The sequence below is a fragment of the Lycium barbarum genome, chromosome 4, assembly GCF_019175385.1.
Source record: "Lycium barbarum isolate Lr01 chromosome 4, ASM1917538v2, whole genome shotgun sequence".
NCBI classification, from domain to species: domain Eukaryota; kingdom Viridiplantae; phylum Streptophyta; class Magnoliopsida; order Solanales; family Solanaceae; genus Lycium; species Lycium barbarum.
Window position 1 is genome coordinate 127,193,382 of NC_083340.1, and position 72,089 is coordinate 127,265,470.

Sequence of the window (72,089 nt, forward strand, 5' to 3'; positions counted from 1 at the left end):
GTAATTTGTGTGCAGGGTCAAGAGGTGATGAAACTTTGGGCAAGTGAGAGCAATCAAATTCCTACAACAAATCTAAGGTGAACTTTCTTTAACTGACAATGTAACCGTGTTTTTCTCTTTAGACTTCCATGCCCAAAAAATAATGGATGTCCCCTAAATCTTTCACTGGAAATTCAGAACTTAGGAAGAGTTTAAGTTGGTCAATTTCATGAATGTCATTACCTGTGATGAGTATGTCATCTACATACATAGCTAGAATAGAAACAAGATCACCAGTTCATTTGAAAAACAAGGAGTAGTCATTTAGGGAAGCTGAATAACCTTTAAAATTGAGTGTCTCTGCAAGCCTAGCATACCATTGTCTAGAGGTTTGTTTAAGGCCATAAAGTGATTTTTTGAGTAAACAAACATGATCAGGACTAGGAGGTGATAATCCAGCGGGGAACTTCATGAACACCTCTTCTTGTAAATCCCTATGTATGAAAGCATTACTAATATCTAGTTGAGATACTTTCCATTCCTTTTTGACTGCCATACTAGGTAAACATCTGACTGTGGTCATTTTGACCACAAGAGAGAAGGTTTCAGTGTAATCAATACCTTCTCTTTGGATATTCCCCCCTCACCACCAACCTGGCTTTTAATCTTTCAACACCTCCATCTGAATTATGATTAACTTTGTAAACCCATTTGCAAGGCAAATCTTTCTTATCTTTAGGTAAAATCACCATATCCCAAATGTGATTAAGCATAAGGGCTTTTATCTCTGTATTCATAGCTTGTTTCCAACCAGGATGGGCAGATGCTTGTTGGAAATTGGTTAGTTCTAATAAAATAGATAAGGAGTGTAGTACACTTTGGTTGTTGGGAGAAAGGGCATTGAAAGAAAAGACATTGGGTTCTGTTGGTTGAGAGAAACAGGAATAGTCAAGATTAGTGAAGTAGATAGAATTGCAAAAATAATCATCCAAATATGCAGGTCTATGATGGATTCTAGTACTTTGCCTGACTGGAATTGAAGTATTTTGAACTGGATCAGGATTTTGAGGAGATGGAATGGGATTATGAATAGGATTGGAAGAATTAGAAGGAGCGGGGGAAGAAGTAGATGCATCATGCTTAGGTGAAGGAGTATGAATGATATGAGAATCAGGATGATGAGAGATGGTAGTATTGAAAGGATCTTCCACATTTGGTATGGTATTGATGGGAGTGAACAAAGAAGAGGGAATATCATGAGAAGAGGAGAAAGGAAAATGGTGTTCATGAAAATGCACATCTCTAGAAGTAAAAATCTTTCTAGACTTTAGATCTAGCAACTTAAATCCTTTTTTATCTTGGGGATAGAGGAGAAACACACAAGGCGTTGCCCTGTCATCAAATTTCCCTCTTCCTTAAGTCAAAGTAGAAGCATAGCAAAGACAGCTAAAGGATTTAAGTGTCTGATAGTTTGGCTTCTTCTAAATAGGATTTGATATGGTGATTTTGTAACACCTCGTGAATTTGGGGTTAGGTGTGAATGTGTAAAACTAGTAATAAAATGATATTTTAGCTATATTAATCCATTCAGGATGAATTTGGGTGATAAGCAGTCGTTTTGAAGTCAACCAAATAGTGAAGTTCGTAAGAGTTATCAAACTTGTCTAAATTCAATAGGTCTGAATTCTAATCCAGTTTCGTGAAAATAGGTTGGGAATATGAGAAAACTTTCTCAATAAAAGGTTTATATCTTTGAAATACCTTTACAAAGGTAGGTCGCCCAGCTCCAACGGAGCTCTGTGCTAGGAGTTATACCCATTTTACTGAACATCATCTGTGCAGTGTAAAATTAGGAGGGCGCGGCGACCCAGGACAAAGTTTTAGGAAATTCAAAATTTTGACGTCGTCGAAATAGATACACTGTGTGCGCTGTCCTGGGCGACGCCCCAGGCAACGCACCAGGCCATTTTATGACTAAAGCGATTTTTCCCGAATTTTATAAAGGCATAACTTTATTATATTCATTCCCACTTCGTTTTGGCCGACTTTTTGAGAGGAAACAACCCTAGGGTTTTCCCAAAACATATAAAGTAAGTTCCTGATCAATTCCCATCATTACTTCATCAATCTAGCATCAAATTAACACTAGTTCATCTTCCAAAACCCTAGATTCTCGAAACCCAAGAAAAAGAAAAAGAAAGGGACGTTTGGAGACGTTGAGATTCCTTCAATAAGGTATGATTCTTGACTTTTCTGATGTTATTGAAAGAGTTTAGACTAGTGTAGGTTATCCTATGGATTAGAATCCATGATTGATTCATGAAGTGTTCAAGAACACGTTCTAGTCATGAAAACCCTAGCTTTCGTTGGTAATAAGGGTTTAAGGGTGGAAATAGGTTAGAGTTCTAATCTCTCCTATCTAAAAATATTATAGAATAATTGTTGGATTGTGGGAAGTACGATTGAGCGGGAATTAAGGTATGTCTCTTTTGAAAACCTTCTTCGAACGTATGTCTCTTTTTGGAAACCTTGTTTTGAATGTATACCTACTTTTAAAAAGTTCTTTATTGAATAAAAAGGTGAACTTTTCTGGCTTTTAAACTCTATTTCATGCTTTGATTGTGGTTGATGTGCTTGAGGGGACAAACCCACATTAAACCTTGATTGTATTACCCTCTATATACGTATATGAAATCATAATCGTTTTCTTTCATAAGAGATGGTCAACAAGGATGGTTAAGGGTTGGTAATAATATTTACATATTGAACTATGACATTGAAATCTTAGTTAAAGAAGCGTAAACGTTTTCAAGACGTTCTTTGAAATGGTTTATCTTTACGATATGACATAATGAACTTTAATGCTAATTGATGGTGTGACTACTTTGAGACAAATTGTGAATCGACATCTATGCTATGAACTTTATTGTTCTGTTTGGCCTAGCTACTCGGAAGGAAGGGTAGCCACTATAGATCCTAGTGTGGTAATTTCCTAGCCATTTGGGAGGAAGAGTGGCCACTACCGGGTTCGCTACCCGAAGTGCGGTTTATGCCTAGCTATTCGGGAGAAAAGACAGCCACCGAGAATTACATATTCCGGTGTGGTGCACTGTGATTAGGGAACCTCTACGGTCATCCCTTTGATGTGATTGATTCTTGGGCCTGTATTGGATGTGTGATATTCGTATTCTCCCATGGAACTGTTGTTGACAATCATATCAATTATAATCGGTTTTGATAATTATTATTGAGATACACAAGTTGAACCACTGTTTTTATATTAATTTCACATGGGTGTCAGAACTGATTTATTTGAGTATTATTATACTCTATTTTTGTGTTACTTGTTGTCCCCGAGACACTCACTGAGTACGAAGTACTCAGACATACTATTGTTGTTTTTAATGGTATGTTAGGTAACGGAGAAGAACAAGTTCTTGATACTTTAGGTGCTCAGGAAGGACTTGTTGTTGCTGCTGACTTGGTGAGGCCACATGTTCATTCGTGGACACCCTCATTATATTTATTCATTATTTTAGCATTTTAGCGGGCTGCGTCCCGATTTGTTAGACAATTATTCTTTATCCTAAAAGCTCCATAGTATACATTCTTGTGGGTAGTTGTCGAGTTGTTTAACTCTTGGGCACGTGATACGTTTGATTTAGTTTTATAATATTAAAGACTTCCGCTAATTTAATTCATATATCATGATTTGATTATATTTATTTTATAAACTGTTGGAGGTGAATATTGAACCTGGCGCATTAAAGTGTTGTTATTGCATCTTTTAGGTTCTTCTGATATTGTTCATGACATTGGATGCCGGTCACGTCTAGGGTGGGTTTTGGGGCGTGACAAGATTGGTATCAGAGCCTAGGTTTATACGTATCCTAGGATATGTTTATGTCTGTGGAGCTGTGTCTAGTGGAGTCTTCGTCATGCAGACTGACTACCTGTATGGATGAATGACTACCAGGACATTTTAGGTGTTTCTCATTCTTCTTGATTCTAGATTGTGCTGTAGAGCTTGAACTTCCTTTAGGATCATTCTGACGTGATTGTTACTCGTGCTTATGGAGATGACATTAACTCGTGTTGCAGATGCTAACCAAGTGAACAATGTATTATGAAGTGCACATTGTTGTGATATGTAATTTGATGGATGGTACAGAGTCGCTGAAATTGTGTTGTAGGTGCTTGGTATATATGGTCGATGTAGGGTTTTGTGTTGATAAATTGAGACAGGTATAGAAACAAAAGTAGTCCTTGTTACAGGGAAAACTCTGCAGAAATCTTGTTAGGCTGAAAGGAATAATTAAGGTGTGATATGTTTCAAGTACTGGAGGTTAGGGTGAAGGGAACAATTGAGGGTCTCTTGTAGTGAATTAAGAATTATCTTACATTGAGGTTATATTCTTATTGGGCTAAAAGATCTATACTATTTTGATGTTTAGTGGAAGAACACTATTTTAGGCTTGAAACTCGAAAACAACCGCTTGTGGGATAATGATTTAAGAAGATGATGTAGTTGATTTAGGCTTTTATTTTTTATTTTCAGTTTTGGCATGAGGTAAGTAAAGCTTGAATTATGTGTTGTTAAATTAGCCTCCTTGTCGGAGGATATTGTCTAGATTGATATATTGTGCGCTTCCTAGTCAAAGCATATACGTGTTGAACCTTTTGAGATCTAACTCTTGGGAGAGTGAGATGAAGGTACAAGCCCCCTTATTCGTGTTGAGATTTGAGTGTTCTAGTCGTTAGAATCCCCATGAGGACTATGTTGTTCTTATTTGGGTGTAGATGTATTTTTATATTTCCGGGGTCATTTAGTACAAAAAAATCTCTACTTTATGATTTTACTCGTAGGGAGGTGGTTGGAGTCTCAGATGCTGTGGTCACAGGTATTGTTACTATTTTTTCTCTTGACGCACAGTCGTTGATCGATCCAGGTTCGAAATCCTTCTTATGTGACTTCTTACTTTACCCTTGATTTAGGTAGGGAACCCGAACAATTGTTGACACTCTTTTCTATTAATACCCCTGCTAGTGTCCTTGTTATCGCTCCTAGAATATATAGAGACTGCGCCATTGTAGTTAAGGGTCGTGAGATTACTTTTGATATGTTTGAATCAGAAATAGTGAACTTTGATGTGATTTTTGGGGATAGACTATCTTTCCAGGTATTATGAAACTCCTGATTGTCAATCAGAAATAGTTAGGCTTGAATTTTGATGATGGACCCGTTATAGAGTGAAGAAGTGATATTGCTAAAACCTCGGGGTAGACTTATGTCGTATCTTAAGACTTGTGGGATTAACTCGAGCGAGCGAGGGGGGGGGGGTAGTTCTATCTAGTTGTTGTAGTGCCACTCAAGTCATGTTGCCTTCATTTATTCCCTATTGCGGGTATGTATTGAACCTTTGGATTGTGTATTCCCTGTGAAAGTTAAGATTAGAGGTATGAATCCCTCGTCCAAGTGTTTAGGCTTGAATGATGTAATCATTATGTAGTTAGTCGTATGTTATCTCTGAGAATGATCCTCTTTACTAAAGAACTTTTGAAATTCTGAAATTTGAGGTGTAGTAAGGAATCTTAGGCCATGACTTTCATTCAGGGACGAATGATCCTAAGGGGGGAATAATGTAACACCCCGTGAATTTGGGTTAGGTGTGAATGTGTAAAACTAGTAATAAGATGATATTTTAGCTATATTAATCCATTCAAGATGAATTTTGGTGATAAGCAATCGTTTTGAAGTCAACCAAATAGTGAAGTTCGTAAGAGTTCTCAAACTCGTCTAAATTCAGTAGGTCTGACTTCTAATTCAGTTTCGTGAAAATAGGTTGGGAATTTGGGAAAACTTCCTTAATAATAGTTGTAGATCTTTGAAATACCTTTTTGAACGTAGGTCGCCCAGCTCCAATGGAGCTCTGTTCTAGGAGTTATACCCATTTTACTGAACATCATCTGTATAGTGTAAAATTAGAAGTGCGTGGGGCGGCGCCCTAATGTGCCGTGTAATTATGGGATATTCGATGCTAATTCCTTAAGTTTTTATGACTCTTCAAGCACTTTTGGTGTTACTTTTCGTGTATTTATGTCGTTTTGTACGATAAGATGTCCGGAGAGCATAACGGAGCAAAATGGCTGAAATGCGGCACATGCTAGCAGCACATGGGAGTAGCATGTTGTGCATGCGAGCAGCATTTGCTGCAACATGTGGTGATAGAGATGGTTGCACAACATGCTATAGTTTGGTGCAACATGCGACTGGCATGTTGCACATGCGACACCAGATGCGAGTAGCATGTTGTGCACGCAGGGTATTTTTGTCCACAATTTGTTCCCATTTTGGAATGTTATAAATACTCTTTTAGGGTTTTGTAAAACTCATATTTGGTCATATTTTCAAGCTTGGAGAGCTAGGGTTTCATCTACACCATTGGAGGAGAAGATTGGAGCACTTTAATGAGATATTTCTTAAACCTTTCTTCAATTCCTTATTTTGTATTGAATATTTAAGTGTGTAGTATTTTCTTCTTTCACTTGAATCTGGTTTATGATATTATTCATTATCAAGTGTTGGATTAAATCTCTTGTTATGCTTATGCATTGAATGATTTTTATTTCTAATGAAGTGGGTCTTTGTTTCTTTAATTAATCTCGTTTTGAATGATTCTTAAGGGAGTAGTTAACCCTAAGATTCGCCCATTTACTTTGATTGAGCTCGGAAGAGGAAATCTAGGTTGGAAAAGATTAATTAATAAGAATTTTGTTTATTAAACTCATCTAATAACTTGAGCTCGGAAGAGGATAGTTACTTGAGGTTAAATTGATTGTGCCTAATATCACACTCTAAGGCTTGGAAAAGCTTAGAGTAAAATTCATTGATTTGGTTGGAAGACTTTCAATGAGATTTTAGAAATCATTATCTATTAACATAAACCCGCTCTTAGTTGTAAAATTGTGAAATACATTGGATCGTTACTTGAGCGTAATTTTCTTTGTATCCAAACTTGTGGCCATTGATCATTTTACTTGCTTTCTAGGTTAGTTTTATCTTTGGTAGTTTCAAAATCAAAAATCAAAAAACTTATGAAGTGTTTGGCTTAGCATAGAAAGTGAAAATTCCTTACTTGCTTGATCGCCTAGTATATTGTTCCTTGTGGGATTCGACCCCGAATCATAGTTGGGTAATTATATTTCATACGACCGTGTACATTTTCTCTTTGAGTAGTGGATTTGGACGTTATCAATTTTGGCACCGTTGCCGGGGAACAATTTGACCTATTTGGGTTAGTTTGAGATTTAAGCTTACTTGCTTTGGTCCAAACTTGTGAATATGTATTTGTGATTTTCGTGTTTCTTTGTGTTAGTTTTTATTTTTTTATTTTTTGTTACTTGTGTACTATGGCATCTTGGAATGAAAATGGGTTTGATGGTTACAACCCATATTTTGATGACCCATGTCCATATTGTGGAGGACCCCACTTTTGGCAAGATTGTGAAAATGCTCCTGAGAGAGAGATGTGTGCACCGTCTCAATCCTATGATGGGAATATTTGTAATATATGTGGTGGTCAAGGTGGACATTGGGGTGATTGTCCCAATTATTTTGCTCCCCCTCGCCCAAGTTGTTCTAACAAAAATACTAGTTGTGCTTTTGAGTTTGATAGGGACAATGACATGGCAAGTGAAGGACCGAGTACCGGATTTGAAAGCATCATGGCAATGCTCCAAACATACTTAGATCGGGAAGCTAAGATGGAGGAAGAGCGAAAACTCGTCCAACAATCCATTTTAGAAAATAGAGAAGCTATGAAAAGAATGAATGATTCATTTGAGGATACCAATTCCTCAATTGTCATGGAAGTGTTGACTCCTCGAAATGACTTAGTTGAAGAAGGGATTCAAATTTAAAAGATGAGCCCGAAAATTCTTGTGACCATGATGAGATTTGTGGAATTGAAGAAGTGGTTCAACCTGAAGAAGAAGAAGAGAAAAATCTTGAAGAAGAAATCTCCAATTCTCAAAAAGAAGAAGTTGAGGAAATTTATGTTACACCTCGAAAAATTTCATGTCGTTGCACAGTGAATAGACTGACGCGGGGAAAAATGTATATGATGTTTCTACAAGAAAGAAGTAGTACTTAATGGTTCTAATTAAGATTTCAAAGGCGTTTGAGGCAAGAGAAGAAAGTTTGTTAAGAAAGGCGAAGCATACGTCGTGTTTCGGAAAGGATTTGCAAGTACTGAGTTAATGTGGACTTAGTGATGCCATAAAGAAGAGTTATAACTCCCCTTAGGTTGCTAACGAAGTGATAAACAAGTGCTAAGAAGGTTCCATAAGGATTGGAGGTCAAACGGGCCGACGAGGACAAGTTTCGGGAAATTGCGGATTGTATAGTCCTTTACACGGACCTTATAAAAGATACGGCCCGTATATCTGTCCGTAGAACCCTTCCATAAAGGGATGACATTCTGGAGGAAATGTATGGTCCATTATACAGACCGTATAATTTATACGGTCCGTATAATAGGCCGTATATTTCGGGTCAGGTCCGAAATTTATTTTCTATATATGAACGACCCTTTTTTTTTTCTTGTTTCCACTTCTCTAAACCTCTAGAACTCTCTCCATATCACACTAACACATATCTAAGAGGAAAATCAAAGATCAAACATCAAAAGTTGGTAGAATCGAGGGTGTGGATGCTTCCTAGGGTTGATAGAAGTTGAGAATCTCATTGGGAACTAAAGTTGAGCTTTTCTCAAGAAGAGTATTTCCATCCAAAGACTATTCCTACATAACCAAAGGTGATTATTACAATTGTTTCATGTATTTGATGGTGTTGAGTAGTTGAAGAACTTGAATTAGGAGGAGAATGTGGAAAATGAGCTTAAATATGTAAAGAATGGTATGGTGAGTGGAAAGGTAGTTTGAGCTATGGTTCATAGTATAATATGAGTATAATATTGTTGTAAACGATACAAATGACGTTAAGGGAGTATAAAATAAGAACGAATACGATGTTGTGTGATAATTTTGGTTATGGACGATTTGAAATAGAATTTTAAGAATTGAGTGATGTATTGTTTGATAAAGAATGTTGATTGTGATATTGTGGTGTTGTTGTTAACGTTTGGGAGTTGCTATATCATGTAGGGGAAGTTGTAGAAACAAAGAAAATGCTGCCCAATTTTCGCTAGCTTTAGCCTAAGCTTAAATATGCTTCCAAATATCTAATTTTAGCACGAATTCCTTTGAATGTAGATCGACGAATGTGGAAGGAGGCATATAGTCGACAAGTTAGAAAGATGAAAAGGTATGTTAAGGCTCGTCCCTTTCTTTCAAAGGCATGATCCTGTGTTATGTTTTTAATTGTATATTTCCATGTCCACCTTAATTTCAAAAGCTAGAAATTCACGACTCAAAGGCATGACTCCTTTCCTGAAGATCCATAAATGTTTTCCAAAATATTCGTATGTTCCGAACCAGAGATGTGTGATTCTGCAAGCTCTCATGATAACAGTGATAAACATGTTTTACAATGATAATGATGATGTCAAAGATGAGAATATTGAGCTATCTTCTTGACTTTATCAATTTTATTCATTGTTGATGGTCCACCTTATAATATTTGTTCCTTCAAGGTAAGATAGAGCGATAATGATTATTTCATAATATAATCGGAGGTTACCGACCTTACGTCACTTCGATAAGGTTATAACTTTCTTTGGGCTCTCATGCATGCTACTTATATTATATATGTATATGTGTATGGGGGGATACAGGAAAAATGGCGAGGCGCTATAGATGCATTGCTACCTGATCAACTGGTATATTATGATATCGTCCTGGACACGGGATGCCCGGACGCGGGATAGATGGGTTAGATGGATCGGGCCGTTCGTTCCGCGAAAAAATGATATGCTTTTGGATCGGGCTGCACGTTCCGCAGCAAATATATTTTATGTATACGTATATGAGAAATGTTTTATGAAAAGAGAGTTAAGCATGCATAGTATCCACCTTAAGAGGCACTTAGATGTTCAGGTTACCCTTTTCCCTCATGATAAGCTCCATGTATTTTATGTATTATTGTTCATGCCTTACATACTCAGTACAATATTCGTACTGACGTCCTTTCTTTTTGGACGCTGTGTTCATGCCCACAGGTAGACAGGGAGGCGACCCAGATTCATAGGTGTTGATCAGTAGACTCACTGGAGCACTCCACTATTCCGGAGGTGCTACTTATGATCGTATTCTTTTGTGTACATATATATTTGGGCACGACGGGGTCCTGTCCCGTCTCTATGTCTCGTATTCTAGTAGAGGCTCGTAGATACGTATGTGTAGGTAATAGATGTCCCATGATGATTATATTATGCTTTCGTATAGCATTTTGGTAGCCGTGAGGGCTTATGTCTATAGATATGTGTTGTTTTAAAGATTGTATATGTTCAGGGTGAGTATGATGATTAGCCTAATGAGCGGTGCTCGGTAGTTAGCTCCGGGTACCCGTCATGGCCCCTAGTTGGGTCGTGACAATTTTGAAAAGCATAATGGGGAGAAATGAAAAATGTCGGCAAGTCTTGAACGAATTGTGAGAAGAAGTTTAACATGGAGATGATGAAACTATCCAAAAGGTGTATCTCACTATGGATGAATTTTTACAAGATTTGGATGACTCTCACAATGAAGAAAACTTGATAAAATGGAACTTTTTTGCCAAGATTGGCTAATGAATCAAGCTCAACAACTTGGAGTCTATGGGGATCAGCGTGAAGGCACTGCACGAATGATGGGAGAATTTCTAAAAATGCATGTTGAGCAAAGTCAAGAAGTGGAGCTACTTGAAATTGCTATCCGAAAATTGGAGGCCGAATTGAATGCAAAGATTGAAGCATGTGATGCTCAATATCAAAGGGCCATGGATTATAGTTCTGAGTTGGTTTCCAGTGAACAAGAGGTCAATATTGATTTTCATGAGTTAATGGTGAATTGCCAACCGACCAACCAAAAAATAATGCAAGATGCCGAGATTGAATAAATGATACTACAGTTGCATAAAAAAGTTCATGAAATGATTTTTGAAGACTCTAGTTCATTTTTGGGTGAGGATGTCAAAAGTGGAGCGAATTTGAAATTGAAGCGCATTAGACCACATTCAAACATTGTGCTTGGTTGATGATATGGAAGTTGAACTAACCGAGCCTATGGAGAATTTTGGAGATGAAGAAGAAAGCATTTTCATTTTGAAGTTTGCTATGCAGAGAAGACAAAATGACATGCCTCACTTAAAGGCTAAAAAGTGTGAAATGCGATACTCGAGAGTTGGCCTCCTTGCTTTCCTACCACCACCTCACGAGCATCACCGGAATCTTGATTCAAAGTTGGGGCACAAATTCATATCTTCCAAATGGAGGGAAAAGTTGTAAAGGTAACCGTCGTGCCGCGACGTTAAATTAAGCGCTTGGTGGGAGGCAACCCATCGTTTTTAAAATTTTAAGTCGTTTTCAAAATTTTAAATATAAGTGCTCCTTTGAGGAAAAATGTGAAAAATCTTGGCTTGTTTGGTACTAATAGAGTTAGTCTCTTGCATGTGTAATGTTGAAATGCGAATACCCCTCCAAATTTTTTGTGAAAGTTAAAAAGCAAGGTGCATAGGAAAGAATGATCTTTGTGACAAGTTTTTAGCTCATTTGGTGACTCTTTACCTACTAAGTGGGTTTACTTTGGATTATGAGATATTGCTCTAGTTGTTCTTGCTTAGGAAGTGAAATTGTTCCATCTTAACTAGTTCATATGCCATGTGTGGTGAGTATTTGTTGAATAATTCTTATGCTTACTTTTATCGTCTAGAACTTGCCCGGTTAGTCTTTCAATGCTAATTTTGATTATGTTGGTTGAAGAGATGACCTTGGGCTATCTTTGTGATTTTTGAAAAAGCCTCTTTAACCTTTCTAGCCTACCATTGCATAAATAATATTACTAGTAACCCGATTCGAGCCTATGACCTTTTCTTTGATTGTCACATTACAAGCCTTTAACCTTCTTGATGAAATTCTCTTTTTTGAACCTTCCTCCTTGAACGTGAAATTGTGAATTTGAGGCCAAAAGCCTAAGTTGGGGGTGTTAGTGTTTCTTGAGAAGTGGTGAAGGTTGGTGTTGTGAAAAAGTCAAAAGAAAGGAAGAAAATTTGAAAAATACAAAAAGGTTGCAAACTTTTTGTGCAAAAAAAAAATGTATCTTTCTGAGAAAGGAATTGGAAAAGAACAAAAACATTAGAAATCAATAAAATGGTTGCACAAAAGGAAGTTGGAATAATTGGGGAAACTAGTATGCAAAGGAAGGAGTGATGTTTTGAAATGAAGAGGAAAGTGGACAAAAGGTAGTGTGTAGCGTTCAAGAAGGGCGTAGTCACTAGTATCCCAAATACTTATCTTACCCTTCCCTAAGCCTACATTACAAGCTTAAAAAGTCCTTATGTGATCTCCAACCGAATGTTCTTGAGTTGGTGATGAATGAAAATAAGGACAAGCTTATGGTGTGATATTTGTTAGCACTAGAATTTCTTTATTGAGTGTGAGTGACTATGTGTATATGTCCCTTGTGTTATTGTTGTGAATATAGTGATTTTGAGACTTTCTTTCTTGTGAGGGCATGTGGATTACGATAGATTGGCGATGTTGAAAACTTTCAAGTTAAGTCCAATGAGCATATCTGATAAGCTAGTGGCTTTGAGTCACTTATTGAGGCTTGAGTGTTGTTGCTTGATTGTTTTGAATCTCTATTGCATGCTTGAAATTGTATTTTGAAATGAGGGAGTTATTTGGTTAAATATCACATGCTTGTAGCCTAATTGTTGGTACCAACCAAAGTCATGAGAGTTGTGCTTAGATGAAAAAAATGCGCTTTGAAAATGATAGTAGCACTACCTAAGCTTGTATTGATGGATCCTCATTGAGATTTTGGTTTTGATTTGCTTGAGGACAAGCAAAAACTTTAAGTTGGGGGTGTTGATGTGCCGTAAAATTACGGGATATTCGATGCTAATTCCTTAAGCATTTGTGACTCTTCAAGCACTTTTGGTGTTACTTTTCGTGTATTTATGTCGTTTTGTAGGATAAGATGTCCAGAGAGAATAACGGAGCAAAGTAGAGCAAAAATGGCTGAAATACGGCACATGCGAGCGGCACATGCGAGCAGCACTTGCTACAACATGTGCTGACACAGATGTTTACACAACATGCTATAGTTTGGTGCAACATGCGACTGGCATGTTGCACATGTGACACCAGATGCGAGTAGCATGTTGTGCACGCAGGGTATTTTTGTCCACAATTTGTTCCCATTTTGGAATGTTATAAATACTCTTTTAGGGTTTTGTAAAACTCATCTTTAGTCATATTTTCAAGCATGGAGTGCTAGGGTTTCATCTACACCATTGGAGGAGAAGATTGGAGCACTTTAATGAGATATTTCTTAAACCAATTCCTTGTTTTGTATTGAATTTTTAAGGGTGTAGTATTTTCTTCTTTCGCTTGAGTCTTGTTTATGATATTATTCATTATCAAGTGTTGGATTAAATCTCTTGTTATGCTTATGCACTGGATGATTTTTATTTCTAATGAAGTGGGTCTTTGACTGAGCTCGGAAGAGGAAATCTAGGTTGGAAAAGAGGAAATCTAACCCTAAGACTCGCCCATTTACTTTGACTGAGCTCGGAAGAGGAAATCTAGGTTGGAAAAGATTAATTAATAAGAATTTTGGTTATTAAACCCATCTAATAACTTGAGCTCGGAAGAGGATAGTTACTTGAGGTTAAATTGATTGTGCCTAATATCACACTCTAAGGCTTGGAAAAGCTTAGAGTGAAATTCATTGATTTTGTTGGAAGACTTTCAATGAGATTTTAGAAATCATTATCTATTAACATAAACCCGCTCTTAGTTGTAAAATTGTGAAATACATTGGATCGTTACTTGAGCGTAATTTCCTTTGTATCCAAACTTGTAGCCATTGATCATTTTACTTGCTTTCTAGTTTAGTTTTATCTTCGGTAGTTTCAAAATCAAAAATAAAAAATCTTATCAAGTGTTTGGCTTAGTGTAGAAAGTGAAAATTCCTTACTTGCTTGATCGCCTAGTATATTGTTTCTTGTGGGATTCTATCCCGACTCATAGTTGGGTAATTATATTGCATACGACTGTGTACACTTTCTCTTTGAGGAGTGGATTTGGATGTTATCACGCCCCAGGACAAATTTTTAGGAAATTCAAAATTTTGACGCCGTCAAAATAGATACACTATGTGCGCCGCCATGGGCGACATCCCACGTGACGCACCAGGCCATTTTATGACTAAAGCGGTTTTTCTCGAATTTTATAATGGCCTAACTTTGTTATATTCATTCCCACTTCGTTTTGGCCGACTTTTTGAGAGGAAACAACCCTACGGTTTCCCATAAACATATAAGGTAAGTTCTTGATCAATTCCCGTCATTACTTCATCAATCTAGCATAAAATTAACACTAGTTCATCTTCCAAAAACCCTAGATTCTTGAAACCCAAGAAAGAGAAAAAGATTCATTCAATAAGGTATGATCCTTGACTTTTCTGATGTTATTGAAAGGGTTTAGACTAGTGTGGGTTATCCTATGGATTAGAATCCATGATTGATTCATGAAGTGTTCAAGAACACATTCTAGTCATGAAAACCCTAGCTTTTGTTGGCAAGAAGGGTTTATGGGTGGAAGTATGTTAGAGTTCTAATCTCTTCTATCTAAAATTATTGTAGAATAATTGTTGGATTATGGGAAGTACACTTGAGCGGGAATTAAGGTATGTCTCTTTTGAAAACCTTCTTCGAACGTATGTCTCTTTTTGTAAACCTTGTTTTGAATGTATATCTCCTGTTAAAAAGTTCTTTATTGAATAAAAAGGTGAACTTTTCAGGCTTTTGAACTCCATTTCATGCTTTGATTGTGGTTGATGTGCGTGAGGGGATAAACCCATATTAAACCTTGATTGTATTACCCTCTATATACGTATATCAAATCATAATCGTTTTCTTCCATAAGAGATGGTCAATAAGGATGGCTAAGGGTTGGTAATAATGTTTTGATATTGAACTATGACATTGAAATCTTGGTTAAAGAAGTGTAACGTTTTCAAGACGTTCTTTGAAATGGTTTATCTTTATGATATGGCATAATGAACTTAATGCTAATTGATGGTGTGAATGCTTTGAGACAAATTGTGAATCGGCTTCTATGCTATGAACTTTATTGTTGTGTTTGGCCTAGCTACTCGAGAGGAAGGGTAGCCACTATAGATCCTAGTGTGGTAATTTCCTAGCCATTCGGGAGGAAGAGTGGCCACTACCAGGTTCGCTACCTGGAGTGCGGTTTATGCCTAGCTATTTGGGAGAAAAGACAGCCACCGAGAATTACATATTCCGGTGTGGTGCACTGTGATTAGGGAACCTCTACGGTCATCCCTTCGATGTGATTGATTCTTAGGCCTGTATTGGCATGTGTGATGTTCGTATTCTCTCATGGAACTGTTGTTGACAATCATGATCAATTTGAAAGGCATACTTGAAAGTTGTAACTTGATAAGAGGCTTTATAATTGGTTTTGATAATTCTTATTGAGATACACAAGTTGAACAACTGTTTTTATATTGATTTCACATGGGTTTCAGAACTGATTTCTGTGAGTATTATTGCACTCTATTTTTGTATTATTTATTGTCCCCGAGGCACTCACTGAGTACGAAATACTCAGGCATACCATTGTTAGTTTTGATGGTATGTTAGGTAACAGAGAAGAGTAGGTTCTTGATACTTTAGGTGCTTGGGAAGGACTTGTTGTTGCTGCTGACTTGGTAAGCCCACATGTTCATTCGTGGGACACCCTCATTATATTTATTCATTATTTTAGCATTTTAGCGGGCTGTGTCCCGATATGTTAGACAATCACCCGATATGTTAAACAATCATTCTTTATCTTAGAAGGTCCATAGTATACATTCTTGTGGGTAGTTGTCGAGTTGTTTAACTCTTGGACACGTGATACGTTTGATTTAGTTTTATAATATTAAAGACTTTCGCTAATTTAATTCGTGTATCATGATTTGATTGTATTTATTTTATAAACTGTTGGAGGTGAATACTGAACCTGGCACGTTCAAGTGTTGTTATGGCATCTTTTAGGTTTTTTCGATATTGTTCATGACGTCAGATGCCGGTCACGTCTAGGGTGGGTTTTGGGGCGTGACAAGCTTGGTATCAGAGCCTAGGTTTATACGTGTTCTAGGATATGTTTGTGTCTGTGGAGTTGTGTCTAGTGGAGTCTTCTTCATGCAGACTGGCCACCTGTATAGATGAATGACTACCAGGACATTTTAGGTGTTTCTCATTCTTCTTAATTCTAGATTGTGTTGTAGAGCTTGAACTTTCTTTAGGGTCATTCTGAAGTGATTGTTACTTGTGCTTATGGAGATGACTTTGACTCGTGTTGCAGATGCTAACCAAGTGAACTATGGTATTATGAAATGCACATTGTTGTGATGTGTAATTTAATGGATGGTACAGAGTCGCTGAAATTGTGTTGTAGGTGCTTGGTATATATGGTCGATGTAGGGTTTTGTGTTGATAAATTGAGACAGGTATAGAAACAAAAGTAGTCCTTGTTACAGGGAAAACTCTGTAGAAATCTTGTTAGGCTAAAAGGAATAATTAAGGTGTGATATGTTTCAAGTACTGGAGGTTAGGGTGAAGGGAAAAATTGAGGGTCTCTTGTAGTGAATTAAGAATTATCTTACATTGAGGTTATATTTTTATTGGGCTAAAAGATCTATACTATTTTGACGTTTAGTGGAAGAACACTATTTTAGGCTTGAAACTCGAAAACAACCGCTTGTGGGATAATGATTTAAGAAGTGATGTAGTTGATTTAGGCTTTTATTTGTTATTTTCAGATTTGGCATGAGGTAAGTAAAGCTTGAATTATGTGTTGTTAAATTAGCCTCCTTGTCGGAGGATATTGTCTACATTGATATATTGTGCGCTTCCTAGTCAAAGCATATACTTGTTGAACCTTTTGAGATCTAACTCTTGGGAGAGTGAGATGAAGGTACAAGCCCCCTTATTCGTGTTGAGACTTGAGTGTTCTAGTCGTTAGAATCCCCATGAGGACTATGTTGTTCTTAGTTGGGTGTAGATGTATTTTTATATTTCGGGGGTCATTTAGTACAAAAAAAGCTCTACTTTATGATTTTACTCGTAGGGAGGTGGCTGGAGTCTCAGATGCTGTGGTCACAGGTATTGTTACTATTTGTTCTCTTGACGCACAGTCGTTAATCGATCCAGGTTCGAAATCCTTCTTATGTGACTTCGTACTTTACCCTTGATTTAGGTAGGGAACCCGAACAATTATTGACACCCTTTTTCTATGAATACCCCTACTAGTGTCCTTGTTATCGCTTCTAGAATATATAGAGACTGCGTCATTGTAGTTAAGGGTCGTGAAATTACTTTTGATGTGTTTGAATCAGAAATAGTGAACTTTGATGTGATTTTTGGGGATAGACTAGCTTTCCGGGTGTTATCAAACTCTGGATTGCCAATCAGAAATAGTTAGGCTTGAATTTTGCTGATGGACCGTTATAGAGTGAAACAAGTGATATTGCTAAAACCTCGGGGTAGACTTATGTCGTATCTTAAGACTTGTGGGATGAACTCTAAGGGGCGTAGTTCTATCTAGTTGTTGTAGTGCCACTCAAGTCATGTTACCTTCATTTATTCCCTATTGCAGGTATGTGTTGAACCTTCTATTGCGTATTCCTGTGAAAGTTTAGATTAGAGGTATGAATCCCTCGTCCATATGTTTTGGCTTGAATGATGTATTCATTATGTGGTTAGTCGCATGTTATCTCTGAGAATGATCCTCTTTACTGAAGAACTCTTGAAATTCTGAAATTTGAGGTAGTAAAGAATCCTAGTCCATGACTTTCATTCAGGGACGAATGATCCTAAGGGGGGGGGGGGGGGGGGATAATGTAACACCCCGTGAATTAGGTTTAGGTGTGTATGTGTAAAACTAGTAATAATATGATATTTTAGCTATATTAATCCATTCGGGATGAATTTGGGTGATAAGCAGTCGTTTTGAAGTAAATCAAATAGTGAAGTTCGTAAGAGTTCTCAAACTCGTCTAAATTCAGTAGGTCTGACTTCTAATTCAGTTTCGTGAAAATAGGTTAAGAATTTGGGAAAACTTCCTTAATAAAAGTTGTAGATCTTTGAAATACCTTTCTTACGGTAGGTCTCCCAGCTCCAACGGAGCTCTGTGCTTGGAGTTATACCCATTTTACTGAACATCATCTGTGCAGTGTAAAATTAGGAGTGCGCGGCGCCCTAGGCGGCCCCCAGGACAATTTTTTACGAAATTCAAAATTTTGATGTCGTCGAAATAGATACAATATGTACGCCGTATTGGGCGACGCACCAGGCCATTTTTTGACTAAAGCGATTTTTCTCGAATTTTATAAAGGCCTAACTTTATTATATTCATTCCCACTTTGTTTTGGCCGATTTCCTTAGAGGAAACAACCCTAGGGTTTCCCCAAAACATATAAGATAAGTTCTTGATCAATTCCCATCATTACTTCATCAATCTAGCATTAAATTCACACTATTTCATCTTCCAAAAACCTTAGATTCTTGAAATCAAAGAAAGAGAAGAAGAAAGGGACGTTTGGAGACGTTGAGATTCCTTAATTAAAGTATGATCCTTGAATTTTATGATGTTATTGAAAGGGTTTAGACTAGTGTAGGTTATCCTATGGATTAGAATCCATGATTGTTTCATAAAGTGTTCAAGAACACGTTTTTGTCATGAAAACCCTAGCTTTCGTTGGTAAGAAGGGTTTATGGGTGGAAGTAGGTTAGAGTTCTAATCTCTCCTATCTAAAACTATTGTAGAATAATTGTTAGATTGTGGGAATTACGCTTGAGCGGGAATTAAGGTATATCTCTTTTGAAAACCTTCTTCGAACGTATGTCTCTTTTTGGAAACCTTGTTTTGATTGTATATCTCCTTTTAAAAAGTTCTTTATTGAATAAAAAGGTGAACTTTTCAGGCTTTTGAACTCTATTTTATGATTTGATTGTGGTTGATGTGCGTGAGGGGACAAACCGACATTAAACCTTGATTGTATTATCCTCTATATACGTATATGAAATCATAATCGTTTTCTTCCATAAGAGATGGTCAATAAGGATGTCTAAGGGTTGGTAATAATGTTTTCATATTGAACTATGACATTGAACTCTTGGTTAAAGAAGTGTAAACGTTTTCAAGACGTTCTTTGAAATGGTTTATCTTTATGATAATGAACTTTAATGCTAATTGATGGTGTGACTACTTTGAGACAAATTGTGAATCGGCTTCTATGCTATGAAATTTATTGTTGTGTTTGGTCTAGCTACTCGGGAGGAAGGGTAGCCACTATGGATCCTACTGTGGTAATTGCCTAGCCATTCAGGAGGAAGAGTGCCCACTACCGGGTTCGCTACCCGGAGTGTGATTTATGCCTAGCTATTTGAAAGGAAGGATAGCCACCGAGAATTACATATTCCGGTGTGGTGAACTGTGATTAGGGAACCTCTACGGTCATCCCTTCGATGTGATTGATTCTTAGGCCTGTATTGGCATGTGTGATATTCCTATTCTCTCATGGAACTGTTGTTGACAATCATGATCAATTTGAAAGGCATACTTGAAAGTTGTAACTTGATAAGAGGCTTTATAATCGGTTTTGATAATTCTTATTGAGATATACAAGTTGAACAACTGTTTTTATATTGATTTCACATGGGTTTCAGAACTGATTTCTTTGGGTATTATTATACTCTATTTTTGTATTACTTATTGTGCCTGAGGTACTCACTGAGTACGAAGTACTCAGGCATACCATTGTTATTTTTTATGGTATGTTAGGTAACGAAGAAGAGCAGGTTCTTGATACTTTAGGTGCTTAGAAAGGACTTGTTGTTGCTGCTGACTTGGTGAGCCCACATGTTCATTCATGGAACACCCTCATCATATTTATTAATTGTTTTAGCATTTCAGCAGGCTGCGTCCCGATATGTTAGACCATCATTCTTTATCTTAGAAGCTCCGTAGTATACATTTTTGTCGGTAGTTGTCGAGTTGTTTAACTCTTGGGCACGTGATACGTTTGATTTAGTTTTATAATATTAAAGACTTCTGCTAATTTAATTCATATATCATGATTTGATTGTACTTATTTTATAAACTGTTGGAGGTGAATATTGAGCCTAGCGCGATCCAGTGTTGTTGTTGCATCTTTTAGGTTCTTCCGATGTTGTTCATGACGTCGGATGCCGGTCACGTCTAGGGTGAGTTTTGGAGCATGTCAGATTTCCTTTTGAGTACTCTACTAGGTAGTCTATTAATCAAATGGATAGCAGTTGAAACACACCCCCCCCCCGAAAGAAATAGGAACCTTAGAATGAAAGGATAAAGCTCTAGCTAGTTCCAATAAGTGTTTATGCTTCCTCTCAACAACCCCATTTTATTGAGGGGTAGCAGTACAAATCCTTTGATGGATAATCCCCCGATAGAAAAGCAGCTTCCTGGGAACCTCTTCCCAATTCCAAAGCATTGTCTGATCTAATACATTTAACTCTGACCTCAAACTATCTTTCAACCATTGTAAGGAATGACTTTAAAACAGGAAAAACATTGCATTTAGTAGTCAAAAGAAAGGTCCAGGTTCCTCTACTATAGTCATCTACTACAGTAAGGAAATATTTGTAACCATTGTGAGTAGCATGCTTGTATGGTCCCCAAGTGTCTATATGAATAAGCTCAAAAATTCTTTTAGACCTTATTTCACTGATAGGAAAAGAATTCTTTGTTTGTTTGGCTCTAGGACATATGGCACACACATATTCAAAATTAGAAGGAAATGGAATGAAACTTAACTTTTTCATTACTTGAAAAGGCAAATTCCCAAGTCTTACATGCCAAAGCTTTACATCAGAAATAGCTGAGGTAGAAATTGGAAAATGTGAAAGACTTCCTACATGATTGGAATTGCTTCCTTCTGGTAAATTAAAAACATCATGATTGGTTAAAACCTTAGGACTGGAAAATCTAGGTTGCAAAAGATAAAGTCCACCTCTGACTTCACCAAAAACTTCTACCTTCTTCAAAGAAAGGTCCTGCAAGAGACACTTTGAAATGGTGAAAAAGATATAATAATGGAGTTGAACACATAGTTTGTTTACTGAAATTAGATTGTATTTAAAATCAGGGACATGAAGCACATTCTTAAGAGTAAGATTGGGCTGAATAGGTACATTTCCTGTATGTGTGACACTTAACCTAAAAGAGTTAGGCAAAGTAATGTTTATAGGAATAGGAAGTGCAATTAAAGAAGAAAAGGATGATGAATCAGAACACATGTGCTCAGAAGCACCTGATTTTATTATCCAAGTTTTAGTATCATAAACAGACAAACATATTCCTAAATATTTAAGTACTGTACCAGCAACAACATTAGCATTAATCTCTAAACTAGATCCCACTGTTTGCCCCATCTGAAATTTTATGAACATTTGTGCAATTTTTGTGCACTGTTCCTTGCTGAAATGTTGGCTGCTATTGATTACATCACTGTTTGCTCCCTTAGTGCTTTGAATCTCCTCAACACTTATTGCAGTATTTGCTTTGACTTGTCCTGGATATTCTTTCGAATTAGTAAACTCAAAGACTTTAGGGTAACCTATGAGCCTATAACAGTCATCCTCAACATGTCCTGTTTTGAAACAATTTGTACAACTCACATTTAGGTTATACTTTGATTTTCTCCCTTTGAATTTTCTTGATGCATTTCTTGATTTCTGAGAATGTCCACTAGGTCCATAGCCACCAGGTTTTTGAGTTTGATATCCAACTCTGTAAGGTTGAATTGGTTGATTTCCAAACCTGTGAGGTTGAGTTGGTTGTCTTTGAATGCTCTTCCCTTTGTTTGCTACCATGAATGAAGCTGAGTCAATAGGAAACTGTGCATTAGCATAAACTTCCCTCTGACTTTCATCTTGTAAGAGAAGGGAATAAGCATAGTCCATCTCAGGCAAAGGATTCATCATCGAGATGTTTCCTCTGCCTGTGCATAAACATCATTCAATCCCATCAAAAATTGTATTAATCTCTGATCCTGCATTGATTTTGTCAACTTTCTCTTCCCATCACAAATGCATTTACAAGTGCACACCATATATGAGTTTAAAGAATCTAGTTCATCCAATATTCTTTTAATCTTTGTGAAGTATCCTGATATGTCTACAGATCCTTACACTAACACACTTAGTTCCTTTTGTAGGTGAAACAACCTTGCCCCATTTGATTTTCCAAATCTGTGTTTAAGGCTATCCCAGAGTTCTTTAGCTGATTTTGAAAAGATTACACTGTCCGTAATATTTTGGGACAATGAGTTCAACAACTAAGCAGTGACCATGTCATTACATAAGCTCCACTGCTCAAAATCAGGAGAGTCCAGATCTAGGGTCTTACAAGTCCCATTGATGAAGCCTAGTTTCTTCTTTGCTGAAAGAGATATCAGCACAAATCTCTTCCATCCTGGGAATCCCTTGCCATCAAATATGGTGCTTACAAGGTTCATCCTAGGAGTGTCTGAAGAATGAAGATAAAAAGGGCTACTGGAATCAACTTGCGTGGTATTTCCAGTTTGTGAAGGTGTGGGGTCTGTAATTCTTTCAGGCATGTTGAAATGAGATTGATTGATTCAGGAAAATTAAAGACAAATGAGTTGGATCGAGCTCACTGCTCTGATACTATGAAAGAACTTGAAGAGGAGATTTAGAAATTTTCCTTGTATTCAATCAATTCATCTGTACAATGCAACCACTGATTTATACAAATTTTTAGGGGCTGGAATGCTAAATTCCTATACGGGGCTGGAATGCTAAATTCCTATACTATGTAACTAACTAATTATCATTTTGTACAGCTCATAAAAGAATCAAAAGTGCCATTTTTTCTATGTAATTATGTACACAATAAATATCCTATGTATCCTCATCATGTGGGTCTTTGTATTTCTGCTGATAGAAGTGTGTTTGTTGAGGCCCAATAACTTGAGAATGGTCCAATGCTTTCATCCGTTGACAAAGGCCCAATCTGCCTAGTCTGTTCTTCTTTGTTTTTATTCTTCGACAAAATCAAAGGTGAACTTCCTAAGACTTTGTTTTCTTTCTTCGATTCATCAATATTAAATCCTCCATTGTTGATGTGTGATGAAGATGAAGGTAAAGTGAAGGAAGTTTCTCCAACACACTATATTAGTTGAAATCAATAAAACATACTTTAAAAGTTGTGTATCCACTAAGAATTTCTTGAACTTGTCAATTCAATAATTAATAATAAAGATAAAATAGGTATGAAATAATAAATTATCTCTTGATTTTTCAAACTAGGTAAATAAAAATAAATAACTATGTTTAGTATACAGGATAAGTAAAAATATACGGAGCGAGTAGTAATAATGAAACAACTTTAGCAAACGCGTCCACTGTAGAAGATATGAGCCTTGGTCCCATTATGTGATTTGACCATGAAAAGTGACTTAAATTAAAAAAATTTAGGTGTTTTTAAGTCAAAATAGCTTTTAAGTAATTTTATAGTGTTTGAATAAAATTAAAAAGTATTTTTAAGCATTTATTTTTAAGCTAAAATGACAAAAATAAGCCAAAAATCATAAGTTAGAATTTATAACTTATGATTTTTGGCTTATAAGTCAAAAGTTATAAGTCAATCCAAACGGGCTCTAAATGCTGCTTAATCAAAGAACACGAGAATAAGCGAAGCCTGATTAGGAATTTCAAAGATACTAATTAGCCCTCAAAAGTTGGCCATATGAACCATTGCTAATTCTTTGTGAACAATGTGATCGATAAATGGTAGAGCAATGAATTTGATCAGATGACTCTTTTTCCTGCAACTCACCTAACTACTTCATTGTTTGTTGACTTACGATCAAATTCTACCGTTATCAATGTTATATTTGATGAATTAGAACTCATTAAATTACTGATTTTCGACTTCTCTATCATCCACCAATATAATAATATAGCATGGATTGAGGTTATTTGTCCAGAACTTGTCAAGATCGGAGGTTATTGTCCGTTATACCCTTGCAGAGAGAAATTGGTCAAAATGTCAAATTTCTCTTTAGTCATTCCATTGTCCTTACCATTGTTTTAAAAGGCAGTGTCAGGACTCGCCCCGAGGCTCGCCTCGGGGCAGGGCAGTGGCAAAACGCCCTGGGGCTAACGTGCGGGACTTAGTTACTATGAGGCTTATGCCCTAAGCGTCCAACCGTACGCCTTAAACACGCCTAACGTCCAACGCCCGGGGCTCGCCTAACAGTTCATACACAAATTATATTTTAAATTCCTTAATTAAAATCATCCACCCTCATAATTGTTTAACAAAATAATGATACTTAATAGTTTTTCATCTATAGAAATAGAAGATTGGGTGTAACTCATATAACAAGTCGTAGTATTGGATATTTACTATTTGAGAACGTCGTGAGGGTGAATATCACTTATTTTAAAAAAAAAAACATATAGCGGAATTGTACATTTTCACTTGTCATTGGTCATAAGTCCTATGTATCAGAATTATCATATAATTTTATTTTTTGTTCATGAAGAAGTTATGTTTTAATTGTAATATTGATAAATTTTATTGATTATTTTCTTATAGGGAGATAAAATGAATAGTATGATAGTAATAGTGTTTTAATAAACTGTGTTTTTTTTCCGTGTTTGAAAGTTAAAATGTTAGAATTATTTTGTATTTCATAATAGCTTTTATTTCATTGTATTGTTTATACTTGTAATATTATGTTATATATAATTATAAGTTATAAGCGGTGTATAATGGGCTTTGATCATTTTTTTTGTAAGGATCAAGCGCGCGCGCTCTCTCTCTCTCTCTCTCTCTCTCACACACACACACACACACACACACACACACATATATATATATATATATATATATATATATTTCATTTATTTACGGTTTTCTTTTATTTTTTTAATGTAATTTTACCTATTTAAAAATATTTATTGTAATTATATTATTTTAAGAAATACTAAAAATTAAATACCCATGGGGCTTACGCCCCGTGCCTCGAGGCTTACACCTCGTCGAGGCGTATGTAAAATGCCCCACCTTATGCTCCCGCCTTTTAAAACACTGGTCCTTACTCTTTAGTCATATCACTACATAGTAAAACGAGTCCAACAAACTTTAAATATGTTTACAAAGGGCGCGAAATCCATCGGTTCTCCTTCCTCATTTACATCACATTTCATATTTGTGCTCCTCCTCTTTCTTCATTTCTTTTTTGTTTGAGAGATTAATTCATGTATTTATACTTTATATTAAATTTATACATGAAAAACATTAAATTAAAAATAATAAATATCATGGTAACAAAAGTGTAAATATTATTATTTGTATTTATTACACTATTTGATTATCTTTATTAAATATCAAATATTAATATATACACTTTTATGACCATGGTATTCATTATTTTTAGTTTAGGCCAGAGGACTTTTTGACAAAGGTTAATGATAATATTAACTTTTAAAGTTACAGTTTAAAAGTCATGGTGTTTAATTAATTAAGGTAATTTTTATGGCTTAGAAAAGGTTGTTAATAATAATAGTTATACATAATATGAGGTAGCTAGGATAAATTAATTGAGGATGATAGTTTTATTTAAAAAGTTGATAATAGTTAAAGTATAGGTTGATCATAGTTAATCAAATAATGTAGTAACGTCTAGTATTAATACATACTTAACCAAATTTTAGTTTTATCATATATTTATATAATAACCAAAATCTGGCATTTATATATTAAAAAATTAATTTATAATATTTATATTTAATATAATGTTGTTAGTATGTCTCTCAAATGGTCTCCGCCAATCGATCGACTACAGATAGTCGATCTATCAGCGGAGATCATTTGAGAGACTCAGTCCTATTATCTGTCTATGCTGACCGATCGATAATCAGCGAAAACCATTTGACAGCCTCAATCCTATTATTTGCTTTGGTCGGTCTATCTAATTGTGTTAAGGACTTTATTCATGCTAATTTCTTAGGTATAATTTTGATATATATTAAATATAATTAAATAGCATAATAATTTTGACTTGATTAATATCACATTATTTTAAAAAACTAAAACATTTAATCATTTCCTATTTTAAATCATGAACTTTAAAATTTATATAAACGTGTCAACCTTTTGCTGAAATTCCTTCAGATCTTCGAGGACCTGAAAAATGGAGAATACAACTAGTGAATTTTGTAAACCATATAAAACAATTCCATAAAAAATGGAGAATGCAACTAGTGAATTCCATGCTTACATTGACAACCACCTTCTTCAATGCCTCCGAACTCAGCACCTTGTACGGAGGGGCTCAATTGTGCGGAATTCTGTGATTCTGGTATATCTTTGTCCACGATCTCATCTGGTAACTCCGTCAAATTGGCAACTCCCAATTCATCATCTGTTGGAACCATGTCGGTAAAAATCAATCACCAACAAAAACAATTAAATGTAAAACTCACCAGTTAGCCGGTGTATAAAAAATAATGTTTGAAATGTGTTTGATATTGTATGAAATCTGTATGTATTGAGTTGAAACTTATATTATTACCTAATTACCATATGTTCTAAACATCCCATTCTTCAGAAAGTCGAAGTACACTACATCTGGAGTCTTTTGCCAACTCAGAATGCGGGGGACGCGATTTTCAATATAGGTTAACTGAGGTTCAACCTTCGGGCAACACTCAAAGAACCATACTAGAATGATAAGTGAAAAACTACCAAACCTATAGCATAGTGGATCATGGTCCAACCGGTGACTGACAGAAGCCAGCAACTACTTAAAACAATCGTTGCCCTGTGAATAATGTATGTACTTGCCACTCTCAACCAAGTCGGAGTGTAACTTGGTGAAAAACGTTGACTTACTCTCGGTTGAGAATAAAAATATGTTGAATCAAAGTTGTCGGGGATTATTTTTGACTTACTAGATTTCATCTCTTTTCCTTTCTTTTTTGCATCTTTTCGGGTAGTAGATTTTTCTTGAACTATGATACGAATCAGATTTGGTCTATCATGTTTGAGTTTTGTCCTGCGGCTTTGTTTGATGGGGGAGATTTCTCACCCACACAACCTTTCTTAACCAGAGTTTGAGTAATGCATGCAAGTCAAAGCTTGGTTCCGGCCCTATTTTAGAGCTTGTTGAAGCTGCAATTCTATGGCTTTTACGTGGAATAGAATTTATTGACCTTTTTTTACTCATTGTTTCGTACAACAATAGAACCCAAAACACAATAAACTATGAAACCATGTTTAGAAAAAAATAAAAAATAAAAAAAATAACAACGTATGTTCTAATGGGGCTAACACTCCGGAAATGAAAAATGCCAAAATAGGAACAAGGATGGATAATATTAGAAATGCCCAAAAAAAAAAAAAATCATATTCGTAAAGCAGAAACATAAACGCACTCCTATGAACGTGGAAAATATACCAATTCAATTGGTCGATTTGAATTAGAATTGTTAAGTCATCCATAACTATCTAGTCAAAACACGAATTCATTTTGATCGAATCACCTAGTTTGCTTTGTTTATTGATTTATTGTAGGACATATCTCATTGCAAGATTCATCGACTGGAATCCGATTTTATTTTCTTTATGCTTATTTCCATTTTATTTAGTTAGTAGAACCTTCTAACTATGTATTACTCTTATACAAATTCTCTTGTTTTTTCTCTAAAGACGGAGAATTCTAAATTAATTACTTATCTTATTTCTTCTTTAATTAGAAGTTCTTTGAAGCACTGTTAATAGACACAAAAGGACAAAAACAATAACATTGGTGAAAAAGTGGGTTGAAGAAGATGAAATCTTGGCTTTATCTTTGATGAAATCATGGTTTGAAGTTGATTGAATGAAGACGACCCAATTTGAGAGAAAATTGCGCCTAGAAATTAAACTCATATTCGAAATCAAGTTCCTAAAATTAAACCTAAACCCCTGGGGCTGGGAAAGCCCAAATCTGCTATGTTTTGTAAAATCTTGTTATGTTTGATAAATAAATAAAAATATGTTTTAATAATATAGGGTCTTATTTAATTATGGAAGTGATTTTCCCTTAACATAACACCTATCCAATTAACCAAAAAAGAAGAACGAAAAACATTGCAAAAAGGGCTTATTGAAGGGCAGAAAAGAAAGAAAAGACTCACAATGAATTTGTCTATACTACTCCATTTGTTTTAATTTGTTTGTCTGATTTTGATTTGGCATGAAGTTTTAAAAAATAAATTATAATTTTAAATCTTGTGATTTAAATTAAAGATATGTAAAATGTATCAAAATGTCAATCTTGTGATCTTAAACATGTCATATGAAAAGTATAATTTAAAGAGTTACTTATTAAAAAAAAGATTAAAATGAAAAGTAAGACAAACAAATAGAAATATATATAAGTTATACCTCCTCTATCCCAATTTACGTGATACATTTTTTTTTAGTCCGTTTAAAAAATAATATCATTTTTTATATTTTGAAAGAATTTAATTTATTTAAGTTGAGGTATCTATTTGTGCAAAATCGAAGTTGAAGAGCATTTATATGTTTTATCAATATAGAAAGTGACAAAAAAATAAAAGTACCACATTTAAATTGGGACGGAGCAATTACTATTGTTTTCCCTACTTTTCCTTATCTACTTGCGGAGTGTTACCATTTGGACTGAGAAGCAAAACAGCCGAGTAATCGTAGATAGAGATAACAGCAACAATGGCTGTGCACTATCCTTCTTCCTCTTCCTTAATTTTCACTTCTCCAAACAAAACTTCATTTCTTGGTTTCTCCATGGCAGCTTTATCCAAACCGTCGTTTCAATCATTTCCCCTTTCAAGAATCAATCGGACGACCCAAATTCGTTGCCAAGATAAAGCTGCTTATATTCCACTTGACCAACGATGGATGTTTGAAGAATCTGAAATCGATGGCCCTGTAAACTTATAAATTCTCCCCCTTTTATCTTTTTCTCCATTTCTTTTATCTTACTTGTTTTACTTGAATTATTTTTAGCAGAGCTGAAAAATTTTACTCCCTCCGTCCCAATTTATGTGATATAATTTGACTAGACACGAGACTTTTATGTGATATAGCTTGACTAAGTATGAAGTTTAAGAAAAAATGAACACTTTTGAAACTTGTGGTATCAACCAAGCCATAGTTATTTATGGGGCTATAAATTATTTTATTAAGGGTAAAATGAAAAGTTTTAAGTAAAATTATTCTAAATATAAAAATGTATCATTTTTTCTATATGGACTAAAAGTTAAAGTGGATCACATCAATTTTGACCGAGGGAGTAGTTTTTTCCCCAGATTTTGGTTACAATTTACTAGTTGAGTTAATGGTCCAAAACACATGTGAACTATCACATTTTTGCGAGTTTCATATCCCAATTATCAGTTGTTCCCTTTTATAGCCGAACTATCACTATTTATGCCAACTATGAGCTGTTCTCTTTTCTTAACTGAACTATCACCTAAGTGTGTTTTAGTAAATAGATGGTGAAAGTTCAGGTATTAAAACAAAACAACCGATTGTGGGATCTGAAACTCGTGTAAAAGTGATAGTTTAGTTGTGTTTAGGACCATTATCTCTTACTAATTGTCTGATAAATGGAGAAATCTAGTTATCGAATTCAATTTAGGTTATTTGCATATGCTTAAATTTGGGAAAATCAAATCTTGAACTAAGCTTCAAGTGTGTTATACTTAGTAGTTTATACTGTTCCATTTTATATGACACTTTTTTTTTTCCCTTTTTGTTTGTTCAAAAAAGATTGCACATTTCTGTATTAGGCAACCTTTTAAAATTTTCAATTTCAATTTAGCCTCGATGACATGTTAATGTGGTTGATATGACATATTGAAGACCACAATTCTTTTGGATTTTTTTTGTAAGTTACATATACTTAGGCTATGTGTCAAAAGTTGGTCTTTCTTTCATAAACTTCGTGTGCGTCAAACAATGTCATGAAGGAGAAATAAAGAACTGTTCTTTTGCAGTAACTCTCAAATTTGAAAGCTTCAGTTACTTCTTACAGTACCTCAATAGTTTCTTTGAATTTACTTGGTCTTGCACAGCTGAACAAAAAACTGTCAAACAGCTATAAGATTTCATTATGCAATTTGTTCTCTATCCCCCCTGAATCTACACAGTACCAACACTAGCTTCTTTGAGAAGGTGGAAAATAAAAAAAAGGAAAAAGTTGAATTTTGTAGGAGAGATTATTGCTAGCTCATCTGCAGAAGTATATGAAGAGCTAAGTTTCAAACTAATTTCATGTGTCTCCTGGATAGATAGTCTACTTTGGCAGTCAGTCAACAGTAACTTGAAAATCTTATAGGCTTTTGTGTAAGCAATATTAAAGACAGTGTCGCATGTAGTGTTGCTGCAGATCAAATGGTGCTTCTAATAGCTGCATTAATGTGGAGAGAGGATTTCATATTCGAACAAACCTCGTAATCGTAAGAAAGTGGGTTTTTCAGTTATGGGCCTGGCAAAAGAAAAATTGGGATAGGATTCTATAGGATCTCCCCCACTTCAAAATCGGACGTGATGAAAGGAAACTTTCACGTTCGATTTTGCAAGGGGGGGGGGGGGGGGGAGATCCTATAGAATCCTATCCCAATTTTTCTTTTGCTAGGCCCATAACTGAAAAGCCTACTTTCTTATTGATTTTTTATTCTATTTCTATAAGAAGATTCATTTTATTATGGTATGAATGCGTATCGATGCTGTATTACACTGCCTTTTTTGAGATTACTCATAGACCTTCCATATTGGAATTTTATATCATTGGTATTCTTTTTCTCTCTATGTTAGAGAGAGAGGGAGAGTCGGTATGAGTTGAATGGTTAGAGCCATATCAATCTAAAGTATTGCAACTATCACCTAAATTATGGAGAATATTTGCTCGAGTGTTCAAGATGTCCATAGTGTTCATGGTTCAGCATGACTTAGTTTCTTAATCAATGAACATAACAAGAGTTTTATGTTAATTTTGCTAGAGCTTCTGAAGCAAGATTATGAACGTTCTTGCATGATTATGGATAATGTATGGAAAATAACTTATCTTCTTTCCTCCTATAGGATATTTGGAACAAGACATGGTATCCCAAGGCTGCCGACCATGTGAACACAGACAAACCTTGGTATATCGTTGATGCCACTGACAAAATTCTTGGAAGATTAGCATCAACTATAGCGATATATTTAAGAGGGAAGAATCTGGCTACATACACTCCAAGTGTTGACATGGGTGCATTTGTCATAGTGGTAAGTTTCTGTATTGTATAACTTTAACACGTTCTTGCTCTCCTTAACTGTAAATTATCTGCTAGTCTGCAGTTTGATGTCTGAGCAATTCTGTTTTTACTTGAACACCCAAAAGGTTAATGCTGAGAAGGTTGCCGTATCTGGGAAGAAGAGGACCCAAAAACTTTACAGGAGGCACTCAGGGAGACCTGGTGGGATGAAAGTGGAGACTTTTGATCAACTCCAACAGAGAATTCCTGAAAGAATCATTGAACATGCTGTCCGTGGCATGCTTCCCAAAGAGAGGGTCGGTATGCTTTACTATTTTTGGAGTTCCGTTCCAAGCTGAACCTGTATGAGTTTTCTTAATTACGTTGATTAACCTAAAGAAGATATTAGGCAATTTACAAGCCTTTTTCACTTTTGGCCTGTCGGCCAAAATTAATTACGGGGCTAGCCAAAATATACAAACATATACAGTGATTAATGATTATATATATTATATGTATATTTATGCATCTAACATGTATATTTATACTTAATATACAAAACCTATACATTTGCTGGCTATTTTGTAAATTAGGTCACCGGAAGGCATTGGACTGTAACTATCTCATTTACATATAATGTTGGGGACAAATTATCACTTATCAGATATTAGGGACTTCATAAATAACTCTCGTCTCCCAGAGCACCCAGGGGACTTATGATAGACTCGTATGTGTGTGTGTATTACATTCACATATAAACCTTGCCCCCTTGGAACCAATGATTTTAAATCCTAGATTCGCCTCTGCATAAAAGAATATTACGTCTTTGAATGCCCGTTTGTAGGCAGAGAATGGGTTAATTAATTCTGCATGGCTATGGTTTGCTTCTACATAGTGGCAGATGAGAGTTTTGCAATACATGCTTTCAGGGTTATTGAATGTGTGCATATACTCCTTCTTTCAAGTTCAAGAAATTGATAAATTCATTGGATCTCAAAATTTCTAGTGATTGCACTGGTTTTCACTTAAATCACTGATATCAATTCTAAATGGATTCACTTTTCTGTTTTTGCAGCTTGGAAGACAATTATTTACCCATCTTAAGGTATATAAAGGTCCTGAACATCCTCACGAGGCACAAAAACCCATCGAATTGCCGATTAGAGACAGGAGGATACAGAAGCAACGGTGAACTCCTAGCGATACCACTGAGGAACAGGTTCTCATTTTTGGCTGTTGATATTCCTCTAAGTTGTTTCTGATTAACAGGTGTAACTTCATATTTCAACTCCAGTATTGTACCTGGTCTCTTGCTATTCTTTTTTATGCTTTTGTAGAGGTTTTTCATTTCAGATTGAGTTGCCTCACACCCTTTTAAGCAATTGATGTTTTTTTAGGTTTCAGTTCTAATGAATGTTTCTTCACCTTTGCTTAGTCCCTGAGATTTGATTGAGGTTATACAAGTTATTCTATTTGGCATTCTAAGTTCCATATAGGGTGCGTTCGATAGGGAGGAACATCATAAAATGTTTTCAATTTTCCCATATTCGATTGTTCAAAATTGTTTAAAAACATTCTCTAGGAAAACAAGTTCTTTAAAAATGAGGAAAATGACTTTCATAGTTAAAGTAGGGAAAACAAGTTTCACAAGTGGCATTCCACATTGATTGTGTCTTTCCCATCATCCAACACACCTCAACTTCACCCTCACCCCCACCACCTCACACCCCTCCTCTCGATCCCCACTTCTCATAGGATTGTGTAGATTATATAGAAATGCTTTTAGTATAACACTTTTTGCTTACATTCGGAACACAAGAAAATAAATAAGAAACCCACTTAGTTTAGACTCTTATGAGATCGTCAATGCTGTTGCAGGAGAGCTAATGTATTAGGTTTTTATTTTAGAAAAATACATTTATAATATTAATTAAGCAAAAGTGTATATTAAAAAGGACAAGTTAGTCATATCACAACTTTTATGAGTTAATAATAAACAGGTCAAAAGAATTATTACAAAAAAGTAAAACAGAGGAGGTAAACGTAATCTTGCAAACCCCAAGGGAGATCAGTGTGATGAAGCGAGACCTGTGGGAGGTCTCTGAAATTATCCTTAAAAAGAATTGTGAAGATAAAAATTTGCATCGTTAACTTGATGCAAATTCTTTCAGTATTCAGTCCGTCCAGTATTTAGTCAGTTTAGTATTCATTCAGTTCAGTATCTCACTAGTTCAGTAAGCATGTATTCATTTAGTTCATTACGCATGTGTTCTTGTCAGTTCATTGATCACGTGTCACAGCTAGTCAGTTTCAGGTAGCTTAGTTACAGAGTAAACTTTGCCAATGTTTTCGTAGAGTCTCAGAATTAGTCGCAATTATAGCCAAGATAATAATTTGAGGACGAATGATCCCAAGGGGGGGGGGGGGGGATAATGTAATATCTTGGGTCCTTATACTAAGGTATGACTCGTATTTAGAGAGTTAAACAAAATTTAGAAGGTTTCACGTTTTTGTAGAAGTGGCCTAGGGGCCTACTTCGGGCAACCAAAACCCCTTGATTAGTTGGGAATTTTGAAAAGTACCCTTAATAAAAAATTGTAATAAGTGGAAATAACTTTTCATCCATATAACTATTAGGCCAAATGGAAATCGGAGCAAAAAGTTATTAGCATCACAAAAACGCTCAGAACAGCAGGCCATGCGCGTTGGCCATGCCTCAATGTAACACTCCGTAAATTCAGAATAGGTGTGGATGCGTTAAATGAGTATTAATGTGGTGTTTTAGACATGTGTAGTACAATCGACATGATTTTGGGTGAAAATAATTATTTTGAAATCAAGACGAATAGTGAGGTACTTAAAATTCGATAGAATTAGCTAAGTTTACGGTAGGTTTGCCTTCCAGCCCGATTCATGATTTTTTTTTTTTTTGAGAATTTGAGAAAACTTAAAATATGAAAGTTGTAGCCCTGAAATACCTTTCCAACGGTATATTGTGGAGCTCAAACAGAGCTCTGTAAAAGAAAATATGCCAATTTTACCGAAAACTGCGCAGAAGCCGATACGGGCCACTTGCGTTGGACACGCGTCGTGCGTGAGGACGCGTACGTTGGCCCTGCATTGCTGGCCCAGCATGGGAAATCACGCTCTCGGACCAAAAGTTTGTAGAGGGTCCTGCGTTGGATGTGCGACGCGGTCCCAATGCGGATGGGTCGGGTTTTCGGGTTAAGACCTCATATTTTCGCATTTTAACTTATAGGGAAAAGGTGCAAATATACCCTTCAACTTTGCGATTTAGAGCAGATATACCCGTTATTACAAAAGAGATGTATCTATACACTTACCGTTACAAAATAGTGTAGATATACCCCCGCCGTTACAAAATGACGCAAATATACCCTTTCGCTGATGGGATTTTTTTTTTTAAAAAAAAACATTTAGTTTATTTTTAATTTTTTAAAAAATCACGTGACTTTAAAAAGTCTACCTATTTTTTTTAGTAGATATATTTTCTAAAGCCACATGATAATATTTTTTTCTAATGTGTCGTGATCTGGGTCGTTTAAAAAAATATCTCCGTGAATTTAAAAACATAAGTCTACCCATTTTTTTTTAACGAACTAGACCTAACCCAGCAGAAAAAAACTACTATTTGGCTTTAGAAAAGTATGTCTAGTAAAAAAAATGGGTAAACTTGTTTTTAAAATTACGTGGCATTTTTTAAATTAAAAAATAACCTAAATGATTTTATATTAAAAAAAATTCCATCAGCGAAAAAGGGTATATTTGCACCATTTTATAATGACAGGAATATTTGCACATTTTGTAACGGCAGGGGTATATATAAACCACTTTTATAACGAGGGGTACATATGCTTTAAATTGCACAGTTGAGGGGTATATCTGCACCTTTGCCCTAACTTATATCTATATATATAATCCTAAGGTAAGAAAGAACAAGTCCTAACTCCTAAGCCTCAAGTACCCTCTAAGGCAACTTATATGATGATTCTAGGTTGATTTCAAGTCTCTAATCCTTTTTTACCTCGAATAAACCCTTCTAATCAATAAAGTTGTGATTAGAACATCATTGTTGAGCGAAGAAACCCTAGAACTCGAATTCAAGAGGATTGAACTTCAAAAAGGTAAGGCTTCTACTCCTAATTATTTATAGCTGTGAATTGATTAGTTCTTGGGAGAATAGTAAATGAGTTTGATAAAGAGAATCATATGAACTATGCTAGGGTTTTGGGTTGTTGACTTAAGATTGTTGTAATCATTTGGGTGATGAAAAATGGTGTTAGTTACATCTATTTAGGATTGTAGAATCCCCTAGAAGTAATAGAAAGAGAATTTGGTGAAAAAAACACCATTAATAAGGGTTATGAAGCTTTACTCCCATAAGGTGTTTGATAAAATGCCTAAGTGACTAAAACATGAGCATTAGTGCTAATATTGCATCCTTTTGATATATATTGTCATAGATTATCATTGAAAGAGGTGACGAACATTGTGATACACGTAAAAAGGCCAGAGTCAAGGTCTGTGAGGCTAACTCTCTACGTTTGGGAATGTTTATGATTCTCCCTACACCTCATTCTTTATGGCTATTACGAATTTCCTCAGAAAGTAATTATGCCTCAGTTCCATGAATGGTTGTAGAACTTCAATTCTCTAGATGACATAGTTTCATAATTCATTTAATATCCTGTGCGCCTCAATTATGACAAATCAGTTTATTATGAATAAACATGTCTCAGTCTAGTTCTATTCAGAATTCTTGTATCATGTAACTTAGCATCATTCAGTATTTCAGGATCATGTATGGTAGTAGGATTTTCAGTTCCTGATTTTAAATCCTTGAATGTTGAACACCTGTATTTTGGGCCTGCAGCCATAGTTTATGCTTTATGCATCTTTGGGCCTGAGGCCGTAGTTATATATAAGTATACTTGGGCCCGAGGCTGCAGCTTGTGCACCTATATATTGGGCCGGAGGCCGAAGCTTATTTACTCAGATAAACAGGCAGTTTCTCATTCAGAACAGGGAGTATTTATGTTCAGTTATAGGGAGTATGTATGTGTGTGTGTATTTATGTTCAGTTATAGGGAGTATGTATGTATGTATGTATGTATGTGTGTGTGTGTATATATTTATATATTCTCAGTTAGTTTTACATACCAGTGCAATTCAAATGTACTGACGTTCCTTTTTTCCCGAGGCCTGCAGGTTGGCGATTCTGCTTGCTATGACATATTGTATCAGCTATTGATGAGCCCCAGTCTTTCGGGGAATTTCCCCTCTTTTTTAGTCTTTAAAGTATTTCATTTAGTAAGGTATGCCGGGGGCCTTGTCTCAATAGACAGTTAGCATTTCAGTATTCTTTAGAGGCTTTGTAGGATATAGTCTAGTCAGTCAGATATTAACAAGTTTTTATGTGTTAGCCTTGTCGGCTACTCGTTTATACTTGCAGACTTTTTAGTACTTTCCGCATTTATAATATTTCAGGTAGACTCTTTAGTAGATCAACATATTGTGTGTTTATATCCAACTTACAGTTATATCTCATGTTGATCCAGCCAACCAGTTGGTTCGCTCCGTTAAATGCAATCAGGCACCGAGTGTCGTGTTATGTCTAGGCCATGGTTCGGGGAGTGACACTCAAGGACTTGACACAAGCTGTAAAATGAAATGATGAGGATATTCAACATCTTGGAATAAAAAAATGAAGTCATTCGTTGAGGCTCATAACACTCACCAACTTGAGAGTGTTGAAAAAGGTCAAGAAAAGTTCAAATTGGAGGAAGAAATTGAGCTTCATAGTGAGGAGTCACGAATTGAACATCTTCCAATTGACTTCATGCTAATTGGAAATGTCGAAAAAGAAAAGGAATTCGAGTCAACCAGTGTCTTGAATAATATGGTGGATATTGACTCTAGTTTTGGAGAAAGAGAGAATGTTAACAACCAGACAAGATTGCAAGTTGGGAGTTTGAAGTCTCATTCCTAACATTTTTCAACAGTTGATTTGTGTAGTGATATGGGAATTGAATCACATACATCCATATTGGATGGCGAAAAAGAAAGGCATGAGCCGTGCATTTTGCAATTTGTAAACTCATAAAGGCAAAATAACAACCCTCATTTGAAACCCAAGAAATGCAAAATGAATAAGTTAACGTTTGACTTGTTCATCTATAGACCACCCCCACCGCTCATGGTCACAAACTTGAGTCCAAATTGGGTACCCAATTCATAAGTTCCAAATAACGAGAAAAGCAGTGAAGGTGGTAACCGTCATGCTGCGACGTTAAATCAAGCGCTTCGTGGGAGGCAACCTATCATTTTGAATTGTGTTTTTAATTTTTTAGGTAGAATAACTTTATTTTATTGTTTTTGATCAATCAGAATTGTAACTACTCGCTTAGTCATTTTGAGCTTTTTTACCTTATGTTTTTCCAAAATACCATTTTTGTAGTTTCATTTCTATATTTATGACTTGCAGGGATGGGTGGCATAGTTCACGAGGCAATCGGGGGAATTTTAGATGGGTTTTAGTGAATTTGGATTTTTCTAAGTTAAGGAAATGATGATGTTTGACCAAAGTCAACATTGGAGATCAATGCGTCATGTTCAAAGTCCTGTCAATTTCATTAGGTCTAGAATGTGATTTTTGACTTAGTCAGACCTTTGGTCTGAGCCCCGAGGAGTTCGGGTGCGATTTGGGTCGTTTGTAGGAAATATGAGATTTTGATGGTTTGGAGTTGACCTTGGTCAACACCGAGTTAAGATGATCTATTTTGGGAATTCTGAGTGTGCGAGCGAGTTCGTAGCATCTTTATGGTAGAAATGCATATTTGGTTTGTGTTCGGGGGGTTCCGAATGAGTTTCAGGTGTTGAATTGAAAGTTTTGGGACTTTATCCTTTTTTGGTTCTGATGTTTTGGACCTATGCCATTTGGGCCACACTTGCGTAGCCGCAGCTGCGCAAGGTGGGCGACAGGTATGAGGGAAGAGAGTTAAGTAGGTGGTCGCACCCGCAAGGGATAGTTTGCAGGGGTGGAAGCGCACCTGCGGACTTGCGATTTTTAAGTGAGGCTCGCACTTGTGAGTTTCTGTGCACAGGAGCGGTCTTATAGGGGCAGGAAATGTGCCATAACTGTGAGGATCACTGGAGAACCCATAAAATTCCCAATTCAAACCACATTCTTCTTGAACCCATTTTAGAAACTAAAGAGCACGGATTAGAGTGATTTTACGTGCTAGATTCAAGTTTCTTCATTGGGATAAGTTCTTAACCTTAATCTAGGTGTTTATTAAAGATTACATCCTTTATTTAGTGATTCTTTCTATGATTCTTAAGTAGTAGATTAAGGGTTTCCCTGAAAAGGGGGTTTGGTTGAGATTAATGAAATTAAGGATTCATTTCTGGTTAGAACATCATGATTTACGGGATATGACTATTTAGACTATGCGTAGGATGTATTTTAATCAACATTCTAGTTTCGCCCTGGGGGCTCGGGATTGCCTTTTTAGGTTCGTTTATATATGGGTTCCACATTAAAGTATAGTAATATGGGCATCATTGGATTCGTTTATCCTCATAGAGTATCATTTTGACTATATTGAACTCTATTTGAAAATGGAATTACTATTTTTACTATTGGGGTTTGCGACGGGAATTTGGGTTGACTTTTTGGATTCAAATCCTTGATATAGCAAGATGGGTATCAGATAGAATCGTATTCTTATGTAGATACAAAATTTGAACAGATTGGGCTCGTTTGGAAGCTCAAAGGAAGGGAAAGGCCATGGACTGACTCTTCCGTTTCAGATTCAGGCAAGTTAAAATTTACTAGACCCTTTATGCAGTGTTATATGTTAGTTAGCATAATTAAGGGCGCAATGGGGAATCGGGTGTCCCCTGGTGAGGTGACGAGCACTTGTGCGACTATCTGTGTAACTGTATGGGTTACTAAAATATGAAAGAAACATGCGAGGTGACGGAGATTATGTGTTTGGCCTTCAGGCCTTGAAGGTGGTTGATAAATCCACTAGGTTGGTATGGTTGTTGCTTATTAGGGCTATGCTGGCCATAGTTGATTGAATATTTGTGAACATTGAATTGACTTGCATTCATCACTCCACATCTTTTCTAAATTATGAAAATGGACATATATACTTGATATTGAATTGATATTATGCATTTGCATGGTATACGCATATCTATGTCATACTTTCATGATATTATTGGCATTTGATTGATGAAAAAAGGCCTTGGAGGATGGATATTGGATATACTACATTGACTAAGTGTTGATTATATTATAGCCTACTGCCTGGTACTCGATGTGATGGCCATTGCATACTATTCACTTTCATCTCATGATATCTTACTTGTTTGACTTGTTTTCATACCATACTTGTCCGGAATGTTGAAAAGGTTGGATCTTTATGACTTTACCTAAAAGAGATAGAGTTTATGAACTAATTGAGTTGTGGACCTATTTAATGCTTATAAATTGTGGACTTGAAACTAACAAATCAGGAAGAGGAGTAATTAAAGTGCCAACTCTCGTCATCACTATAGTTTACGGTCAGTCAATGATGTTGCTGGGTACAGGTGTTTCCCATACTCACTTTACACTTGCTGCACCTTTGTGTGCAGGTTCGGATCTGAGCACGAGTGGGGGTCGAGGCTTGTAGATGCTTTGGAGCATTTGCTTAGATTTTGGGGTGAGCCTATGATGGTTTTGCGATGTTAGACTCTTTCCTGTTTTTACTTTCTGTCTTTTCTTATTTCGAACAACATTTTGTACTATTCAGATTTGTATTCAGATTAGTAGCTCTTCTACTTATGACTTCCAGATTTTGAGGGAGTAGTTGACTTAGACATATTTATATTTCAGTTATTTAAGAATTTTAAGTATATTTGGTTTGTGTTCCTTTACTTTCCACATTTACTTTACGTATCTTTGCTTGTGTTGATTTGGTGTTCGACTAAGGATTGGGTTAGGTGCCCTCATGGCACAAATGGAATTTTGGATCATGACAACAATGAATCATGAGATTTGGAAGTGTATGGGATACAAAGTAGGGGAAGAGTGATCAATGAGAAAATCAAGGATTCAGCTGCGTATCTGGCAATTGCGAACGACTGAAAATTTATGGTCACTCATAATTGTGGTGCTTCGCTCACAATTGTGCTCTTTCCTACATCTCAGAGAACGAAATTGCGGGCTAGATGTTCAAGTTGTGAACTATGGGGCACTAAAGGGACATAACACTGCCTTATTTGAAAAGTTCACAAAAATATTTTCTTACTCCCTAACAGTGAAAATATTTTCCTCTCTATCCCAACTCTTCAAAGTCCATCTATTTCACTGCTTGATTCATCATCCAACTTGCAAGCATCAATGAATGAAAGCTTAATCTTTGTATCTCCTTCTCCTAATTCTTTCTATATTTCTCAAGAATTAGGGTTTATACTGGGGACTTTGTTTTGGTACGAATTTGCTAGAATTTGGAATCTTGTAATAAATAGCTGGGTGAGATTGGTATTGAGAGTGTGTACTTGTTTGTGCCTAAAATTGGAGAAGTCAGAGTACTCATAACTTGTAAAAACGGGGTGAACAAAGTTGTTCTTTTAAGTGTTTATGATAGGCTCGAATGAAATACTTTGCCGAATCTTTGAACTTTTAATGATTTAATGTTGGGTGTGAGATATATTACTTGTTATAAGTCTTAAAATTGCTTGGGAATTCTATTTTGATGACCCTTATTTGAAAATTATGGGGTCTTAAATGTTTCAATGTCGAGTATAAGCTAATGGGAGTGATGGGTTCACAATAGCGGCAAACTTTTCGCATTTTCAAAGAGGTGGTCGCAATTGCGAAAACTGAAGAGCCTGGCAATTCTCGCAATTGCCAAGACTGTCGCTTTTGCGAGTTTCGCAATTGCTTTTCGCAATTGCCACATCAGAGGCTGAATTTTCTCACATTTGAAAACCTGATTTTTTTTTTCAAATGCTGATTTAAGCTTATCCAATCATTCCTTCAGCATAATAGACTAATTTTGCAACATATTTCATACCCATGTAAGGTTTCACTAATGTGCTTTGTTTTCAGGAACCAAAAGTAAAAACTGAGCCCCAACTCCGATGAATATGTGCATCAAAATCCTTTGGAGAGGAGAAGGCCTACGAACGTCTTCTCGAGTTTTATCAGAGACTTGTGTAACACCTCGTGTCTTTAGGCTAAGGTTTGACCCGTACTATGGGGGTATAACGGGAACCAAGAAGGAATCAGGTTTTCTAGTGAGTTTGCCGAAGGGCTTACTTCGAGCGACTATAACTCTTTTATTAATTGTAAATTTGAGAAATATTCCTTGATGAAAGTTGTATCCCTTTGAAATACCTTTTCATCCATATATGGACTGGGCCAAACGGATCTCTGTGCAAAATATTATGTGCATTTTACTGGACGCTATGTAGTCTCTGCGGCCGGCTAAACAACCAAGATTTAGGTGCACGACTGCACACCGGAGGCAGCGTTACTTCCTTTGCTATGTGGTCAGCTATGCAGTTCAGCCTTCCATCTGCACGGTCATGCACCAGGAACATCGTTTTAAAGCCCTAGGTCCTATCCCATATCCCAAATATGAAAACTTGCTCTAGAAACGGAAGCTCTTAAGAACTCAACTTCCCCTAAGGTTCCTCTATCATCCAGGTAAGAATTGGATATAAAATATTGATGATTTCTTCATATTAACACAAATTAATACCTCCTACTCATGTAATCCATAGATTTTCAAGAAAACCCAAGGTTCAAGTGAAGGAATTGGAGTTCTTCATCAAAAGTTTGGGTTTTTCTTTGGGTTTTGAAATTAATACGGTATGTAAGGTTAACTCTCTACGTGTGAAAATGTTATTGATCTTCCTTACACCTTGCTCGTCATGATTACTACGAATTACATCAGAAATAGAGATTACGCTCTAGTTCATGAAATGTCCAGGACTCTACCCTTTGAGAATATAGTTTTGTAGTTGTTCACTATTATCATTCTGAATTTTCTGAAATCAGTATGTGATCAATATAAGCTCATAGTTGACATCCCATGAGTCTCAGTCACAGACCACGAAATGCTTGTGTAGAAGTACTAATCTAATTTCTATGAATTCATGAATCAATGTCTCAATTCAGTAAAGAGGTAGTCAATGTTCAATATCAGAACCTTAATATGAATTCATGTTTCAGTATCTCATATCAGTATTACATTATGTCTCTCAGATCCATCATATAAATTGCTAAATGATGAGCACATGTATTTGGCCCGAGGCGATAGTTTATGTGTGCATATACTTGGGCCCGAGGCCACATAATTGTGCACCTACATTGGGCATGAGGCCACAGTAATGAACTCTTATAAATAGATGATTATCCATGTTTAGTGAGAGATACTTACGATTATGATTCTTATGCTCAGTTTAGTTATTCTTATGTTTAAGTTTCACTTTCAGTGTTCAACTATGTGTTATGTTATTTATTTGGGTTGCCCTTTTTCCCGAGTATCCCGTAGCTATTTACTTCTTTCAGTAGGTTTTACATACAAGTGCAATTCAAACGTACTTACATCCCTTTTTCCCGGGGCCTGCATTCATGATGCAAGCGCTGATTTTTAGGATGATGCATTAGTTCGTTAAGATCTCTTTTGTATCAGCTGCTTGGTGAGCCCCAATTTCCTCCGGGGAATTGTTTTACTTTCAGCCATTATTTACACTAGACTTCTTGTCCCGATAAATAGTTACTATTTCGGTATTCTTCAGAGGCTTCACAGACTAGAGCGGCAGTCATTTAGTATTTTTAGATATTGTGTTAGCCGTGTTGGCTACACCTTTACATTCTCAGATTTATCTTAGTATTTCTTACTTATAAGATTTATTCAGGCTTCTAGTAGTTCAGTATTCTTATAAATTACATTCCACATCAGTATATGTCCATGTTGATTCAGCCAGTCATGTGGTTTGTTTGGTCACATGCAGAGCCCCAAGCCATGGTTCGGGGCATGACAAAGCTTGGTATCAGAGCCCTAGGTTCAAGTGTGTTACACCTCGAAAAAAATTTCGCGTCATGTTCATTGTGAGTAAACTAACGTAAGCTCGAAGAGGTCATGGAACCATTATAAGGTTAATGAATACTCTTACCAAGTGTCAAGCAAGCGTCTAGAGGTTTGGGGATCAAGCAAATAGAAGAAAATAAGTTTGTCGAAAATTTTAAAAAAAGTTGACAGAATTTTAGGTCAACTTTGGAGGGGTACATCTCCTAGTATATTGGGAGTTTTAAAGAGTTTCAAAATCCTTAAATGAAGTTCGTCGAGTCTAGTTTCAAATGGAACAGACCGCTCATCGATACGACATCGGAGTAGAGAATTATGGACAGTACAAGTCAGGCTGACAGAGCAGAAACGTGTGCACAGTAAATGCTACAGTAATCAACTTGCTACAGTACTGCTACAATAACTCGGTGTGAACAGTAAAAATCAGAAAATTTAAAAACGAAAATCTGATCGTTTTCTCTCATTTTCTACCACCTTCTCTCCCGAAATTCTCTCTACACTTCCCCAATACTCTTTCTACCAAATTCATGGAGGTCTAAGATGAAATTCAAGTGATTATATCCAAATTCAACCACAAAAGTTAACCTTGGTAAGGAAGAACACCTCTATAGCGCTGTATTGCGTTTAAGGGTGATTGAAAGTTGAATTAGCGGCGGATGTCAAGTGGTATTTACTGTTTAAGGTAATTTTAACATCCCCTTGGTTGTGCTTAAGCTTAATTTCATGTTGGTGTGATTGTTTATAGCAAAATACTGCAAGATAGCATTGAAATAGCCTAAGACATGGCTACTGTTTCGTTGGGCTGTTTTGAGGGGATAAATATGATTTATGATGGCTAAAAATTATGGAATGCAACATGATTGTGATATGGTCTCTGTTTTTATTTGTTTTTATATGTTTATCAAATGAATTGGTGAAAGAAACATATGAAATTTAAGATTGAAAGTGAAGATTGAAATGTTAGGCATGTGGGATGGTTTATGGTATATATTGGTGTTGGAAATGATGTTATTATCGTTGTTGTTGTTGTTGTTGTTGGTTACTGAATTATAATTTCGAGCTAGGCATATAAACAGGGGTGATGCTGCCGAAATTTCGACAGATTCTAGAAAGAGTTAGTTTGAGGGCTTAAGACAGGCCTATGAAGATGAGTCTAACAATAGTATAAATTTTCTTGAATATAGATTTACGAGCCTGGGAGGCCAAACATTGAGTAGTTAAAGCTAAGGCGACCAAAAATGTATGTTAAGGCTTTCCCTTTCTTTCTTTTTGGAATGATCCTATGATACGAGCGAACAACGAGTAATCGAGTCTCCACATCACTCTATCTTAGAAGTATTAGGAGTATTTCAGTTACTGATGATCCTGTACCCCTATATTATGATTATTCCTTCTTTTCATGGGTCCTAAATGTTGTATCATGATAATGTTAGTTTATGTTTATGCATTACATTCATTTGCATACATGCATATTGACCCGTGACCAGAAGGCGTTATATACACGTATATTATGTATATTATATATATATATATATATATATGTATGGGGTATGGGAAAAGGGCGAGGCGTTATATACGCATTACCACCTGATCAGCTGGTGCACAGTGAGGATGATTATGCCTGAAGGGGCCATTATGCTATTATGCTCGAAGGGGCCATTATGCTATTATGCCCGAAGGGGCTGCCCGAAGTGGCCATTATGCGATTATGCCCGAAGGGGCCTATGTGGGATATGGATCGGGCCGTACGTACCTCGGCACTATGAACTATGCATATCATACGCCCGCAGAGGCAATTTCAGTAAGCAGACATATAGATGCATTCATACAGATAGGTTCAGATAGTCAGACATACAGAAGCATTCATACAGATGTATTCAGTCAGCCAGTTTAGTTTAAGATTTTCAGAGTTTCTTCATGACTCCTGTGTATGTTACTATTCTGCCTTAAATACTCAGTACATTATCCGTACTGACTCCCCTATTGTTCGGGGGGCCTGCGTTTATGCCCGCAGGTTCAGATAGCCAAGAAGACAGATTGCATCCTTAGGCTGCTTCTTTAGCTTGACAATGGAGCACTCCTCTCATGCCGGAGTTGCTGTCTAGGCCTGGTATATATTTTGATGTTTATGGGTAGGGCGGGGGCCCTGTCCTGTCTGCAGCATGTCCAGTATGTCAGTAGAGACTTATAGACGCTTATACAGTCAAACAGTGTGGCCCGCTCAGCACATGTTTGGTTACATAGTTTTATCAGGTAGCCTTGTCAGCTTGTACCCCGATTCAGTTTAGTGATGCATGTATATATATATATATATATATATATATATATATCTTTTGAGGGTTGTAACCCTCCAGTTTATAACATATATCTGTCAGCAGATCATGTTGTGAGTCCCCTCAGGTGGCCCAGAATGAGCATGAGCATATATGTCATGTACGTTTAGTGGCATCAAGAAGGTCAGCTTCTGGGTATCCGTCATAGTACTCCAGTTGGGCTGTGACAAAAGTAGTATCAGAGCAATTCATCCTAGGGTTGTCTATGAGCCGTATCTAGCAGAGTCTTGTCTATGGGTGTGTCGTGCACCACACTTATAGGCAGGAGGCTGTAGGATATTTAGGATGGGCATCTTTCTTTCTGATCATAGATCGTGCAGTAGAGCCAATGATAGGAAAGCTCGTTCTTGGTACTATTTACGCTAAATTGCAGGATTGAGTTGATGAAGAGGACAAGTTCAGTTAATGGGAGTGTAAGCAACACTCCTAAGGTGGACATGAGACCCATATCACTCGTCGACTCAGGGTCGACGATGTTAAGAGGTATAAGAAATAGCATCAGTTATTCCATTGAGACGGACCCATCGGAGGATGTGGCTCCAGTAGGAGGATACTTGACTGAGAAATCATATGACAAAGACCCGTTTAAGGGTTCACGAGAATCCTATGGATGAAGATACAATTGAGAAAGTACGGAGCTGGGCACATCCAGATTTTTCCTATGTTTCAGCATTATGTTAGGACAGCTTCTGATGTTAGTTTCACAAAGGTACCTAGTTCTCTATCTTGGGATTTAGTTAACCAGGAGTTACCCATAGATCGTGGGGAGCAGGAGATAGAGGAAGAAGAGAGTCAGTTAAGGAGTTGTGCTTTTAATAAGGACAAAGGGGCTTTATTTCCAGATATATCCGACCTAAGTTCTCCAGTATCTTATTTACAGGTATGTGGCTCTTTCCATCAAAACCAATTGTGTTTTATATGTATATGACCTAATCTCAGGACATCATCAATCATTTGTTACTCTGGGGCTTCAGAAAGTTTGATAGTGGGTTGTTCTTACGAATAATTATAATCAGGACATCCTTATTATGGACATGAATTTTGAAGTCAGAATTGAGATTTTAAGTCATATAAGTTTATGTGCTCTCAGAGGGATTTCTCAGGGATGGATACAGAAGTTGTAGTAGAACTAAGCAGATGAGGTGATATTTCATCCCCTACACTTATTAGCAGTATTAGATTGAAGCACCATAGGCTTATAGTATATTGGCCTTTAAGAGGAAAGAAACATAAAAGAAGCCGAATAAAGGAATAAAACACCAATGATAGAAGGTGTAGTAAATACGAGTAGATGAGATTTGAAGATACCCATGGTAGGGGAGTGCGGTGTGTGATCAAAGAAAGGGATACGGGATGGTTTGTATTAATAGTGTAGGTAAATCAAGGGTTCATAGACCGAAAGGTAAGGAGTAGGATCAGAAAGTGAGTTAATAAGTGAATTTAAGGTCCTTGGCAAGGACTAGATTATAGGATAAATATAATTTGACTAAGGATTACAAGATGGTTATAAGGTAGCTTGTGGGAGAAATTGTTAAGGTTAACGTCTTGAAGGATTGCGAGTTTTGTGATATGTAAAAAACTAAGCCATTGAAATTCAAGGAGAGAATTATGTGTTTTGCCAAAGGATATGTTCTAATACAGGGATAACGAATAAGATATGAAGCGAGACGTTATATAAATGTCTGCGAGTAGCCTATAAAGTATTTAGTATGCTTCCCAAGGTATATGGGCCAGAACGATGTAATCTACGAAAGAAATTAGGCTCAGACCTTCAAAGGCACTCAAGTCATGCAAAGTTGTACAAGCACCAAAGAATAAGTTTATCTCCTATCCTAAGATCGGGAAGATGAATCAGAAACAAGTATGCCTCTCCTATGATTGGAGTTCATATTATGAAAGTCAAGTTATCAACCTCCCAGTTTACCTTTATGGTTCATAAGTTTTAGGGATGTCCGAGGGAAACCCTAAGACTTTCTCTAAATAAAGGATTAGTCTTGCTAAACAAAAGTATTGTCAAGTGCGCAACCAATATTTACTTCGCCTTATACAAATAATCCCTACGAATTTGAAAAAAATAAAGATTATTTGAAGGATCAGTTGAATCAATTCGGTCTATAAGGGAGTAGGATAGCTCTTTGCATATGTACAAGTGATTGTAAGCAGCTAAATAAGATGATAGCTAAGGATGAGCAAGTACGATTAAGGGTTGACGATTTGTTTTGCTAGCACAGAATGCTTCCTTAAATATGAGCATGGGTCCAGTTATTCCAAGATAAAGGTCAGAGGAAAGGTGTCCCAAAGGCAACTTTTAGGATCAGGTAAGTTACCTCGAGTTTTGAGCAACGTCATTTAGACTGACTAAGGGTCCCAACAGTATTATGAGCTTGATGAGTAAGTGTGTTTAGACTCCTCCTAAACCTATTCATAACAGTGTTTCTAGACGATCTTGGGGTTACACTTGCTCAAAGTCAAAGCATGTTGTTCATTACGTGCAGACCTATAGTTCTTAGGATCAAGAATTGTCGGCTCAGAAGGTTTTCCAAATCAAATGGTATAGTGCTTCTAAGGTTAGAATTCAGGAGAGTTGAAGCTATACAGAATTACCCAAAAGCTAGAAAACTCATAGAAGTCAGTGATTTCTTGGACTTAGCAAGTTATTATTGGAATCTTGTGAAGGATTTTTTTCCACGTTTTGTGCCACTGATAAACTAGCCAAGGAAACAGCCAGACTCCAGAGGACTGATAATTGCAAGCCTAAGTTTCCAGAAGATGTGTAATAAATGAAGTTTAAGCATCAAGTGTAGCATTCCTAAAGGGTCCGGATAGCCATATCACGCGTTATGATGATTCAAGCATTGAGCTAAGTTATGGATTGATAAAGCGTGATGAGATTATAGATCATGCCTCAGGATAGCTATAAAGGTACAAGAAGAATCATTCGACCTATGCTCTTAAGCTAGTTATAGTTATGTGCACAGGAAAGGGTATATTGGGGTAGCGTCGATATTAATTATATAAGTACTCTATGAGATTTTAGCGCACCCTTACTAAATATAGTTGAGTTTATGACAAGGTCAATAAATAGAATGATGGAAAGACTCTGATGATTGTGAAAGTCAATGGAAGCAAAGAAAGTCGCTAATGTTCGAGCCACAGATCTAGAGTAACTCAGTTTATGTCAAGATAAAGAGGAAATGTTGAGGACTTGTCAGTTTTGGAGTTAGTCAGTATCAAAATTGATTAGTAAACTTAGATCATGGCATCTATCTGGGGCATAGCTTTATTAAGTCAAGGAAAAATAGTTCATTGAATTTGATGTCAGCTCATTATAGGATTATGGATCCTCAAGGGAGGAGCTACCTTTATACGTCCTACAGATTGGTATTATACTGAAGCAGATTATCCAACATGATTAGATTGACGACTAATGAAACGAAAAACTTATTGCCTCGTTATGCTAGACAGTTGAGAGAACCAAGGACATACATTAATACTACTAAGAAGGGAATGAGGAAAGATATACCAAACTTCATAGTGCAACGAAAGTTAGATATCAGAAGTTTAGGAAGTTATAGTAAGTCATTGAAGTCCAAACCATCAATATAGATGACCATGTTTACCACGGAAGTTTACCACAGTTATGGAAAATTACCAGTAGGCCTATGGAATTAGCCTATTCCCTGTTCATCAGGACTACTTGTGCAGCAGGGGACTACGTAAATCATATGTCAGGAAAGGATAGTATGATGAGTCCATTTCTTAGGTCTGTCATTCAGATAAGGGAAACGCAGATTATAGCTCACTCTAGAGGGATTTAGAGTACTCTAGATTAGTCTTGCTTAAGCTGAGCATACCATGAGATCCTTAAGGATACGTCACAAGTTTGCGTGACAGATTTCGAAGGTAACCGAGATGACCCCTAATGCTTATTGAGATCAATATTTCGGTATTCAGATGAATCTATACAAGGTTGGGACCAGATTTATTTATTAACAACAAATAGTGAAAGGATCTAGGATTCCCATAATCGATAAGAGTTCCCCCGCCTATATCTGACTAAGTACTCTGGGAAGTACCATCTCAGAAGAATGCAATGAAATTTAGAAAGAAGAGCAAGCTTAGCCTTTGATATATGGAGCCTTATAGATTATATGCAAGCTAGTGACTTAAAGCCCTTTTCAGACCTAGAGTCAGCGCCCTAGGATTTATATGTCAACCCAGAAATTCTTTCAGAATTATGCCAGTTAATGGTAGTCAGTTTAAAGAGCAGCTATGTGCAGTTACTGCATGAGAAAACTCCAGCACTATACTTGATATCCAACTCCAAAGATTTAGATTAGGAACTAGAAAGTAAAGTTGAAGTCCTATAAAGAAGTTGAAGAGTAATGCATAAGGATGATGATTCCAGAATATGGACTGGAGCAATTGGAATATGTAAGGTTATTGAAGAGAAAATTATGTGTTATTCGTAGATTCTGCGAATGGCCTACAGGTTACCGAGAGGCGTGAAACACTTCAAGGGTTGTAAGATCTCTAATAAATCGACGAGGTACATAGGTGAGTTATGAGTCTTGTGTAAAGGTTAAGAGGTAAGACGAAATGAACAATACATGTTGAAGGAATAGCTTATAAAAGAAGAAGGAGTTGAGTTATGACTAAGTGTTCTAATATGAAAGATATAAGAGAAAGAGGATAACCGAAAGGAATGGAAGAAGGTGAGTTCGTTGAAAGTTCACATTAACATCCCGTATAAGGTTTCTGGTATGGACTTGCGTTAAGTCGACATTCGAGGATGAATGTTCCTAAGAGGAGGAGGATGTTACACCTCGAAAAACAATTTCGCGTCATGTGCATTGTGAGTAAACGAACGTAAGCTCGAAGAGGTCATGGAACCCTTATAAGATTAATGAATACTCTTACCAAGTGTCAAGCAAACGTCTAGAGGTTCTGGGATCAAGCAAATCGAAGAAAATAAGTTTGTCGAAAATTTGGAAAAAAGTTGACAGAATTTTGGGTCAACTTTTGAGGGGTATATCTTCTAGTATATTGGGAGCTTTAAGGTGTTTCAAAGGCCTAAAATGAATTTCGTCGAGTCTAGTTTCCAACGGAACAAACTTCTCATCGATACGACATCAGATTAGAGAATTATGGACGTTACAAGTCAGGCTGACAGAGCAGAAACGCGTGCTACAATAACTCGGTGTGAACAGTAAAAATCAGAAAATTTAAAAACGAAAATCTAATCGTTTTCTCTCATTTTCTACCACCTTTTCTCCCTAAATTCTCTCTGCACTTCCCTAAAACTCTTTCTACCAAATTCATGGAGGTCTAAGATGAAATTCAAGTAATTATATCCAAATTCAACCTCAAAAGTTAACCTTGGTAAGAAAGAACAACTATATAGCGCTGTATTGCATTTAAGGTTGATTGAAAGTTGAATCAGCGGCGGATTTCAAATGGTATTTATTGTTTAAGGTAATTTTAACATCCCCTGGTTGTGCTTAAGCTTAATTCCATGTTGGTGTGATTGTTTATAGCAAAATACTACAAGATAGCATTGAAATAGCCTAAGACATGGCTACTGTTTCGTTGGGCTGTTTTGAGGTGATAAATATGATTTGTGATGCCTCAAAATTATGGAATACAACATGATTGTGATATGGTCTCTGTTGTTATTTGTATTTATATGTTTATCAAGTGAATTGGTGAAAGAAACATATGAAATTTGAGATTGAAAGTGAAGATTGAAATGTTAGGCGTGTGGGATGTTTTATGGTACATATTGGTGTTGGAAATGATGTTGTTGTTGTTCTTGTTGTTATTTTTCTTGTTGGTTACTGAATTATAATTTCAGGCTAGGCATATAAACAGGGGTGATGCTGCCGAAATTTCGGCAGATTCTAGAAAGAGTTAGTTTGAGGGCTTAAGACAGGCCTATGAAGATGAGTCTAACAATAATATAAATTTTCTTGAATATAGATTTACGAGCCTGGGAGGCCAAGCATTGAGTAGTTAAAGCTAAGGCGACCAAAAAGGTATGTTAAGGCTTTCCCTTTCTTTCTTTCTTTCTTTTTGGAATGATCCTATGATACGAGCGAACAACGAGTAATCGAGTCTCCACATTACTCTATCTTAGAAGTATTAGGAGTATTTCAGTTACTGATGATCCTGTACCCCTATATTATGATTATTCCTTCTTTTCATGGGTCCTAAATGTTGTATCATGATAATGTTAATTTATGTTTATGCATTACATTCATTTGCATACATGCATATTGACCCGTGACCAGAAGGTGTTATATACGCGTATATTATGTATATTACATATATATATATATATATATATATATATATGGGGTATGGGAAAAGGGCGAGGCGTTATGTACGCATTACCACCTGATCAACTGGTGCACAGTGATGATAATTATGCCCGAAGGGGCCATTATGCTATTATGCTCGAAGTGGCCTATATGGGATGTGGATCGGGCCGTACGTTCCTCGGTACTATGACCTATGCATATCATATGGCCGCAGAGGCAATTTCAGTAAGCAGACATATAGATGCATTCATACAGATATGTTCAGATAGTCAGACATACAGATGCATTCATAAAGATGTATTCAGTGAGTCAGTTTAGTTTATGATTTTCAGAGTTTCTTCATGACTCCTGTGTATGTTACTCTTCTGCCTTAAATACTCAGTACATTATCCGTACTGACTCCCCTATCGTTCTGGGGGGCTGTGTTCATGCCCGCACATTCAGATAGCCAAGAAGACATATTGCATCCTTAGGCTGCTTCTTCAGCTTGACAGTGGAGCACTCCTCTCATGCCAGAGTTGTCGTCTAGACCTGGTATACATTTTGATGTTTATGGGTAGGGCCTTGTTCCGTCCGCAGCATGTCCAGTATGTCAGTAGAGGCTTATAGACGCTTATATTCAGTCAGACAGTGTGGCCCGCTTAGCACATATTTGGTTACATAGTTTTATCAGGTAGCCTTGTCAGCTTGTACCCCGATTCAGTTTAGTGATGCATGTATATATATATATATCTTTTGAGGTTGTAACCCTCCAGTGTATAACATATATCTGTCAGCAGATCATGTTGTGAGTCCCCTCAGGTGGCCCAGAATGAGCATGAGCAGATATGCCATGTACGGTTAGTGGCATCTAGAAGGTCAGCTTCTGGGTGTCCGTCATAGTCCTCCGGTTGGGCTGTGACAAAGTGTCCTAGGGAGTTTATGAAGCCTCATATTGTGGGGTCACTTTTAAGAGTTTGTATGCGCCTCCACACGTGTAAACTGTCACAGCTCTAACCATGGCCTGGGCGTTACATGACACTCGGTGCCTGACTACCTGTGACCAAGAAAACCACATGGCTGGTTGAATCAACATGGATATATATTGAATGCAAAATATAATATGTAACTTGTTGAGCTACTGAAATGTCTAACTGAATAATCATAAATGTAAAATATGTTTGAAGTATAGAAACGTAGTTAACATGGCTAACATAAAAGCCTGCTAAGTACTAACTGACTATAACTCCAGTTTGTGAAACCTCTATAGAATACTGAAGTACTGACTGATTACCAGGACAAGGCCCCTGGCATACCTACCTATCTGATATAAATAAATAACTGAAAGATAGATAACACCCCAAAGGAAACTGGGGCTTACCAAGCAATTGATAGAAAATCCTAGCGTGCAGATCCCTCGTCCTGTAATTAAGTACCTCCATCGTAAAATGCAGGCCTTGAAAAAAGAGATATAAGTACATTTTAATTGTACTTGTATGTAAAACCAACTGAAAGTAATAATAGCTGTGGGGTGCTCGGAGAAAAGGCAACCTAAACCAATCAACATGAACATGTTAAAACTGAAACTGAAACTGAAAAATACTGATAGCTAAACTGAACAAGAGAAGAATAAAAATAAATACTCATTATTCTGAATTTGAAATCACCTATTTTAAACTGAGTTCATATTCTATGGCCTTGACCAAGAATAAGTGCACAAATGGGTGGCCGCGGCCAAGTGTACGTATACATAAAGCTACGACCCTATGAACCAAATACAGGTGTTAAAAATTCAACAATTTACATTAAGGAACTGAGAATTATACTGTAATGCATAACACTGGAATACTGAACATTACTATGCTGAGACATGTATTCATGAACTAATCTTGGAGTTAAAAGCATTAACTGTTCATAAGCATATTGAGTGATCATGGCTGAGACTTATGGGATATCAAACATGTGTCTATGTTGATTACTTATTGAGTTCACGACATTCGGAATGAGAATCATGAACGAATTGCGAAACTATATCGTTTAGAGAATAGAAGTTCTGATGCTTTCCATGAAACTAAGACTTAACTCTATTTCTGAGGCAATTCATAATATTCATAAAAGAAACCTGGCATGGGGAAAATAATTAACATTCCCATAGTAGAGAGTTAGCCTTACATACCTCAATTCCTGCCTTTAAGCGTACTTCATTGTTCGTCACTCCTTTCGACTTTAATCTAGAGCAATATGCGTCAAAGGGGATCAATATTAATAAGAATCCTCAAGTTTTGCTCATATAGGCATTTTATCAAACACTTGGAGGGCATGAAACTCCGCAACTCTCATCAATGATGTTTCCACACCCAACAACCCATTCTCTTGCTCCTATATGATTCTACAATCTCATATTGCTATAATCAATATCATTCTTCATCACCCATAAGATAAACAACACCCTTAATCAATAATCAACAATTAACAACCCAAGCCTATAACTGGTCATGCTTTTCGATCAAACCCATCAACTCATCGGATTCTAGGGTTCTTTCGTCGAAAACTAAGTCTCAATCGATTATTTGAAGGTTTTAATCATGTTAATAAGGTATTGAGGAATTGAAATCAACTTAGAATCATCATTAAAAATTACCTTGAAGTATTCTTGAGGCTTGGAACGAGTCCTATCTCATTCTAGACAGTTTTCTGTGTTTGAGGAAGCTGGGAAAATAAATCTCGACTTTAAATAAATAATAAAGTACATAACCTGGAAAATTATGACTCCCGCGCCACCCTGCATCACAAGGGTGCGGCACAAGGAAAATATTTGTTCAGAAACTACTTCTGCTTGCGCCACTCTTGCGAGAGTGTCGCACCTGCTACACTTCCTTCAGTAAAACGGCCATAACTCTTTGTACAGAGCTCCGTTCGGGCTCCACAAGATATCGTTGTTAAGATATTTCAAAGGTGAAAACTTTCTTGTTTTAAGTTCTCTCATATTATCAATGGATTTTCACGAAATCAGGCTCGGAGAAAGACTTATTGAAAACTTAATCGATTATGTCGAATTTTATGCACCTCACTATCCGTCTTGATTCCAAAACAACTATTTATACCCAAAATCATCACGATGAAACTTCATATGGCTAAAATGTCACGTTAACCCTCATTTAACACATTCACACTGAATTCGAATTTAGAGAGTGTTACATTATCTAACCCTTGGTATCATTCGTCCTCAAATGATTGTCCTGGTTGTAACTACGGCTAACTGTTGATCATAAATATGACTGGTATGAACACATGAATATTGATCTGAACAAATCTTGAACTAAATAAATACTAAACTTAAGGCTATTGAACTGAATAAACACTAAACAGGATGACTACTGAACTGACTGAATACTGGAAACATGTAGATTATAGCATGAGTTCTAAATGTAAATGTTAGTTACATTTAGTGTTTTCTGCTAGCTCTTCAAATAGATCCGGATACTTGGACTTTATGTCCTCTTTGGATTCCCACGTAGCCTCTTCAACTTCTAATTTCCCTAAAGCACCTTCACTGAACCAATTTCGTTAATTTTCAACTTGCGTACTTAACAATCAAGGATAGCCCTGGAATCTCTTCGTAACACAGGCTATCTTTAACCCCTATGATACCTATAGGGACAACAAGAGGAGGGTCCCCCATGAAGTTCTTTAGCATAGACACATGTAATACTACGTGTATTACAACCAACTCTTGTGGAAACTTTAACTCATAAGCCACTTGCCTAATCCTTTATAAGATCTTGTATGGCCCAATATATCAGGGTTTAAATTTCCCTTTCTTCCTAAATCTAATAACTCCTTTCATAGGTGAAATTTTTAGAAACACCCAATCATCAAGTTGAAACTCCAAGTCTCTATCCCGCACGTCTAAATAGGACTTTTGGCGACTCTAAGCTTTCTTTAAATGCTCCTAAATCAATTTGATCTTCTCCATAGCCTGGTCGACTAGGTTTGGTCCTAACAATTCTGGTTCGCTAACTTCGAACAAACTAATTGGCGACCTACATCTCCGCCCATACAGAGCCTTGAATGGTGCCATCTTGATACTAAAGTGATAGTTATTATTATATGCATATTCAATAAGAGGCAAGTGATCATCCTAATTACCTTTGAAATCTTGTACATGTGCCCTCAACATGTCCTCAAGAGTTTGAATAGTTCGTTCTGTCTGGCCATTTGTCTGTGGATGAAAAGTTGTGCTGAGGTTTACTGTCACGCCCCAACTAGGGGAAACTTGCGAGCACCTACCATTTTCTACCTCGGTAGGTTAACCTTTTCCCAAATCATTCATTTAACCACAATAAAATAATCAAGGCAATCGAATATGAGTCTCAAAACGTAGATAATAATAAGGATAAGTGAATAAGTGTGGAAATAATACAACAATCCCAAGGAATCTGGTCTAAGGCTGTACAAGAGCCACTACTATAAATACTACAAGTCTGAATATGAATACATGTCTGATAATGGAATAATGTCTTAAAATATCAAATAAGACAAGTAACTAAGAAAAGGCATCCAGGCAGCGAATCCATCCAATGGTCACCCTGGAATACTCGTCAGGCAGCCTCGGGACTTAGTCACGGGCACAAAAGTCAATTCGGTCACAAACTCTGCACTCAGAAAGAATGCAGCAAGGTATAATCAGTACACAACACGTACTGAGTAGGTATCATTGGCCGACAACAGTTAGAAAATCATATATATATATATATATATGGAAGAGACTGAAAAAGTAAGTGATGAAAGATAAAGAAGACCATGAAATCCAAGAAAACCAAGAAGAACAAGATCGAAATTCAAGAGCAAGAAAGTCCAAGAAGCTCAAGTTTGAAGATTCTTGTTTCTTGAATCCTTTCCTAAATAGGTTTTATTATTTCTTGATTTATATGTAGTCATAAAATAAGAGACCCTAGGCCTATATAAAGGGTTCTTATGATAAGGTAAAGACTATCATCACCTTGCTTGGAACTAAAAACAAGGATAAAGAACACCAAATAGAGAAAATAACTCTATTGCAAACTAGGGTTTGAGCTAAAAATGTGGATTATGCTATTATATGTTATGAGAACACTTTACATAGGCCTAGGGTCTCTTCTTTTATGACTACATATCCCTATTCTACTCTGGAAAGAAAATAGCTAAAAATAAGGAAAGTAAAAAGAAGAACAAGATAGAAATTCAAGTAAAGAAAAGACCCTAGGCCTATATAAAGGGTTCTCATGATATGTAATAGTAGAATCCACGTTTTTTATCCTAAACCCTAGTTTGCAATAGAGTTATTTTCTCTATTTGGTGTTCGTTATCCTTGTTTTTTGTTCCAAGCAAGGTGTTAATAGTCTTTATCTTGTTTTCAGTTGCTTGTGATTCAAGTAAAGAAAAGACCCTAGGCCTATATAAAGGGTTCTCATGATATGTAATAGTAGAATCCACGTTTTTGAGCCTAATCCCTAGTTTGCAATAGAGTTATTTTCTCTATTTAGTGTTCTTTAGCCTTGTTTTTTGTTCCAAGCAAGGTGGTAATAGTCTTTATCTTGTTTTCAGTTGCTTCTGGTGTTTCTTTATCACGTTAATTGATTTCAAGTGGTGACTTAGGAACTTTGTGGGTTTTTGATCATTCCAGAACATGTTTCTTGATTAAAAAATCGATCTATTTCGTACCCAGAACCTTAACTTTCTTTCCATTGTTTCACCCTGAATATTTACTTGTTTTAAACGGGTAAATAGTTTCTTTCATAGTTCAAATTGTCATCTTTCACCTCGTTTTTGAATCACTTAATTACGAGACCTATAGCTTGAATACGCCCGTTCTTGAATTCTGTCTATCAAATCGCTTTAAGATCAAGATCCTGGTCGATGGTTCTTTGTTAACTCAAAGAATCACATCAGTAAGCATGCTCACTATCAAATAAAAACTCAACACAATCCAAATATCAAATCCAGTACCAAACCACCAAGTCTAGTAAATCAGCTAAAGTCCACTATAGGTTCGAAACACCATTTCAAGAACTACTATTAGGTACACGTATCATCAAAAATTGATCAACAAGTCCAAGCAGTGCGAACGATGAATATGAGATGAATGCAATGCATATGCAATTATACACATACGCTTCAGGCAGAATATCTCATCGCCTCGACTGTCATGACCCATGGGGGTCGCTTAGTTCATGTGCTTGCTGCGGAACGCACAACCCATTCCATTAGTCAGTGTAGCGGAGCGTACAACCAGATCCTAGTCCGTGTTGTGGTACGTGCAAACCGATCCAAGTAGGCGTACAACCCGATCCCAATATATATATGAATGAGGGAATTCATGATAACAATTCCAACAAGGATATATAAATCAATGGTGCCACACTTGGGACACAAATCTCACTCATAATAACAATATTATAATCCTTACTTCCTTCCCAGGAACTTTATTGTAACACTCCGTAGATCCGAGATAAGGGTGGAAGCGTCTTAGAGGATTGGACTCCACTGCTTTGTGTTATCACAAAATACGACCAGAGTTTACGGCCCATTTTGAAAAATACGATCCGTATACCTTGGACGTATTCCACCCACTTTCCTAGGTTTCGCACTGTTTTCGTTATGATTAAATACGGCCCGTATTTTGAAATACGGTCCGTATAACTTGGACGTATTTCACATGTTCCCTAAGACTGCTCACTGTTTTCATTATTGTTAAATACGGCCACAGTTTACGATCCGTAAACTCTGAACGTATTTCACCAGCCGCCGGCTGTGTATATAAATAGCAAGATTCAGTTAATTTTATGAATTATTCTCATTCTCATAAACCCTAAGGACGAAAATCCTTTCTCCACATCTCCTAACATAAAGGTAAGAACATCTTTAACATTACTAAACAATCCTAGCATTAAACCCATGATTCTTAACATGGTTCTTGAATGAAAACTTAGGGTTTGCAAGGTAATCCTTCTCAAGGTGAATCAAGCTAGGGTTTTGGGGTGTTCTTCATTATAAAAGTAAATTGCTGAATTACGTAAGGCTTAATTAAGGTATGTCTCTTTTAAAAATCCTTTTTGACTATGAACGTAATTTGTATGTCTCTCTTTTGAAAGTTGGTTTCAAATGTATATCTCTTTTTAAAGGTTCTTTATTGAATAAAAAGGTGAGTTTTTCATGACTTAAAACCCTAATTCTTGTTGTGATTGTGGTTGGTGTGCGTGAGGGGACAAGCCCACACTAAACCTTGATTGTATTATCCTCTATATACATACATGAAATCATAGTCATTTTCTTCTATAAGAGATGGTCATTAATGAGGGCTAATTATTGGCATGGATGTTTTAAAAAGGAACTATGAAAAAGGAATTTTGTTGAAAGAAGTGAAAACGTTTTCAAGATTATCTATAAAAGTATGGATTTTTGTAATAGCACAACGAACCTTAATGTAATTGTTGATGTGACATACTTTGAGACAAATTGTGAATCGGCTTCTATGCTATGAACTTTATTGTTGTCTTTGGCCTAGCTACTCGGGAGGAAGGGTAGCCATTATGGATCCTAGTGTGGTAATTGCCTAGCCATTTGGGAGGAAGAGTATTCACTACCGGGTTCGCTACCTGGAATGTGGTTAATACCTAGCTATTCGGGACGAAGGATAGCCACCAAGAATTTCATATTCCGGTGTGGTGCGTTGTGACAAGGGAACATCTACGGTCACTGATACGCTCAAATTACACCTCTTAATGGTGTAATGCGGACGTTGTCAAATATAGTAACCCAACAAGGTTGGGGTCGAATCCCACAGGGAATATGGTGTGAAAAGATTACTAAAGTCGTAGATGCTAAGTTCTGGGTCTAATGTCTTAATCCGATAATGTTGGTAAAAGTTGATCTTTTCTATAACTAATTTCTAACTATTTCTTTGGTGGAAATTTATGGTAAAAGAAACTAAGGTTGTGTCCCCGTTAGATAGGGTGTATGCTCATGGGTATTGATCTTGATATACTTCTAATGAATCATTCTATGAATGCACTTAATCACTATGTGAATCTCTACTATTTCCCAATAAATAAAGATTATGTCTTTCTATGATTTTTCCAAATATAAGAAAGTAACTATGAAGAACGATTAATCATGCCAAGTAAATTCATCTTATTCCTGAGTGAATTTATTAAACAAAGGTTAAAGCTTTGAGTTCTTGTTAATTATTCTTACCAACCCTAATTATTTTTCCAAATAAATTTAGGGTTTATCGCTTTAACTAATGTTTGCAACCATTAATTATGAATGAAGAATGAAGAATAACTAAACCCTAAAAATCCATTATGTGTATATCATTCACAATACCCAATTTACAAAACACCCATCATTAGGTTCACAACCCTAGTAAGGGAATTTAGCTACTCATAACAAAGAGCAAGAAATACGAAATTGGAGAATTCATAATAGCTTACTTTGAAATGAAAAAGGATTGAGAATACTTGAATTGATGTTTTAATCTTCACAAGCTAGAGAGTATGTAATGTTCTATCTCAAGAAACATAAAAATACTCAATCTCCTAGTTAGAAACCCTAAAAAGACTATTTATAAGGTTTGGGAAATACACAAGTTACAGATTTTACACTTTAGTCCCATCATGATAAAATACGGTCCGTAAATCACTTTACGGACCGTAAAAAATGGTTTACGCCCAAGTTGGCTGCTCAGCTGTGCAACTTCCCCTTTTTAAATACGGACCGTAAACTGGTTTACGGTCCGTAAACTGCATGGTCGTATTTCAACATCCTCTGCTTCCACTTTCTGCCAGATGCTCAGCTGGTTAAATACGTGATGGAATACGGACCGTAAACTGAAATACGGTCCGTAAACCTAGCTCGTAAACCACCATCTTCTCAGTTTGACTTTCTGGTTCTGTTATCCTTAAACACGGCCATGGAATACGGCCCGTATTGTGGAATACGGTCCGTAAACTTCAATTTACGACCATGATCTGCACTTCAACTGTGATCTTGCCAAATCTGTTCCTTTTCCTGAAAACATTAAAAACCACGTAAAATCACATAGGCTTGCTTAAAAACAAGTAAAACTTAGAGTTAAAAAGCATCAATTGTGGCGTAAAATCACGCCACATCAACACCCCCAACTTAAAGTATTTGCTTGTCCTCAAGCAGGCTATACCACACAATGACTCAATCTAACACTTAGATATCATAGAATAACAATGTCTACATCGGTTTTGACTTGGAACTTCTGGCATGCATGTTTCCTTTAAACGACCACCCCGACTTTCTACTTTAAAGCACTATGCACAACTCAAGAACCTTACGACTAACAATGAAGCTTCAATAAATGACATTACATTATCGAACATATTATGGTGCACATAAACGCTACTTTAGGCGGTCACTTTATTTTGTTCAATTCTCATCCTTATGCCCTCACATAGACCAAAGATTGTCCCATCACACATATATACGACAAGAATGGGACGAAGACGAAAGAGAAGAGAAAAACACTCACACTCACAAAGAAATTCATATCTACACATGCAAATACCATAGGCTTGCCCTTATTTTCTATGTTTTCATCCTAGGCTCGTTCGGTTGTGATCACATTAGGACTTGTTTCGGCTTGTAATGTAGGTTTAGGGACGGGTCGGATACTTTTTGGATATTAGTGACTCACCCTCCTTGAACACTACAACATCTTGTCACCTTAATTCGCCTCTTTTCTTTCCACCCCTTTAATTTCTTTCAGTTTTCGACCTCGATGTGGTTTTACTTCTAACCAACTTACAATTCTTTTTGCGTTACGATTTTATGAATTTTTTTTTTTTTTATGTATATATATATATACGCAGCTACCCCATCGAATCTTCACTAGCAAACTCCACCACCCCCAACTTATGTTTTTAACATGTACTCCACATTTAATTCACCCCCAACTTAGGCATTTTGCCTCATCTAACTAGTAGCATCAAGGAGGGAACGGGTGCGAAGATGGATTAATTTCACAAAGGGTAAGGTTTCATAATTGGCTAGCCAAGAAAAAGGTCAAAAAGGCTCAAAAGGGAAACTAAGGGTATTTAACACTTTTGGTCAGGCTTATTTAGGCAAAGTGACTATTTCAACAAAGAAAGCCTAAGATCATCTCACAACCAAACTAACTTTCGGATTTCATACAAGACCAACTGGGCAAGTTCTAGATTATACATGCATAAACAGAATCAAACTAATAGCTCACACACACATTGGCATAAGGACACATATTTTTACACTTGTGACCTCATAAGTAGTCATTTATCACACACAATGCCCCAATAATAATAATGTCATATAAAGAATCAATTATGTTGATCAATCCTGTTCTAAGTATGCGCTTTCCAAATTTTCGAGGGGTCCAAAATTTCCAACAAATCACAATACATGCCATTAGTTACCAAGTAATAACAAATAAGTTAAAATTATTCTACTCAACCTAAGCAATATCCTAAACATGCCAGTTTCAACAAAAATAAAACCCCTCAGGAAAAGAACTCTGGCAAAGAAAAGCCGAGGGGGTTCCTAAACACATATTTACACTACCTTACTATCAATAAGTCCCACCCCCAACGAAATTTTAAGCACTGTCTCAGTGCTTCAAATATAAGAACAAGTGAGCAAGAAATACCTGAATGCTGTGAAAGATCGCCTGCTGCAGATCCTTCTTTTCGGTCTTTTTTAATCTCCTGGCTAACTCCTCCGGGTCCTCAGATGACTCACTGACCCTCTTCCAGTACTGCTATCAAAAGGTTCCGCATCTTCTGTCTCCTCCTCAGAACCAAACAGATCCAGCACCTTAAAGTGGCATTTCTCCCAGTTCAGCACCAGATTGGTCTCCTCACACCTTCTTAGCACTTGACCCAGATGGCCTAGACAATCTTCAAATGAGTCACCCACCACGGAAAAATCATCCATGAACACCTCCAAGAAATCCTCCACCATGTCGGAGAAGATTGACATCATACACCTCTGAAAGGTGGCTGGTGCATTACACAACCCAAAAGGCATCCGGCTGAATGCAAATGTCCCATAAGGACAAGTGAATGTGGTCTTCTCCTGATCTTCCAGAGAAATGTTTATCTGATTGTAGCCCGAATAACCATCAAGGAAACAATAATAAGAACGCCCTGCTAGTCTATCCAACATCTGATCAATGAAGGGCATAGGGAAGTGGTCCTTGCTCGTGGCTGTGTTGAGCTTGCGATAATCCATGCAAACTCTCCAACCGGTGACAGTTCTGGTCGGGATCAACTCATTCTTAGCATTCGACACAACAGTGATGCCGCCCTTCTTAGGAACACATTGGACCGGACTCACCCATTTACTATCAGCAATAGGGAAAACCACGCCTGCATCTAGCCATTTGATAATCGCTTTCTTGACAACCTCTTGCATGTTCTCGTTTAGTCGTCTCTGATGCTCTACACTTGGTTTGCTGCCGTCCTCCAATTGAATTTTGTGTTCATAGATCCCAGATGGGATACCTCTAATATCTGCTATGGTCCAACCAATAGCACGCCTATACTCCCTCAATACCTCCAAAAGTTGCACAATCTGCTCCTCAGTCAATGAGGCTGACACAATCACCGGTAATGTGTTGTCGGGACCAAGGAACTCATATCTCAGGTGTGATGGGAGCTGCTTAAGCTCTAACTTAGGTGGCTCAATTATCGAAGGCTTTGCTGGAGGAGTTGTTCTATTTTCCAGATCAAGACTCAGCTTCTTTGGGTGGTATGTGTATGAGCCCAGCCCCATAAGTGAATTAACTGTCTCCTCATAGCCTTCCATATTCTCAGCATCGAAATTCATCAGAATACCAGCCAAAGCCTCACTTAAGCTCTCTTCTTCCATTTTGAACTCCACTGCATCATTAACAACATCCCATGAATCAATGACCGAAATACTCTCGTAAGCACTTGGTAACTTCATCCCTTTGCTAGCCTGAAAAGTCACTTCTTCATTGTTGATTCGGAATTTTATTTCATTTTTCTCAGAATCCATCAAGGCCCTACCTGTAGCAAGGAAAGGTCTCCCCAGAATGATAGGAATGTCCCGATCAACAGCACAGTCAAGAATCACGAAATCAGCGGGCAACATAAAATCACCAACCCGCACAATGACATCATCCACCACCCCGACAGGTCTTTTGATAGACCTATCAGCCATTTGCAGTCTCATCGTAGTCGGTCTTGGCATCCCCAAACCTGATTGTTTATAAATAGCAAGGGGCATCAAATTTATACTCGCCCCATTATCACACAAGGCGCGAGCAAAATCATGGTGCCCAATAGAACAAGAAATGGTGAACGCTCCAGGATCTCCCTTTTTCTGAACAAGTGTGGTTGAGATGATGGAGCTCACCGTGTGAGTCAAACTCACGGTTTCATGTTGAACCGTCTTCTTCTTGGTCAGCATATCCTTCAAGTATTTTGCAAAACCCGGCATTTCCTTGACAGCTTCCAAGAAGGGAAAATTTAGAGACAACTGCTTCAGCTGATCATAAAACTTCTCGAACTTAGCATCTTATTTCTTCTTTACCAACCTTTGAGGGAAGGGAGGTTTAGATTTGAATAGCTGCGTCAAAGGGCGTAGAGCCCCTTTTACAGTCTGCTTACTCGTGTCATCAGCTTCTCTCACCATCTCTGGAATCTTAGCAACCTTTTTGTCAGTAGGCCTCTCATCAGCAATGATGGGTGTGTCGGACTGCACCTCATCCTCTTTATCTATTTGCTCAAGATCAATCATCTTCTCAGCAGCCCCCTGGATTTGTTTACCACTCCTAGTAGTGATGGAAAATGGACGGTCTATACCGCCTCCCCCATTCCTAGGATTTGGAATAGTGTCACTCGGAAGTCCTCCCTTTTTAGGAGGGTGCTGCTCTCTAGAAATGTCCCTCATCTGCGACTCAAGCTTCTGAATAGCTGCTGTATGGGACCCCACTGTTTCTGTCAGCCCAGATAAAGTTCTGTCAGACTTAGCTTGGTTTGCCAAAATCTGCTCAAGCATTGCTTCAACCTTCGAACTACCTTGCTCTGAAGACTCACCTTTAGGTGGTATATAAGGATTTGTACTCTTGTTCCCAAAATTGTTGCTGTTGTTATAGCTCCTGTGATTTCCACCACCAAAATTATTGTTGTAGTTGCCAGAATTGTTGTAAGCACCTTGGCCTTGGCCTTGGCCTTGGCCTTGCTGTGGTCTCCATTGATTTTGACTCTGATAGCCACCTTGGTAATTCTGTCTTTGGTAACCCCCTTGAGGGTTGTTAACATAGTTGGCATCTTCAACCTGCCTAGATGGCCCCTCAAGGAGCGGACCATCTTGAGCATGGTACATCCCTTGCGGCAAGACTGTATTATCTTCGCAAACATTTACCTTTTTGATTTGTGATTCATCAAACTTCTTTGTCAGCAAGGCAATATTTGTTGCAAGTGCTGCTAATGTTTGCTGGGTATCTTGATTTTCCCTCACCATATTCTGGATCATGGCACTACCATATGGTACCATATCAGCATTGTTTGAGTGCCAAGCCTGATTATGAGTTGTCAACTTGTTAAGTATGGTGGTTATTTGTCGAAAGGTCTTGTTCATAAAACAACCATCAGCTGCATTATTAGCCACTGACTGTGACACTGGGTCTAACCCTCGATAGAACTTCTCCATCAATATATGATCCAGAAAACCATGATTCGGGTTGTCCTGCAAATACTCCTTGAATCTCTCCCATGCTTCATATAGCTGTTCCCCCGGTCGCTGCTTAAATTCATATATCTTATCACGAATTTTAGCTCTTTTGCTAGGGGGATACCACTTTGTGAGAAACGCAGTTGTCATTTCTGCCCGTGAAGTAATAGAATTCCGGGGCAGCTTCTCAAACCATGTTCTTGCTTCTCCCGCTAGGGAATATTTGAATAACCTCAACCTAATAGCATCTTGTGAAACATTGTTCTGGATGTGATTAGCACACATATCCACAAAATTCTTCAAATGACGATGGGGGTCATTCTCGGTAGAGTTCCGAAAGTATCACTCAAGTTTCAACAACTGGTATAGAGAGGAGTCAATCTTCACAGTAGCAGCTCCAAATCGAGGCTGAACAATAGGAGATGCATAGTCCTCCTCCGGAACAAATTCAGCGAAAATATTTTCATCGACTGGTTCATTCGCCTGATTGTTCACCACATTTCCTTGGTTGTCAGCTCGTTGATTTTGCTGATGTCGATTCCTGTTCACCTTATTTACACAAAGTAGCAAACAAGGTGGGATGGAATAAGCAAAAGACTTTAATCAAAGCAAACACTATTTAGTAATTTCAAAACCGTATTCCCCGGCAACGGCGCCAAAATTTGATACGCTCAAATTACACCTCTTAATGGTGTAATGCGGACGTTGTCAAATATAGTAACCCAACAAGGTTGGGGTCGAATCCCACAGGGAATATGGTGTGAAAAGATTACTAAAGTCGTAGATGCTAAGTTCTGGGTCTAATGTCTTAATCCGATAATGTTGGTAAAAGTTGATCTTTTCTATAACTAATTTCTAACTATTTCTTTGGTGGAAATTTATGGTAAAAGAAACTAAGGTTGTGTCCCCGTTAGATAGGGTGTATGCTCATGGGTATTGATCTTGATATACTTCTAATGGATCATTCTATGAATGCACTTAATCACTATGTGAATCTCTACTATTTCCCAATAAATAAAGATTATGTCTTTCTATGATTTTTCCAAATATAAGAAAGTAACTATGAAGAACGATTAATCATGCCAAGTAAATTCATCTTATTCCTGAGTGAATTTATTAAACAAAGGTTAAAGCTTTGAGTTCTTGTTAATTATTCTTACCAACCCTAATTATTTTTCAAAATAAATTTAGGGTTTATCGCTTTAACTAATGTTTGCAACCATTAATTATGAATGAAGAATGAAGAATAACTAAACCCTAAAAATCCATTATGTGTATATCATTCACAATACCCAATTTACAAAACACCCATCATTAGGTTCACAACCCTAGTAAGGGAATTTAGCTACTTATAACAAAGAGCAAGAAATACGAAATTGGAGAATTCATAATAGCTTACTTTGAAATGAAAAAGGATTGAGAATACTTGAATTGATGTTTTAATCTTCACAAGCTAGAGAGTATGTAATGTTCTATCTCAAGAAACATAAAAATACTCAATCTCCTAGTTAGAAACCCTAAAAAGACTATTTATAAGGTTTGGGAAATACACAAGTTACAGATTTTACACTTTAGTCCCATCATGATAAAATACGGTCCGTAAATCACTTTACGGACCGTAAAAAATGGTTTACGCCCAAGTTGGCTGCTCAGCTGTGCAACTTCCCCTTTTTAAATACGGACCGTAAACTGGACCGTAAACCGGTTTACGGTCCGTAAACTGCATGGTCGTATTTCAACATCCTCTGCTTCCACTTTCTGCCAGATGCTCAGCTGGTTAAATACGTGATGGAATACGGACCGTAAACTGAAATACGGTCCGTAAACCTAGCTCGTAAACCACCATCTTCTCAGTTTGACTTTCTGGTTCTGTTATCCTTAAACACGGCCATGGAATACGGCCCGTATTGTGGAATACGGTCCGTAAACTTCAATTTACGACCATGATCTGCACTTCAACTGTGATCTTGCCAAATCTGTTCCTTTTCCTGAAAACACTAAAAACCACGTAAAATCACATAGGCTTGCTTAAAAACAAGTAAAACTTAGAGTTAAAAAGCATCAATTGTGGCGTAAAATCATGCCACATCAGTCACCCCTTCGATGTGCTTGATTCTTGGGCCTGTATTGGCATGTGTGATATCCTTATTTTCTCATGGAATTGTTGTGGTTAACTATGATAAATTGAAAGGCATATTTGAAGTTGCACCTTGATAAGAGGCCTTATAATCGGTTTTGATAATTCTTATTGAGATGAAAAAACTGAATAGTTGTTCTTACATTGGTTTCACATGATTTTGAAGATCGATTTCTTTATGTATTATATTGTACTTTATTTTCATATTACATGTTGTCCCTGAGGCACTCACTGAGTACGAAGTACTCAGGCATACCGTTGTTGTTTTTGATGGTATGTTAGGTAACGGTGAAGAGCAGGTTCTTGATACTCTGAGCGTTTAGGAAGGACTTGTAGTTGCGGCTGATTTGGTGAGCCCACACATTCATTCGTGGGACACCCTATTTTTTTAATTCCTTTTATTTAAATTAGTTTCCGGGCCGCGTCCCGATGAGTTCAACATTTATTCCTTATTCTTAGAAGCTCCTTAGTATACATTCTAATATGGGTAAAAGAAGAGTTGTTGTTTAAACTCTTTCGGGCACACTATCATGATTGGTTGAATTATTTAAGTTATGGAGACTTCCGCTGATTTAATTCATATATATATATATATATATATATACATATATATTAATGATTTGTTACATTTATTTTATAAATTGTTGGAGGCAAACAGTGAACTTGGCGGGTTCAAGTGTTATTATTGTGTCGCTTAGGTTCTTCCGATGATGTTCATGACGTCTGATACCGGTCACGTCTAGGGTGGGTTTTAGGGCGCGACAAGCTTGGTATCAGAGCCTAGGTTTAAATACGTCCTAAGATTGTTGTCGGTGTCTGTGAAGCTGTGTTTAGCGGAGTGTTCCTTGTGCAGCTTGATCGCCTGCATGACTGAGAAACTCCCAGGACATTCATAGGTGTTTCCTATTCTTCTTGATTCTAGATTATGCTGTAGAGCTTAAAGTCCTTTGAGGATCGTTCTAATTTGCTCGTTAATTCGTGCCTTGCAGAAACGGTTCTGACGCAATCCAAAAAGGTAACCAGACATAACCCGTGAGAGCTAATCGAAATCTTAGGGGAGCGAATGCTGGTAATGGAAATGATGCTGGAAATTAAGCACCACCCCCAACATCGCCTACTCCTTCTGTTCCTATTGCGGGTGTGCCTGAGATTGGTACTATGCAAACGGCTATTCAAATATTGACAACTTTGGTTGCGGCTCAGCAGCAGCGTAGAGGTGTGGGATCCCATAGTGGAGGCAGACTTAAGCAACTCCTAGACTTAAAGTCACCAGAGTTCTTTGGGTCACAAGAGGTGGATGACCCCCAACACGTTTTAGATGAGGCCTTTAAGGCATTGAGGGCAATGGATGCCCAGGATTCCGAAGTTGTGAGTCTCGCTTCGTATCAGTTAAAGGATGTTTCTCACGCATGGTTTGAGATGTGAGAATCTGAGAGGGGTGACGCGACTTTAGCTCCGACGTGGGCTGCATTTGAAGAGGCGTTCATGGAAAGGTTTCTGTCTGATGAGGAAAGATTTGCTATGGCTACGAAGTTTGAAAAGCTAGAGCAGGGTAACTCGTCTATCAAAGTATGCTTTATACATGATTCCGACTGAAAGCATAAGTTGACTCATTTTGTGAAAAGTTTGGTACCACGTACAAAGTCTGTATGCGCTACTATTGCTATGTCTTCCACTTGCACTTTCTCATCTATGGTTGGCTCTATTGAACAATAAGAGAGTTGGAAAAATGAAGAGAGGGTGGATCGAGATCAGAACAAAAAGGCTTGTTCGGCGGGTGGTTTCAGTGGTAACAACTATAAAGGAGGGCAGGGTAGAGGATATTCGGCACCTGCTCAGTCTAGTTCTCATTCCCATGCTAGTGTGCCTTCTGGTAGGCAAGGCCAGAAAAATCATAATAATAGTAAGTTTTCGCAGGGAAGTAGTCGTCCGCCAGTGTAGGAATATCGTATCTGTCATCACCGTGGTATTAGAGGGCATCTTAAGAGGGAATGCAGAAAGTGGCTACACGAGATGACTGTTATGTCTAATCAAAAGAATGATTCGCCTGCTTCTGCATCTGCTAAAAATCCGCCTGCTGGTAATGCTATCAATAATAATCAGAATGCTCATAATAACAGCAAAGGAAAGGAAGTCACGAATACTTCTGGCGGAGGGACATCTCGACTTTATGGGTTGACTCGTAGGGAGACAACTGAGGCTTCTGACGCTATGCTTACAGGTACTCTTACTATCTGTTCTTATGATGCTTACTCATTGATTGATCCGGGTTCAAATTTATCCTACGTGACCTCTTATTTTGCTCTTGACATGGGTATGAAACCCGAACCTTTGTTCGAACCCTTTGCTGTTGATACGCCTTCGGATGTTCCTGTTATTGTAATTAAAGGTCGTGAGACCGTGGCTGAATTGTATGAACTTGAGATGGTGGAATTTGATGTAATTATGGGGATGGATTGGTTGTCTGCGTGCTATGCTAATGTGGATTGTCGCCATAAGTTAGTTCGTTTCGCCTTTCCCGATGAGCCTGTTATTGAGTGGGAGGGTGAAATTGCTAAGACAAAGGGTAGATTTATTTCCTATCTTAAGGCTTATAAGATTATTACTAAGGGGTGAATTTACCATTTGGTTATTGTTAATGATACAAAAGTCGTAGTACCCAAATTTGCATATGTTCCCATAGTCAGTGATTATCCCAAAGTATTTCCCGAAGATCTCCCTGGCATCCCTCCTGATAGAGTTATTGATTTTGGGATTGATGTTATTCCAGGCACCCAACCTATTTTTATTCCACCATATCGTATGGCTTCAGTGGACCTAAGGGAATTAAAGGATCAATTGAAGGACTTGTTGGATAAGGGTTTCATCCGACCAAGTTCCTCACCTTAGGGTGCTCCAGTCTTGTTTGTTAGAAAGAAAGATAGTTCCATTAGGATGTGTGTTGATTACCGTCAACTTAATAAAGTGACCATTAAGAATAAATATACTTTGCCTAGGATATATGATCTATTTGACCAACTTCAGGGTGCTAAGTTCTTTTCAAAGATTGACCTGAGGTCTGGGTATCACCAATTGAAGATAAAGGAGAAAGATATCCTGAAAATCGCTTTTCGTACTCGTTATGGGCACTTTGAGTTTCTAGTCATGTCCTTTGGGCTGACTAATGGGCCTGCTGCATTCATGGACCTGAAGAATTTTGTGTCTAAGACTTATCTAGACCACTTCATTATTGTGTTTATTGATGACATTTTGGTGTACTCTAAGAATCGTGAGGATCATGCTAATCATTTGAGGATAACTTTGACAACACTTGAGGAGAATGAGCTTTATGCAAAATTCTCTAAGTGTGAATTCTGGCTTGAGTCTGTGTCTTTGTTGGGTCATGTGGTGACTAGTGACGGCATTAATGTAGACCCTCAGAAAATTTCAACGGTTAAGGACTGGCATAGCCCAACTAGTGCGATGGAAATTCATAGTTTCTTAGGTTTGGAAAATTATTACAGAAAGTTTGTGGAAGGTTTTTCATCCATAGCTTCACCATTGACTACATTGACATAGAAGGCTGCTAAGTTTCAGTGGTCCGAAGTGTGTGAAAAGAGTTTCCAAGAGCTTAAGACAAAGTTGACTTCGGCTCCTATTTTGACTTTACCTTGTCAGTCTAATGGATATGTGGTGTATTGTAATGCTTCTAGAATTGGTTTGGGTTGTGTATTGATGCAGAATGGTATGGTGATTGCTTATGCTTCGCTTCAGTTGAAGAAGCATGAGACGAACTATCCGACTCATGACTTGGAGTTGGATGATGTGGTATTTGCTTTCAAAATTTGGCGCCATTATCTTTATGGTGAGCATTGTGATGTTTTTACTGATCACAAGAGTCTGCAATATATCTTCAAGAGTTGAATCTCAGGCATAGAAGGTGGTTAGAGTTGTTGAAAGATTACGACTTGAATATCTTATATCATCCTGGTAAGG

At 37.1% G+C, this 72,089-nt stretch overlaps 1 protein-coding gene and 1 non-coding gene across 6 annotated transcripts; both read left to right on the forward strand.

The window, feature by feature from the left end:
- Positions 1-28,841: 28,841 nt before the first annotated feature.
- On the forward strand, positions 28,842-40,419 carry LOC132636401 (large ribosomal subunit protein uL13c-like). Of its 5 annotated transcripts, XR_009581242.1 has the most exons (6): positions 28,846-29,177; positions 31,335-31,520; positions 31,636-31,806; positions 32,565-32,708; positions 36,719-36,825; positions 40,157-40,419. XR_009581242.1 is itself a non-coding variant. In XM_060353255.1 (5 exons), the coding sequence occupies exons 1-4, from the start codon at positions 28,959-28,961 to the stop codon at positions 32,679-32,681; spliced, it is 693 nt and encodes a 230-aa protein (XP_060209238.1). In that variant the 5' UTR covers positions 28,846-28,958; the 3' UTR covers positions 32,682-32,708; positions 40,157-40,419. The 5 variants fall into 5 exon arrangements, 4 of the variants coding, with proteins under 4 accessions (XP_060209239.1, XP_060209238.1, XP_060209237.1 ...); XM_060353255.1 differs by lacking the exon at positions 36,719-36,825; XM_060353254.1 differs by lacking the exon at positions 40,157-40,419 and having other exon boundaries at positions 36,719-37,018.
- Positions 40,420-65,972: 25,553 nt separating this feature from the next.
- LOC132638882 (small nucleolar RNA R71) lies at positions 65,973-66,079 on the forward strand. The gene has a single exon (XR_009581943.1). It is a non-coding gene; the product is annotated as a small nucleolar RNA R71 (small nucleolar RNA).
- Positions 66,080-72,089: the final 6,010 nt, after the last annotated feature.

Coding starts and splice junctions, on each gene's coding strand:
- LOC132636401 (XM_060353255.1), top strand. CDS start 28,959: ATGGCTGTGCACTATCCTTCTTCCTCTTCCTTAATTTTCACTTCTCCA. Junction 29,178..31,334: donor AATCTGAAATCGATGGCCCT/GTAAACTTATAA, acceptor TTCCTCCTATAG/GATATTTGGAACAAGACATG. Junction 31,521..31,635: donor TGGGTGCATTTGTCATAGTG/GTAAGTTTCTGT, acceptor AACACCCAAAAG/GTTAATGCTGAGAAGGTTGC.